Source organism: Tauraco erythrolophus, chromosome 16, assembly GCF_009769465.1.
Source record: "Tauraco erythrolophus isolate bTauEry1 chromosome 16, bTauEry1.pri, whole genome shotgun sequence".
Classification (NCBI taxonomy): Eukaryota; Metazoa; Chordata; class Aves; order Musophagiformes; family Musophagidae; genus Tauraco; species Tauraco erythrolophus.
In genome coordinates this window covers 1,429,131-1,499,927 of record NC_141480.1, presented here as the reverse complement: position 1 = coordinate 1,499,927, position 70,797 = coordinate 1,429,131, and the positions used below count along the sequence as shown (strand labels likewise).

Below are 70,797 nucleotides of genomic sequence, written 5' to 3'. Positions count from 1 at the left end.
AGCACAAGGGGCTTCATGGGCCAAAACGCCCTGTGCCCACTGTCACGCAGCACGTGGACAGAGCAGGCGGCAGATTGAAGAGCCGATGGGAAGAAAAGCCCATCTTCGACCCGATTTTATGTTTGTTTTTGTTGTTGCTTTAAGTGAAGTGGCTGGAGCGCGGTAATTAAAGGCTCAGTGGCTCTAATTGGAATAGGTTTAAACTGGAGGTCAAAATCCCTTCTGGCACTTCCTCTGCCTAATAACCATCAACAGAAATCAAACAAATCCAACTGGCTCCAGCCACTAATCTGCGACCAGCAAAGGTCGCGGCGCCGATAAGGGAGCGCAGCGGCCGCAAACAGCCCCGCGTGGAAACGCACACTCCGGCGGGCCCGGCAGCCGAGGGGCACGGCGCCCGGACCCCGCTCGGGGCGCACGGGGACGGTTCGATGGCCACACGCTGGTGCTGGGGGGCAAGTGATGGTGGGACGGTCCCTGGCTGCGTGTGACGGGTCCGATCCAGTGCTGCCGGGCTGGGGGATGGAGAGCGGATGGGGCATCTCGTGCCTGAGCGAGCGGTGCCAGCGCAGAGCATGGGATGGTGCATGGGATGTTCAGCATCGCCCAGCACAGCTGTTTCACCAAAATATCAGTTTTCTTGGAGCAGAGGAAGAAACTGAGGCTGTGGTGGGGCTGGAGAAGGGGCGTTTGCAAGCGAGTGCGAATTCCTGGGCGCCTGGTGGGTGCTGAGCGCAGCGCGGGTGCGGGGCTGCACCCCCAGCCCACCCACCGCTGCCGCTTCCTGCCACCGCCCGAGGTCACTGCCCTCGCCAGGTCGCCACTTTAACTGCTGTTCTAATTATGCCTTAATCTGGACCTTTAAAGTGATCTGGGAGGAGGGGAAAAAAAAAGAAAAAAAAGAAAAGAAAAAGGGTTGCAGATGTGCAACGGTCAATCGCCGCGGGGCCGGGCTGCAGCCGGCTGCGTGCGGGGCCGTGGCTCCCCGCTGCAGGTCAGTCTGTCCATCCTGGCCGGGATGCCACCAGCTGCTCTTGTCTACAGATCGCATCAGTTTAATGTTTTCAGGCTCTTTTTGGCTGCTCCGCTCCCTGCCAGCCCACTGGCACGCGTGGCACTGGCTCAGTGGAAGGGACCTGGTGGGGAGCTGCTGCAGCGCGCCGGGGCTGAGTGCGGAGGGTTCACTTTCCGTGCAAAGACATTCCCTGCGCTGCAGCTGGCCGAACGCCGGGGCTGCCCCGAGCTTGCCACAGGTCATTTACCAAACACGCTCCTGCATGGGATGGAAACACGAGGTCCCGGGCCGGGAGCAAGGCAGCGGCCGCCCCGGCTGCTCCGTCAGGGTCGTGGCACACGGCTGCCCCGTCCAGCATCACCCTGCCCCAAAACCAGCCGTTCCTGCTGCGTCAGGGCAGGGAGAAGCTGAGGTCACCCTCCCGCTGCCGCGGGCAGAGAGGCTCTGGTGGCAAAAAGAGCTCGGTGCGGTGCCAGGGCTGGTGGGCAGTGTGCGATGGCAGACGTGGCTCCTACCACTGGCTTTACCGCTTCGGATGGGCGCGCGGAGCAGCCAAAAACCAGAAACAGCGCAAGAGCGGTGCTGCCGTATGAGGCCGTGCAATGCCACACCACGCAGTGCCACAGGTCACTGTGCCAGGCCGTGCCATGCTGCACGGTGCCATACGAGGCCGCACAGTGCCATGGCTGGAAAACAGCAGCTGCAGCTGCCCTGGCTGAGCCCTGCAGCGCTCCTGGGGCAGCAGCTCTGGCTGGAGCTTCCCGGGCCCGTGGGAGGCTGCGACGCAGCTGCAATCGCTACCAACTCCCTCCCGCAGCTGTGACCGGGGCGGGAGCACCCAAAAGCCCCGGCCGTGCCTGGGCATTACTTGCTCTGGGGCTGCCATGCCTGCAGCAGGCAGTGGGGAGCTCTGCTTGGTGGAAAACCAGCTCCTTGATGCCCTAGCCCAGCTCCGGGACCCCCAAATAGGCTCTAACCTGCAGCACCCTCCTCCCTTGCTGTGAGGGGGGGCCCTTATTTGAACAAGGGCTTGAGTTATTGCTTTATTTCTCCAAGTTGCACAGAGGTAAGTGGGGTCAGCACAAGCTCTTGCTGCTGCCATGGAGCGGTGCCAGAATTCACCCCCTGCACGGGAGGGTGAAGCTATTGATGGGGCCTGGTCACTGCTGGGGGGAGCGACTGGTGGCAGCACCCTGTGGCTCAGGACCGGGGCAGCAGAAACACATTTACTTAACTCTAACCAAAGCCCTAACCCTGACTTTGCAAAAAAAAAAAACCCAAAACAAAACCCCAAAAAAGCCAGCCCACCGATGCCCAGCGAATCTGCAGAGTGGTTGAAACCCGCAGGTGCAATCAGTAACGTAAGGAATAGCTCAGAGCTTGGCTTTGACAAAATCATGTTTTAAAACTCCACCCAAAAAAGTAAATCCAAGCCACTGAAGCAGCTGTAGGTGATTGATGAGGTTCAGGACAGGCACTGCAGCAATGGTGACACAACTTTGGAATAACGAGCTGATGCAGCCCTGAGCTGGCTCCCCTGAGTTCGGTGGAAGCTCTTCGTGCTGGTGCTCCGGGCTGTAGCTGGGACTGGTCTTTCCTCAGACCAGCCCTTGGTTCCAGGATGGCACCAGGGGATGGGCACAGGGGGAGCCTCGAAGGGCAAATCCTCTTCCAGTTGCCGGAGGAGAGAGCTGAGGGGTGGGATCTTGCACTGGCTGGTGCATGGTTTGGGCCACCAGCGCAGAGCTGCGGCTCCTGGCGGCGTCTGCTCGCTCTTCCCAGTGACGTCGCTGAAGGGTGTTACCACCAATTTCACCAATTCTTCATTTTCAGGTGTCTCCGTGCGAGGCGATGGGCCACGTCCCGGCGGTGGAGGCTGCAGACCTGCCTGGCCTTGCCAAATCCTGCTGAGCGGGCGGAGGTGAGCATGGCACGGGCACGGGGGCACCTAACGTGGGCTCAACCAAGCAGCTGCCTCTGCTGGCACCTTCATCGAGGCACGTTAGGCCTGGCTTTAGGGCGAGGGTTTGGGAAAAGCGGAGCTGCAGATGCGGGGGCAGCGCGGCAGGGACCGTGCCCACCGCCTCGTCCAACCGCTGCGTCCTTCGCCCGGGACCCGCGGGGCATCGGGGTCGGAAAGCGGAGGTCTCGGTGCTGTTCCCAGTGCCGGGGTGGTTCGGTGGGTGGGCAGCGAGTGCTGGGGCAGGGGCTGCACGACTGCCCTGTCCGAAAGGGGCTGCTGCTCCCAAATTTATGTGATTCCTAGGGAACGGTTTTCCTGTGGCGTGGGATGCAGAGCCCTGTACCCCGGCTTCTGGGTGAGCTGCTTGTGCTTAACTCCTCTGGTTTGTGCGGGTGCTCGTGTCGGTGCCCTCGGCTCTGGCTGGTTTTTAGTTTGGCACAAAAGTAACATGCCTGGAGGAACTTCCCTGCCCTTGATCTGCAGCTCGAGGGACACAAAGTGGCTCCAAAGCGCTCGGGATACATCCAGTGCCATGAAACGGAGAGTTGATGTGCTGGGCACCACGTGCCCCTTGTCCTTTGGTCCTACCCCAGTGCTGGTTTTATAGAAAGGCTTTTATCAGATGATCCCGATCTGTTACCCCAAACCCTCAGCTGGAAACAGGGAGGAAGCAGCACTTTACAGCCCCAAACTTCCCGAAGCTGCTGGAAATGACTCATCCATAGCTGAGCAGAGCCTGAGCCAGCTGACAGCAGGGGAGAGCTGTGCTGCTGGGAGGAGGAGGAGACGGCAGAGGAAGGCTCTGCTTGCTGCCTTTCCCCTTGGTGTCCCAACATGTGTCCTCCTTGCTGGGACATGGCTCAAGTCTCCCAATGGGAATGTGCCCGTGTTGCTCGGCGGAAGGTGTTCACACAGGGGCAGGACTGATGACAACCACAGGGTAGTTTCGACCCGTCGCCCGTAAATCGGGCTTTGGAAGCTCAGCGAGTGCCAAGAGGAGAGATGCAATTAAGGGAGCTTGATTTTTGGAGATGCAATACTTCTATTAAGCAAGCGCTCTGTTTATGTCCCTGCTAATTGAAGTAAATTGCTTTCTGCAATTAAATTGGGAAGTTCCCCTTCCGATCGTGATGCGGGTTGTGCTTTAGCTCATGATCTCCAGTATTTAGTCTGCTTTTAGTGTTCTCATTGTAATTAATTTGGTGTATTCAGTCGATTTCTGCGAGCTTACAGCGGTGCTGCTCGAAGGGCTCTGCTGCCTTTTGGAACAGAGGGAGACGGGAGGGATTTCTTTGTCCTGTGTTGCTTTTTCTCGTTCCCTGGAGCATCACTGGGGCAGAGCTCGGATAATTTTGAGGTTGGCTTCATTCAGGCATTAAACCCAAGCCGTGGCCAGGGCTCTGAGTGTGGGCTGCTGGGTCCCTGCGGGCTGTGGGCTCAGCAGGAGGAGAAATATTTGTAATCTGGTCCAGCAGAAAATTACTATTCCAGATTAGAAATTAAGACCATCAAGTGGGCGTGAGTCATTCTGTTTGCTGTGGTCACAGTTTTTCCTCTCATTAATCTCATGGCCTGTTTTCACTGCTGCGCTCCGAACGGGGGAGAGCACTGCTGACCATACCGCAAACGCCGTCTCCCCAGTCCAGCTCTCGTCTGCTGCTCCTTGGGCTGTGCACAACTGCCAGTGTCCCTGTTTTATTTTAATTTTTTCCATTCTGTAGAGTACCTCGCTGTTGTCCCAAGTGTTTTGCAATAGCTGTGTTGAAAAGCAAGGCCTTATCTACAAGCAAACATACACAATTTTAATTTAACTAGTGCAGGGCCCTATTTCAGATTAATACTGGTTTATTATGGTGAAGTTTGCACCGATTTCGAGTTGACATAAAACCTAAAGGAAGAAAGCACAGCTTCAGTTTGACTAGCAGTGCTGGGGGGCGGAAGGGTGCACAGGGCAGCACCTCCAAAACCGCAGAGGATGGTGATGTGGCTACCTCAGAGGGATGCGGGCACGCGCCCATCCTGTATCCGGCAGGGAGCCAGCTGCCTGTCCCACAGGCAGCTCTTCCCGGAGCATTTACACCCTTCAGTGGGCAGGAGAATTCAGAGAAGGGGCAGGGGGGTTTGGTGGGCCGGGGTCAGGTCTGTGGCCGGTGCTGGTTTGCGGCTCTCCTCCAGCTCTTGGCTTGGCATGGTGCTGGCAGAGCCACACGAGCTCCTGGCCCACCATACAAGCAGGTTGTGCGACTCGAGCAGCTCGGTTTCGTCCTGTGGTTTCAAGGTCTAAAGCCAAGTCCAGCCCTGGGATGATCCCACTGTAGACATTGGTGCGGAATAGGCACATCCCAGGTTTTTGCTTTTGCTTGCAGTAAGAGCAGATTTGGGTTCCTTGTGGTGACTTGAATTACTGTCTCTGCGGCCAGTAGTCAGAAGAGAGGAGCCAGTTGTGTTCCGGACTAGAACAGCTCTGTTCGGTGATGACATGATCAAAACATTAAGGATCCTGCGTCTCAGGGAAATGCAGGAATCCAAAACATCTGGGAAGTTTGTTTGTGCTTGTGTTGCCTTCCTCCGTGCCTTTGTTCATCCCGTCCAATTACTGCTTCTAAGTATAAACTTAAAACAGAGACTAGGCTGAGTTTGTGGGGAACATATGGACAAATGGAAAATAAACAGCGTGAGGAATTCCTGGCTAATGAGCTCTTGGATGATAAGATACCACCACAAAAAAAAAAAAGAGAAAAAGACAGAGGTCTGAGCTTCAGCTCTGTCGTATCATGAGAAGAGGATCCCACTGATGATACCCAACAAGACTTTGATGCTGTGCTGCAGCAGGTCTCTCTTATGGTCTACATGGGCTGCTGAGGTCACAACCATCTGTTGTCTGTGCTGGACCCGTGCTTGGAGGCTCCTTCAGCCATACAGGACCCCAGCTGGACTCCGGCCATGGCCATGGTCTTCAGGGCCCCCGGAGCCTCGTGGCGGAGCTACAGCTGAGATGATGGAGGAGTTGCATCTTCCCCGAGCTGGTGGCACCGGCTCCGTGCTGGCTTTCCACGAACAGCACGCGCTTCCCCTTCTGGCCTCTCTCGATACGTATGCAATTAATTACTCCAGCTGAACAACAGGAACCCGGTCCTTCCTCCTCAAGTTCAAGGTTCGCGTCTCTCTCTCTTCCTGGCAGAAGAATAGATGTTTCCTTACACTTGAGGCAAGAGTCGCCCTACTGGCTTTGCTATTTATTTGCGGTTAGGCGGCTGCTTGGATTATTTTTGGCTGTCGGGTTTCTGATTAGGAGTTACACTCACTGCAAGTCGAGGTGTTGGTCTCCGCTCGCCTGAGGCACCCGGTTCCGACCCTCGGTGTTTCTAAAACTCCCTTGACTTTCTTTAATGGCCACTAAAATCTCCTGCAGCAAACCCAAGGCCAGCGCTTCACGTCTGAGCGTGTATCTTGTTTTTCAGCGCAGTGATTCATACTGACAAATGCTTTGGAAGTTCAAGGAAATGGCATTTCCTCGTCCCAGCACCACTGGGGACAGTGGAGGGGACAAACGCTGGGGCCATGGGGGTGCTGACCACGCATGAGTGCGTTACCTGGGACCTCCTGTGTCCCCAGCTACTGCCCTGCTGAGTGTCACTGCTTTCCTTCCCCGCTCCTTCCGCTGGTGCCCAGAGTTTCTGTGGCACAGTCACGGACACGGGGGGGGGAGGGTGTCCCTGCAGTGGGCTGCTGGCAGGGGATGGCTGGGGTGCTGCCCACAGGCAGCGGGGAGAGGAGCTGTGGGACAGTGGGGAAGGGGATTGTACTGGGGGATGGATGGGCAGAGAATGTGCCCGGGGATGCCAGGGGGAATCCCTCAAGCCAGGTGGAGTGCTGGGCAGGGAGAAGAAGGTCAAGGGAGGACCATGGGCGACAGGGACCAGAGCAGGTGGAAAAGGGAAACAAAAGGGCAAACCCTCTGAAAATAAAAGCAAAGAATAGAAACGTTTCCCAGGAGGGTGTGTACGCGTCGGGGAGTTTCTGCCCTGACGGCCACAGGGCTGCACTGGTACCGGCTGGGGCTGGCCGTGGGTTTGGGGTGGAATATCCTTCAAGCTGCTTATGTGATCCAAACTAGCCACTGTTCCGTAAATACTAGAGTGTTTCTCTCCGGAGGGCAGGAATGCAGTTAGAAATGCTTCTATCACTCTCTTCTCTCTGGCCAAAATACTGTTTCAGCCTTGAACCACACCGACCAGAATGAGGTGTCAGGTTTTGGGCCAACTCGAAAACAATTAGTTAAAAATCCAAGAAGCAAGCATATTGTTTTTTGCTGGTTTATGTTTTTTTCCCCAGGGGAAATTGGGATTCTTTAATTTGCTCAGCTGGAGAAAAAACTCCAGATCAAACAGGGAACGAGCTGGAACAACAAAGGAATGTCCTGGTATTTCTTTTTCCAAGTTTAGAAATGGAAGTCAGGGCAGCCTTGGGATTTGTGGAAATTCCTCTGCGCATTGTTAGGAGGCAGAGGAAGTGGTTTACAGTTTAGCTACTGGATTCTGCGCTGTGAAGCGGGGGCCAGTTTCCACTAACCCGGCTCTGGGTGCCCCTGGCTCGGCCGAGCTGCCGGCTGCTTCGCACCGAGATGCCGTAAACGCTCACCCTCCCCAGCCAGGCAAGTGTGCAAACACCTGGGGGGGGTCTGGCCGTGCCCCCCGCCCCGCTCCGGGGGCTCTGCCATGGCAGGCAGCCTAGGAAAATAAGTGGAAACGTTTTTCCATTCCTGCTGGTATTTCTTTCTTGCAGCTGCTTGGCACAATCGGAGTGGGAAAAGGTTGTTTTCAATCCACTATCAGCTTCTCGAAGAACTTTTCCCATTTCTATATGAAGCTGTTCGTGTAGATGTAGATCAACAGTTTTAAATTTTTATTCCCTGTTTCCCAAAGGCATTAGGGTCATGAGACAACAAAAAAGCCTCCAGGACCCCCCCTCAATATATTTATAATCTACCTGGGGAAGAGAAGAGAGATCCTGGTTTAAAGCACACGTGCTGTTTGTTTTCCCTGATACAGTATAGATGTTTTGTTGATGTTTTTTTCGGTTTTATTTTTTAATTTTGATTTTTTTGGACAGCATGCCCATGCGGCTGGAGGGTAGAGGCTGTTCTCCGCCAGCTGGGCTGGAGTTGAGTGAGGCCGAGAGGCAGGACATGAAATGGGATGCGCTGGCCTCGGGGTCCCTGGGGGGGACATCCCCCACCAGGCAGGAAGCAAGAGCCCCATCGGCTCCTGCCAAGAAAAGCCTCTCCAGAACGTCCTCTCTGCTCTGCTGAGACCGGATGATTTTCTCTCCTCCGTGGCCCTGGGCTACCCCAGCGGGTCCTGTATGGGGGGGTTTAGAGCTGTTGCCCCTTGCTGCTGGCGGTTAGTGGGGTGATGCCCTGGGGGAGCAGCTTCTGAAAAGGGATCTCCCCAGATGGGGCACAGCAACCGGCTGTGGGGCAGGAGGGGGTGATGGCCCCAGCTGTGGGGCAGGAGGGGTGGCAATGGGATGTGCAGGGTTGTGGGGCCGTGGTGGAAGGACCCATCTCAGCATCTCTGTCCTCTCTGCTGAGTACCTGTGGGCACCCCGGGATGGGGAGGGACAGCCCCTGGCCCCATTGTGGGGCCGCTGGCTGCCCCTGAGCGGAGCCGAAGTGGCCCAAGAGCTCAAACCCTCTGGCCAAATAAGGGCTCTGGGTGCAGCAGAGCTCTTGATGGATGAGCAAATGGGATTATTTTTTTTTCCCCCAAACATCTCGTGCCCATGGGCTCTGCTGGAGGGCAGCAGCGTGGGGCTGCCGGAGTCTGTGTTTCCAGATCAAAGGTGCCCCAAGAGCAGCTCTGCCCACCACGACGCGTTTGCTCGTTGCCACCTCTGTAACCCTGGATGATTTTTAAGTGGGTGTTTTTACGTATCATCTATTTTTTCCATACATGGTTGATTTTTTTTTTTTGTTCTAATGTTTTAATGCAGTTTCTTCCTACAGTCAGTGAAGTGCTTTGGAAGTTAATATGAAACAGTATTACATTTTTGGGTTATTTGTCTAGGCTTTTATTAGGCTTGTCATGCAAGTCATCACGCAAAAATGTAAAAGAAAAAATTGTGTGTGTGTGTGTTCGTACTGGGGACCAAACCCAAGACCCATCAATACATGACGCAGGGAATTGTTCTTTGTTTTTCAGAGAGATTCAGCCCCGGTATGAGGAAACCCTCAGGGTGATGAGTGGTACCTATTGTTTTATTCATGTTCTCCATCAGCCCTGCCTTTCCCAGTGCCTGCCATATGCTCTGTGTTATGGAGGTACTGAAATTGGGATGTGTCCGATGCTGTATGTGAGAGCGGCTTTGAGACACCAGCAAATCCTGGGGGACCCACACCAAGTGTTTTTTCCACTGGGCTGTGTATAAATCTGGGTCTCTGGAGCCGGTTTGACAGGGCACGGCACGGGCCTTGGTTTCGGTGGCAGTTTGGGTTGTGGGGAGGGTTATGGGATCGGGGCCCCTGGCTCTATTCTCAACCATCACACAAGTGATGATGCTTGAAAGAACCCAATGTTGGAAGAAAATGCCTGTTACAACACCCTGGAAACTGCAACTCGTGTGGATGCTGAAAAAATTTATGTTATTTCGGTTTTATTCTAAATATCTCTGTAATATTATCCAGGGAATGGAGAGGTTTCTGTAACATTTCCCAACAACTGGCTCTATAAAGCTGAAAGGCTCAAGTGCTGCTGCCTCTTTGCTGAACGCGCGTCCGTAGCTGCAGCGCTGCTGGTGCGGAGGCTGTTTCTGCAGTAAATCGTACCCCCGGGGTGCTCCCGAGCTGTGGGACAGGTTTTTACAGTGCACACGTGTGAGTGAAAGAGACTTTCTTGACAGAAATGGTACAACTTTCTGAATGATTCAATCTGAACGAGAAATTCCAGGCGCCCGTCTCGGGGATGCACCGTCCTCGCTTTGGGAACCGCAGGCTCGGTGCCCACGAGATGCTCTGCTCCTTCTGCAGTGGTACAAAAGGGCTGTAAAAATCCTGAAATTCAGGTTTCACTCCGTGTCTCACGCTGTTGGCACTGAAATCCCTTCCTTCCAGCTGTGTCAGCAGCAGGGTCCCTGCCGCTCCCCCCGGCTCCTCCGGCAGGGAGGCGAGGGAGATGCGACGGGTGATGGAAGGGGCTGCCGAAGCGTGTCCTCCAGTCCGTGCAAACATAAAATTATAACACTTATGGTTGACATTTCAGGGTTTTTAACTCCCTTGTTTCTTCTAAAGTCTGTAAGTTTGGGGGTAGCTTTATTTGTTGTAGCGTAATCATTATTATAATAATTTTATTTCCAATGCTTGTGGCGTGGAAACCAAGAAATCCAGAGGGAGCAGGAAGACCTTTTTGTGAACTGATGGAAGGAATCATGCGAAGCGAACAGGAATTTCAGTGGAGATGTGCTGCTGAGAGCTCCCGACTCACGGCACCCGCTCCAGGCTGAGGAAGCAGCCCAGCTCCTGCTCCGGTCTGTCTTCCCGTTAAAGCTCTAGAAACTACGTCGCTGGTCGGTGGCTTTTCCCCAGGAAAAGGCAATGAGAGAATTTTGGCAGTAAACACACAGATTTAGTCTGCCTTGAGCTTTCGGCAGCGCTCGACACCGTCACGCCGAGGCGCTGCGCGGGGTTACGTACTGGTGGTGCCTTCTGTGGTCAAACGCCGTTGTGGAGCACCTTCACAATCCTGGTTGGTGTTTTTATCCCCACGCACAAAGTTGGTGCTGAAAGTCCCTAAGGGTGCAAACACGTTTAGCTGGTGTTTTACAGCCAGTGAGCTGTTCAAGGCTGGCCCTGGTTTGAAGGAGTCTGGGTGGCTTCTCTTGAAGCCATCTGAGATCCTCTGCTGTGTGAGGCTGTCACAGAAATATCCCAAAAAGCTGCTCTTCCTGGTTCTACTCTGCGTATTCCAGTTTTAGCCAGGAAGCATGGGCTGAGTGTCCTTCCCTTGGGTTAAAGGAAGGATTTCCACAGGCTCTGCCTGCCCGAGGGGTGATGGTCTTTGCTCCTGGGAGTACCCAGGTGCTCGAGCAGCATCCGAGCTGCTGCAGGGGTGGGACTGCGCCGTCCTGCAAACCCACCAGCGACCGGGAGGGGAAACCTCAGCTCTGAAGTCAGAGCGGGACTCGGGGTGATGGTGGTGGTGTGTGGAGGTGTGATGCAGAGGTTGGCTTCCCAACCTCCCACCATGGCAGGGCACCCTGGTTGGAGCAGAACAGGCATGTTGGGACAGGTTAAAAACATTAAGAATTAAAAAAAAAAATATATATTCAAGAAAGAAAATCCTCACTCGCTGAAGGGAGAAAGGAAGGAGGATGGGGAGAAGTTGTTTGTTAATAATAGAGGATGAGCTTTACAAAGCCCTCATGTCCAAAGCTCTTTAGCTTTTCCTGGCATTTCCCATCCATTCCATTGTTAAGCCCTCCGCCGTCGGAAAACAGCGCCGGGCCAGGGCGCTCGGTGATCTCATCGCGAAGGCTTCTGCAGTCGCCTCTGTTTACGCGCTCTGCAGCGTTTGCTCCTCGGATTTGGTTTCTGACTTTGAAGAAAAGGAGAAAAAAAAAAACAAAACAAAAAAAAAAAAAATCCCTTCTTTCGTTTGTGCAGTGGGCTCCCCCCACCCCGGGCGCTGGGGCTGTGAGGAAAATAGCACTTTGGTGGTTTTCATGGAGAGGATGGACCACGGCGGATTCCCACAATCTATAAGAGGAGACAGGAAGGCCTTAGTGACTCATAAACACCAACAGATTCTGCGTATGAGTTTCTCTTTGTTGTTTGTTATCCTTAATTTCATGGTTTTCCTTCTTTTGAGCGTGTTTGTATGTTTTAGACGATGCCATCGTTTTGTCGGGACGCTTGGTGTGTGGTTCCCACACAGGAGCGACGTTGTCTGCCTGACAGCTGTGCTCCGAAAAACGAAAAAAGCAGTGGGAACCCTCGAGGGCTCCCTTTGGTGCCACATCCTGACACATGGAGCCTGGGATGGTGGGAAGGAGCGGGAAGGATGTGCCCCTGGCGTGTGCCAGCCCTTGCTCTGCACCCAGGGGGTCAGGACCTCGTGGGCAGGAGCAGCTCAGGGGCTGGCACTCCAAGCTCCACCATTGAACAACCCCAAACCCATCGCTGCTTGGCCATTGATGTGGCTCTGGGCATTTAACCATCCCTGCTGGGACGGCCGTGCCGTACCATGGCACTTGGCGCTGTGCCGTGGGCCGTCAGCCCCAGGTTGGGTGAGGAGGTGGCTGTCCCAGCAAAGGCAACAGAGGTTCCTAATTTATTTAAAAATAATTATTTGTCAGAGGGATGGGATGAGTTTCCCTTGAGCAAGGAGGTCTTTATTGCTTTGTATGGCCCGTTGCGTTGCTGGGCGCATCCTGCCTTACCCAGGGTGCCCGTTTTCCCCTGGCTCACCGAAATCACCCCCTCCTCTGCTGTTGCAGTGTGTGTGAGTCGATGCCCACGCTTCATCCTGGAGATACTTTAGCCCTGCTGGGAAGCCAGCGTGTTATAAGGCACACAGGAGCCCCTTTTCAGATGAGCTGTTCCATTTCTATAAGACTTTATTTAATTAAGCAACATAGCTGTGGGCTGTTGGGATCGTGGAGCTGCGGTGGCCGAATCCCCGTGCCTTGGGACAGCTCTCCCCGCGTACGCAGCGGTCTGAAAAACTTTGTCATGCTCTGACAACAACAGTGCAGCTGTTTAAATACCTTCGAAATTTCAGAAACACGCAAGCAGGCACTCAACTTTCCCAAGGTGGCTGAGTAATCTTGTTTGCTTTAGCGTTTTAGTTCCCCCAATTACCCAAGTGAAGGATATTGCCTCTCTAAACAGAGTTCAAAAAGCCCAAGAATTTTTTATAAATAGCTCACATCCTCTCGATAACAGCCCGGCTGCTATTTATTGCCCACTTCCCCTCGGACAGACAGGTCGGAGTATTTAAAACCGCACTTCCCGTGAAATCCAGAGGAACTTGGGTTTTCAGGTTCCTACAATTGTTTGTCGTTCTGGGTTTCCTCTCCAGTTCACAGTGTTTAGCAGCCAGCCGAGGGGTCGCCAAGGTGCATCTCTGCCTCGCCGCCATCCTGACCCGCGTTTTGCGCCCACTTCTTTGGGACTGGCAGAAGAGCCCATTGCTGCCCAGTTCCATGGAGTCTTCCCAATTAGTGTGTGTTGTTTTTTTTTTTAATCTCCAGACCTCAGTGCTCACTCTCTGGCCTTATTTTACATCCTCCCCTCCTCCTCACTTGGAAACTGTGCGGTCCAAACTCTCTCTCCTGGCTGAGAGGTGCTGCTGCCCGACGCTCCCCCAGCGAGGATGGGTGCTGTGGGCATCACCTTGCTGGGGCACCACGGCTGCAGAGATGCCGTTGCTTTTCTCGGAGTTTTCGGCAGCCCCGTGCTGGTGAGGTGGGGTTTGTCCTGTGCATCACTGAATCCCACTCGGGTAGGAGCGACCCTTTCGCCACGCTTCTGTCGCTCTGAAACACGGCTGGAGGTTTCTTAGCAGCGGATAGAGACACCCATATAAAGGAAAAAATAAATTTGGTAGTTGTTTTTATAAAGATTATTGACGGGAATATCGGGAGAGCTGGTACTTGCCTGCCGTGAAGCTACCTGTGATAGCACAGCCGCGCGACGAGGCTGCTGCGGAGGGATGGGGCTGCTGGTGAAAACTGAACCATAACTCCTCATCCTCAAACACAAGGGATGATAAAAATTTGGTTTTGGTGAGGCCTCAGGCACTTTAGACCATAGACCCCTCTTGAGACCCCTGTAGGGGCTAAAGCAGAGAATCTTTTCTCATATCTCACCCTCTTCATGATAAGCAATAAATGCCGCGTCAGCAACATTGGATTTTTTAGTTGTACATTCATGGTTAGCACCTGTTCGGACAAGACGCTCCGCTGCAGAGGCAACGTGGAACGTTTCCTTCCCAGCTCGGAGCAGGATGTTTCTTAGTGGAGGATTTTGCTGCTTGGCGGACGCGCCGGTGCGGTAATTGGAGCGAAGGGATGTGGTGCAGAACGTCCCAGTTTCACAGTCCGAGAATATCGTGTTTCCGATTAGGAAAACCCAGTTACGTAACTGCGTCGCGTAATCACAAACATACCTGGCATCGAGCGGAGCTTGGTTTTATGATTTATTCATAAATTTCTATTTATTCCCTGCTATAAGGGGAGAAAAATGTCAATGAAAGCTGCAGTGCTACGGAGCGAACGGGTAGCGTTCCTCTCAACTTCCCTCTATTCGGGTATACTGAAAAGGAAATTTTTTTAGGGTTTTTATTGAAAAATTCCTGGGCCTTTGTGCTCAGGAGCACAAACTTCGTTTGTGCCATCTGTTACAGAGCCCAGATGGGCTGGGAAGGGAGTGGGTGATGCCAGGGGGATGCCTGCCTTGCCTGGTCTCTCGTTGGGGTGCATTCCAGTGATGCTGCCCCACCACCCGCACAGGTTGGTGGGGTGATGGTCTGGCAGAAGTGGACAGAAACCTTAGAGATGTGAAATCCTGGCTGGTTTGTTCAGAAAGTCCTTTGCTATTTTCTGGGTTTAATAGGCAGGGGGATGGCTGGGTGGGGGTGAGCTCTGGGTGCTGAGCTGTCGTTCAGCCCAAGCTGCTGCTGGGTGAGTGTTGAGCCCGTGTGAAATGGGTGCATCTGTCTTGACACCAGGGACACCCAAAGGATTGTGGCTTGTTTTTTTTTTTATACTTAAAAAAATCTTACCAAGAATATCTCCTCCAGCCATGCCTCTGCTGTTTCTTGGCTTGCCGGTTATTTTTTTTACCTGCCAGAACAACCCCTGAGGAAGCAGCAGAAGCATTGATGTGCCCGGGCTGGGTGCCCAGGGCTGCTTTCCCTGGCACCATGATGGACTCTGGTGGCCTGGGCATGACCAGCAGCTTCTGGGAACCCCCTTCACCCCTCTTCTGCCTCAAAGCCCAGTGTCTGACTCAGGCTGGTGAGGTCTGCTGAGGGCGCGGGTGGCTCCGAGCCGGTTGCAGGTTGCAAGAGGAGGGGTGAGACCTGCCGAAAAGCTTTGCCTTGGCCGCTGTAACCATCTCATTGTTTCCCCAAAAACGAAGCATTTGCTGTGTGCGGGAGCACAGGTGCCCTCTGAAGGGTCACGGGTGTTCCCGGCTCTTTGAGGAGATCCCTAAAGTTTTACGGTGCCCGGCGGGGGTCGGAGGGGGCAGCCGTGATTCGCCATCTCACCCGGGAGGTTGTTATCGTCAGGAAGTCGAACAAAACACGAAGGCAATTTGCCTGTCCCCCGGCCGTTTGTCTGTCGCTCACAAAAGGCTGAGCTCCAGCCGGGGGTGATGTGCCCGACTCTGGATCCCCTGCCAGGAGCCAGCTCTTCGTCCGGCTGGGCACAGGGCTCTGCTCCCGGCACAGCTTCCCTCACTGCTGGCATCTAATCCTGGTGATAGGAATTATTTATTCCTGGGAAAGAAGCACCGTGGGAGCTGGTACCCATGTGGTAGCAGTACAGCCCTCCCGCGCCGCAGCCTGGCTCCTGCTTGCCACGCTCACCCCAGCATCGCACCTGGCAATATAAGAAATGAAAGAAAAACTCCTGTACCAGCAGCATGGTCATGGATGTGGATCTGCTGACTTTTAAGGACTTTTTCTTTTTTTTTTTTTTAATGATAGACCAGACCTTGAATCCCTTATCTAGTTTCCATGTAAACAGAGCGGAGGTGCCCAATCAAGGGAACGGCCCCAAACGATCCCGCTCTGGCTCCGTGCGTGCGTATCTGTGCACCTGCTGCCGGCTGTACGCACGGTGGGAAAACATTCGTGTCATTGCAAAGAACTAAAAAAAAAAAAATCCCATACTGGAGCAGCTCGGGCGGGTTGGTGTTGGGGTCCCTGATGGTCGCACGTGGGGGACGGGTTCTGCCTCGGTGCTGCGGCTGAGAGCGAGCGGTGCCGTGCACGTGGGCTGGGAGGGCCGGATCCTGCTGGATCCCCACGGCAGGGTGCTGAGCCCTGCAGTGCCCGAGCCCTGGCTTTCCAATCGGGCATCCCATGCCTTTTCCTGGATCACGTCGTGTCTATTGTTCCCCTCGCTCCTGCAGAAGCGTCTCACCACGGAAGAATGCACCGTGCTCCCCAGCCAAAAAATATCCCGCCACAGCGTTGCCAGGGAATTAAAGCCCCGTCTTCAGGGCTTGCTCTGGTTTTTGGTGAGCAGCCGTGTTATTGCCATGCTTGTCGGAGGCGATGGGCGCCACTGGTGCCCAGCGTCGCTTGTCTGCTCTCCCCGTCCCCTCCTCCCGCCGCTGGCAGCACTGGCACATCTCACATCTCATCACGGGTGGGTTTATAAACCCATGGAAAAAAATCTCAACGCGTTTGTTTGTTAGGCACATGTTTTAGCAAAATAGTTTTAAAGGAAATTTCAAAATTAGCTTTTTCTCTCGTTTCTATAAGTTTTGGCCCATTCGCTCAGAATTAATGCATTGCTTAGCAGGTATTTTAGATGCTTGGATTCACTGGAAATTCCCTTTCTGGTGTGATCCTTCAAGGGCTGTGGTTGCTTTGGACCTGATAGTGAACTGGGAAGTCTGTTATTCTTTTCTGTATCTCTCTCTGCCACCTTCTAACCTGTGCTCGTGGTGTTGGAATTGGTTTGCTTCAATGGTCAATTATTGAAAACGATGTGAAAAATGATTTAAGAAAAGGTGATAATTCTGATGGCTTGAAAAAATACTGCTTTAACATCTACTAGTCAAATCTACAAGAGTGCTCTGGTTTGATTCCAGCAGAGAGATGTGAATGCCGAGTCGATATTTTTAAAAGTTTATGTGCAAGACATCAGTCAGTGTTGCCAAGCTCTGATTTAAATTTATACATCCTGGCTCTGTCTGTCTGTTTAAAAAAAAAAAAAACCCACCACCAGCATAACAAATTCAGCATCTTTTCCTTATTGCAAATTTTCCGGCATCAGATGTCATGATCTGTAGAGCGCAGTTATTGTCTCCTTATCTGACGCAGTGACTAACTCAACGTTATTGTTTCAACAATATTATTTCAGGGCAGGTGGAGCACTCGGGTTACCTTTGCGATGGCACAGGAGATGGCACGTCTTCTCATGAGTCATGGCTCCATAGTGCGTGCAAATAGCTAACAGGAATGGGGGAAAATAACCTGGATACTTTATTTTTAGCAGCCTAATGTGATGCTGGTGACACGGGAGGCAGCAGCCAAAGCTGGGGGGAGGCAGGGGGGTCTGTGCCTGTGGATGGGGGGCTGCAGTGGCTTCGGAATGTGGCTCGGGGGCCGGGCAGGGCGAGCTGGAACATCCCTGACTAGCACGAGGGAAAAACATCCCTGGTGAATTGCTCCGTACCAGTTCCTTGCCCTTTTCCAGCCCTCTCTACCGTGGGGTGTTGGAGAGTTTTGGCTGCTCCAAGGTGTGGGGTCTCGGAGGGCCCTGGGGGTGGAGGATGCTCTGAACCCATCCAGGGCCCCGGCGGTGCCCGCTGCGGTGTTGGTGGCACATCCCCGCCTGGCTCAGTCACGCCATAGGAGCAGCTTGGAGTTTTTGTCTCTAAAAATGAAGAACCGTGAAGGAACCCGTGCCCCGCTCTGGGGCCAGGCGGCCGCTCGCGTGAGCCGCTCCGCGTTGTCCTCGGTGCGCTGCGTGCTCGGCGCCGGCTGCTGCGTCCCTCCCTGCGCCGCCGGTGAACAGGGCTGGGCTTCACATCCTGCCCCGCACTGCCTTTCCCCGGGAGGAGTTCTTCCCTCTGAGGGTGGTGGGGCACTGGCACAGGTTGCCCAGAAAAGCTGTGGCTGCCCCATCCCTGGCAGTGTTCAAGGCCAGGTTGGATGAGGCTTTGGGCAACCTGGTGTAGTGGAGGGTGTCCCTGCCCGTGGCAGGGGGGTTGGAACTGGATGGTCTTGAAGGTCCCTTCCAACCCAACCCATTCCATGATTCTATGAGTTTTGGTCACAGCTGTAGCTGCAGAGATCTAATTATCGGTGTCAATGTGGGGAGAGTTTCTAAGGTCTTGGGGAAACGAGGGGTTCTCAGTCCCGTCCTGCTCCCTGCGGGCAGAGGTGCCCCTGAGCACAGGTGCCAGGGGGTGACAGGCACCAGGTGGGCAATGGGGAGGATGTGCCACTGCGGGATGTGGAGGGGAGAGCGGACCCTCATCCCTGCCCCGCGCGGTCCGTCTGTGCTCACCCGTCGGCGTGGCTGGGGCGTCCGAGCAGAGCCCACCCCGAGGTGTGCGGACAGTGCGGGATCCGCTCCCGGAAACGGGAAGCACGACAGCAGGGAGGGGGTGTGAAACACGGGAGGCTCTGCGGGATGTGACGATGCATGTCGGGGTCTGCGACTCCCGTAGGGGTGAGGGGTGTCTGCGCCCACGTGCCGGTGTCCCGTCTGGATTACGAGTTATCCCACCCGGGCACTCCCTCAATTGCTCCCAGTGTGTGCAGTATCAAGTAACTGGTTTTGGGCTACTCTGCTTGTATTTTTAGAATAATTGCTATAAACATTCTTCGGGATTTTTTTTTTTAAAAACAACAAGAGCCATTTATATATTTAACAATATATATTTATATATATATATATAATTTCTAGATCAGTACATTCATCAGTACTTGTTTTTCTTCACAAACAGAAGAACTCTTACAATAGTAGACTTTCTAAAATAAATACTATTAAAATAGAGCTTCAAAATAAATATTCTATACAAAGAAAACCTTCTGTGGTAACTTTTCAGGGTGTATATGTGGTGGGGTGGTAACAGGAGAAGGGGGAACCTTTATCAGCGTGTTCGAGCGTGGGAGGGGAGGAGGAACACCCAGTGCTGTGACAGGGTGAGGGCTCGTCCAGATGGGAAAGCTGGTGCCCGGGGAGCAACAGCGTGGATTTAGTGGCTGCTCCTTGTGCCTGGTGGGCGCTGGGACGGGTGATGCTGGGACGGTTTACTCGGCTGTAGAAGCCACTCTGCTGATGGTGAGCTCCGGCCAGGGACGCGGGATGGCATTGCCAGCGTGTCGTAAAGTCATCCCTTCTTGCTCTCTGGGCCTTTGCATCCGCATGTGGGCAGGGGGCAAAACCTGGCGATGAACCTGCTCGGGCAACCAGCAGTTCAGGGTGGCAAAGCTGAAGTGCTCGGCCACCCTCCTCCTCCTCTTCCAGAGCCGCTCTGCGGTGGTGCAGCACCGCTCCCGGGGAACCTGCCCTCCCCTCCATCCCTGCCCTCTTGCCTTTGTGGTCCCACCGCACCGTGGCATGGCTGGAGAGCACACGTTGTGCCCGAGGTCTGTGCTAATTAGCAGCTGTTCGTTAGTTTGCAAGGGGGGACGGGACGTGGAGGGAGGATGGCCAGAGCTGCCACCTCCGTGCCCTCACCAGGGCTGAGGTCACCCAGCACCGTGCTCGTGGTACATCTCAGGGGTGGCAGGAGACCCAAGTACCTTAAAAGGGGATGGGGGAACGGAGACGTTGGGATGGGGGAAGAGGGGAATAAAGACATCATTGACCGGAGCCGTACCCTCCGCCAGCCCCGTGGCGCAGCGCCGCCGGCCGAGCCCCCGCTCCGGCTGACCCCGAGCCTTTCCGAGCGCTCCACAAAGAGCTCAGTGACTTCCCTGCCATTCCTTGGGCCGGGAGCTGATGGAGCAGAGCCCGGCCGCTGTGCCGAGAGGCCGAGGAGGAGAGGGAGGGTCGCTCTGCTACATTTACCACTGCTCTAACGCATCCGCTAATGCTTTACAGTCTTCCAGCGTGGGACTGGCTTACACCATAGCAGGATTTATACATTAAAAGAAACCAACAGAGAAATAGTTTACAACTATGTACAAAGAAAGGAAATCCGTACAGGACTGCTGGGTGTATATACATGAGTGTAGATTGGCACAGTGGCGGCCGCTCCGGCGCCGTGTTTGCTTGCAAGGACCGCGGGTGAGCCACGGGCTTCGCTGTCGCAGGTTTTCGGCGCAGCTCCCCCGGGAACAGCCAGGGACAGGGGGGCAAAGAGGCAAAGCAACCAGAGGCGGAGGCCGTTTGGATACGTGCGGTCCCAACAGAGGAGGGCAGCGGGGGAACACCTCTCCTGTCGCGTTTTTCCAGCCTGTTTGCATCTTAGGAGAACGATTTCTCTTATTAAATACAACACCTTATACATTCAGCCAACAGTTCAGCTAGTTGGGGGTTGGTTTTCCTTTTTACCCTTTCCCCTCTCATTTGTGCAAGATAATAAATACGGCTCTGGATTCTCATCCGCTTCCTTCTTTCTGGTGTCCCCATACGGTCAACACAAGGATAAACTATAGGAATTGGTGTCTCTGGTGACAGACGTAGTATCCCTTTTCCTATGATTTATCATATACAAGCTAGCAAATGTTATAAATATAGAATTATTTTTTTTTTAAATTCCCCATTCAATAAATATCTACAACTAAGCTTAACTAAACCCCGAGCCTTCCAGGTTAAACAAATTCTTACAACGAAAGACACCAGAATTCCCAGCAGTACGCTCCTGCCAACCCCTACGCAGCAACTGTATTGCAACCAAGCAAATGGGATTCCTGGAAATGCTACATGAGCTCTGCCTATTGCTTATCTAATTAGAGATGACATTTCACTGTCACTGCTGTGCATTTACTGAGGAAATTTCCTCTAATTAAAAAAAAAAAAAAAACCAGAGAGAGAGCAACTAGACAGTTTTCTGCATGCAACAAGTACCTAGCTACTTATTACAGCGTTGCATGTTTGGACTAAGATTTTTATTTAGCACCTTGTAGTCGTCAAGAGAAAGGGGTTACTGCAGCTAAGGGAATGCAAGACCGATGATATCCACTTCCTGAAAACCCTGGGCAAATTTCTTAAATACGCTCTCTTCCCTCCCCTGGCTTTCCCCAGCGTTTGTTGACACTAAAATAAACATGAAAAGCGTTCTCTACGCTTAAAAAGACACACTTTTGTACAGAGGAGGCAAAAATCGAACAGCAGCAGTAGAGATGGGGGAGTGGGCTGTACTTCAAGCAAACGCCATTCATCCCCAAGAGAAAACAATCAAAATCTGAATATTTAATGAGCAAAGAAAAGCTTGTTCCAGGAGAGGAGGTACTGGATTGATATCTCTAGAAAAATACACCTATGTGTATCGTACACGTAGGTTTTTGTGACTTCTTAGCAGAGCTTGAGAGGTTTAGAGCAACAAACACAGAACGTAAGGTAAGATCCCCCTGCTCCAGCACCGGGGAGCACGCACCGCGCTGGGGGAACGGCCGACATCCTTCTGCAGCGGGTTTGGACTGTTGGTGTAAAATTCATACTCCACTGAACGAAACTGGTGCTACAGATCAGCTCCCAGGCAGAACACCGCGACGTTTACACAACCGCCCCAGCACATCCTGCCGCTGCTCGTCCCGGGAGGAGCGACCCTGCTACCATCTCGCTTTTAAGAGGAGGGTCCGGATCGACGTGGCCAGGTGGGTTCACGGAAAGCCGCACGCCCGAGCGTTGAGAGACCCTTAAACACATGAACTGCATCTTCACTTCTGCCTCCAAATCTTTGCAGGACGCAGAAAGCTTTTGAGAAACACCTACTTGGTGCGCGAGGGGCTCTTGTGCCGCTGGGGAAGGAGGGAGTTAACCTGCCACCTTCAACGGGCGGCTGGTAGCAAATCCCAGCTGGGAAGGGGGAGCAAAACCAAGGAGCCCACCCTGAATGCGAATCCGCCGCAGCTTTCTGCAGAGGGGAACGGGTGCTGCGTGCCCGGCCGTGCCTGCCAAGCCAGCAGTTAGTGGGCTCTGCGGCGCGCAGGCACGGCGAGCGGCCGGCCGGCCCACGGGTTCTCAAGCAGCTGTATTTCACGAAATACGTAGGTTTTCAGCCCGCACTCTGCGTTATTAAGATTCCTCCTTTGGCCCCATCTATTTAAATTCTGACCAGTTCCCAAACCCTGAATAACCCAAAGTGATTCAGTTCGTGGAAATAGTTGCTTCTGCTTTCTCCGAAGGCAAAAGGCCAACGTTCTCCTCAGAACACAGGTTATTAAAAAGAGCCACCCCGCTCCGTGGAGCGTCCTCCTGCTCCCTGGCCTCCCAAACTATCAAAAGGGCTTTTCTGGCCTGCTTCCTTTGCTCTCTGGCAATGCCTTGCAGATGACACTGTTTGTGTTTTTGCACCTGCATCCGGGCCGGCTCACTTGGTCGTAGCATCTCTGGGACAGCTTGACGCAGCCGGTGGCTGGCAGGTAGCAGAGCAAGCAAGGGAGCACCAAGGAGAGGGCACTCATGAAGGACCAGCGAGCACAGCAGTTTGAGTGGGAGCAGGAGCAGGGGTGGTCGGCACAGGTGCCCTCGTCATCCTCGTTGGTGCAGTGGTAGAAGACGCCCTTGACGAGACACATGCAGGTGGAGTAGTTGACCAGGTTCTGTGCCGAGCAGAGGCACTCTTGGTTGCACACCCAGCACGAAGGCAGAGTCCGGGGCAGCGCGCACTCCTTGCACTTGCACTTCCCACAGGCTTCGCACAGGAGAAAGTGCTTGTCCAGTTCCTGAGAAGCGGGTCCCTTCAGGTCCAGGGGTTTGCAGTTGATCACCTTGGGCTGGATGCGAACTGCTCTGGGGGAGGACTGCTCCGCCACGGGCGCCGGGGCCATGTGGTCCAAGAGCCTTTGGTCTGAAGACGTGCTGCTGCTGCTGCTGATGGAGCTGGGGCGCCCGCTGAACGAAATCCAGGGGTGGGTGACATCCTGCTCGCAGCGCTGCGGGTGCTGGTTGGTCAAGACCAGTTCGTGGGGGGCTCGGGGGCGCTTCTGGGCTGCCAGCTGGGAGGCGGTGGGGTTGTCGGTGTAATCGTTCTCAATGTGAGTTGTCTTCATTTGGTCAATGGGCAGGATGGTGAGCGGATGCTGCAGCCGCCCGTAGGGGATCCGACTGTCCAGCAAGGGCTGGACCATCACAGAGTTGGGGACAACGGTGATGTTGTGAGGAACCCGGGGCTCCATTGATAAAGCAGGCTGATTACTGGTGAAAAACCTCTTCTTAGGTATCCTGGGGGAAGGAAAGGAGAAAGTCAAGGGGCAGGGGAGAGAAAGACCGCATTGTTATTGAGTTACGCTGCAACCCCAGGCCAAACAGGGCTCTTTGCTGGTTATTGTGGAGGAGGTCTTAGAAGGTAAACCCGTGTCCAAGGGAGTCAAAGCACTTGCCCAGGTAAAAGGTGCATCACTCCTTTGCTACTGTGTTCTCCTCCCTAACCTTGGCCATATAGAGCTCCTCCAGTCCTGGGAGGGGTGCCCTTGCTGCAGGCTCCTGAAGTGCCCGTTCATCCTTTTTACTGAGGGAAAGCACATCTTAGGGTTACCAGTGTGTATTCACATGTATTTTTGTCAGCAAACCGCCTGAAATGACTTATCTAAGGTTTGGGGATTTTCCCCAGTTGACCCCGATCTCTAACAAAACCTGAAGCCAAACTGTGGCTGGCAGGAGCGTTGGCCTGGTACAAAGATGCTTCAGAGCATCTTTGCTCCAAGGTGCTCCAAGGCTGAGCACTTGTCCTCGCTAGCCCAGAACGGGCGGGTGGCCGGGCTCCGGCGGGGGTTCTCGCTCAGCAGCTCATCTGGTTGCAAACCAGTGCGGGAGCGGACGGGAACGGCCCACGGGGAGAGCACATGCACTGGTCAGACTGGAGATGTCTGGTGATTAGACGCTCCCCTTTTCTAAACACTAAGAGGGCTACTACTTACTTTAAGTGCTGTTTACTAGCCACACCAGCTAAGCCCTCCATTGCCGCAGTTTCTAATTTCATTGAAAGAGTGCAATTTATCCTGGAGTCGGTCCAAAGATTCAGCAGCGGCGCAGGACAAGAAACCACAGGAAGTAACTAAACTTAAATCAAAGAACGGAAACGACTCGGTTCAAATTTAGAAAGTGCACATTGTTTTCTAGTAGATGTGCCACTTCCTCACGGGGTGACCTTTATTCATGAATAATGTAACGTTGGGGATCAGGTTAAAGAAGCGGCGAGGAAGGCTTCAGAGCAAGTTGCAGGAGGGGGAAAGCTTCTGGTATCAAGAAAAAGGAAATAGTGAGCAGCTTAAGGGACTTCTCTGCGTTCAGAGAAACAAATGAAACTTTTCCAACGGCATGAAAGATTTTAGTATGCCAGCAGCCTGAAAAAAAGTCAGGAAAAAACTGCATCTAGAGATTCAGGTTGGATGTTAGAAAGTTTTTCTTCTCTGAAAGGGTTGTCAGCCACTGGAATAGGCTGCCCAGGGAGGTGGTTGAGTCCCCATCCCTGGATGTGTTTAAGAATAGGGTGGATGAACTACTTGGGGATATGGTTTAATGGGGATTAGGGATGGTTGGACTCAATGATCTCTAAGGTCTTTTCCAACCTAGAAATCTATGAATAAATCTACAAGTGAGTCACACACGAGAAGTGTGTGTGTAAATGTGCACCTCTCCGGCAAGAGCACATCCCCCCGGATTTGGCACGATGCTACCAAAATCAGAACTAATTGTGCATTTTTGGAAGAAGAAAGGGGAGTTCGTTATTACCCAGTGAAAAATGTTACTAGAGTCCCCTGTTCTATTTGTAAACTGTTGCTTTGATAGATCACTTGGCATTTGAGGGGCCGAAAAATCTGCCAGTTCTCCTGAGATCAATAGGAGCGAGGGCTGAGGCCGGGGGGTGGCGGCCAGCGCGGCACCGCGTGGGCAGCGTGGCACATGCCACCCTGGATGCTGGCACCACGTCCTGCCCGCCGGGCTCCTTTTGTCAGCCGCGCAAGACGTGCAGGGAGAAGTGCTTTATCTAGCAGTAACGATGGTTATTGTAACACAGTCCTTATGCTGTTTCTCTCCACTAGTTAAAATTCTCTGCTGGGTCTCAGCCATTCATTTGAATTTTTTTTTTTTTTATTTTGTTATTCGTAGCTCATTGACATCCTGACTCGAGGAACAAGAGAGTTTTAAAGCATCTATTCCTAGTTACTGTATGTAAAAAGCAGCAATGATTCTGACAATTATGGGGCACGCAGAGACAAAAAATTTCCCTTTTCTTTTGTACATCAGAATCCAGTGTCATGACGTCAGAAGTACTCGCTGCAAGTCAGAGTTTGACAAAACAGTCAGTTCTGTATCAGCTAGGCGCTAGGTTTGCAGAAAGACTTTGATTTCACAGGTTTTGGGGGTTTATGGTGTGGTTTTTTTTAAGGAGAGAGAAGCAGCTGCCCTGGCTGGCAGGAGCAGGCGCAGCAGAGCTGATGTTAGATGGCTGGTGGAAGCGGTGGCACGCTGAACGGTGTCACCAGCCCGTCTGGCTGCTCCTTCGGGTCACCGGCAGCGCTGCCAGAATTTTGGAATAACCTCTAGCACAGGGCTCTGCATTCCAGCCTGAACTTACTCCCTGCTGTTATCAAGTCTCTGGAGCTTGGTCCGTTCACAGGAGGTTTAGACTGGATCTGCGGATCGCGATGGATTTTAAGGTGCTCCACGTGCCAGCATGTGTGTGCGGGAGAGCTGGTGAGCCCGCGGGCAGCGGCCACCGCCTCTGCCAATGCAGCGAGGCCAGGCTGATCCTGGTCGTCCCCGATACAGCAGCTCTGAGCCAGGGTGGCACATTCAGGGCGCTCTGCATCGCCGGCAGCACCGCTCTGGGAGCCCCTCACCCTGGCACGGGACAGCAGCGAGTGGGAGGGCAGCACACCAGGGTTGGCATTCAGGCTTTGTGTTAACTCTGCAGTTACACGGTTGGCAGTGGTGCAGAACTAGTGATGACATCACAAGGAAGTTATGTCATCAGATTAATTTGGAGAAGGATTATAGCCAGAGACACTCGTAAAACACCCAGACCCCTGGGACACAGACACAGCCACATGTGGGCAGACATTAAAAGATGGCTTAACCGAGATAATGCTAACCAGGGTTTCAGAGTTAATTATCACAAAAAGGAGATGAACCCTGGACTAAACACCACACTTCAGGCTAGTTAATGTCAAAAGTTATTCAACACCTTTTTTCATTATCATACTCTTTCAAATTGCCTTTCCGACAGGCCAACTACTGCAGAGTGAGGGGAATGGAAGCCCTGGCATGAGGAGTTCAAAGACCCTGTGGATATTTGGGCCCGGGATCTGCTTTGATAAAGCCTCTGGAGTGAAGATAGACAAATAAGACTCAGCTCTCCTAATTCCCAGACACCTGCTCTGGACATGTTGTCTCTCTTGCTGAAGATCACCTTTAAAATGCAATATGTAACACATTCCACCAGTTTTTGGTGCTAAGGCTACACATGGTCCTTCAACTTTTGCCCTGCCTCCTTGCTCCTGAGCAGAAGGTTTCCACAGTTAACTGCTCTGACCTTTCAGGCTACTCTGCAGAGACATAAATTTCTGATAGTTATGGAATTTTCCAAGGACCATGACTACATCGTAGCTGATGGTCTTGTCACCAGGAGTTTCAGCAGCGCAGTAAGATTGTTGGTGACAGATCCAGGTCAAATATCTCGAGTGCTGAACTAGGGAGTGAGCCGGGTGGTGTTCATTCTGCAAGGAGGCTCTCCCCCATTGGGATCTGCCCAGATGATGGTAGTGACAGTATTTTGTGGTGTGGTTGCTTCAGTTTCTGTGTCTGTATGCTTCCACTGGCAAGTGCCTTGAGCACATCTTTCCTTGAGATGTTTCTGCTTTAAGCTTTGTGTCTGAACCCCATGAAAAGAAAGATTTCAGCAAAGGGTACTAGGTAGCTGTGTACGTACACAGCACTCCATCCCTCATGGTAGAGAAGAGGAATCCAGGGAAGTTCTCAGGTTAAAGAATTGTGCTGGATCAGAAGCAAGTCAAGAAGCCAGACTGCTCCATGAAGTCTTGGTGGCTGAGGTGTGCCTGCCTGGGTGCACGTGTGGATCCTGATGACTTCCCCTGGAAGATCCTCCAAGACATCATAACTTGACCTTTTTTGGTTGATGTGTTCCCCAGAGAGGGAAAAATGCATCTGCAACGTCTGAAACTGTTCCAGAATGGCTGGAAAGACACAAGCAAGTCATCCTTTGAAGCACAGTCAGTTTGCAGGCAGATGTGAGCCATTTTGGTTGGGAGGGAAGACAGGAAAACATGGGCTGAGCTGTCCATCTCCTCTTCCCCCTACTCTTTAACTGGAGTGCCTGAAGCTGCCCGTGGAAGCCACCTGGCTAATCAGGAAGGGGATGGTTACTAGAGATGAGCTGCAAATGTCAACCCCCCCAAGAAAGAACATTTCTGTTCGTAGGGCTCATCTGCTGTGATAAGAAGGGACTGAAATTTGTGATGCTGGTGTTGCGAACAGATCTTCTCTTTCTGGCGATGGCAGTTGCGTACTGCTTGCAGATACTGAATTAATTGCTCTGATTGAACAGATTTAATGTAACAAGATGTGTCATTTAAAGAAAACTAGATACAAAAAAAAGAAAAATAGAAGAAGAGATAATAATAAGGTAGAATAGGAGATTTTAAGGTACTTAAGCACCATAACTTTGCAAAAGGTTCAAAACTTGATGCAGCGCCTTTGTCGTCCATGGCAGTAATCCAGCCTGACTGTAAATTGCATTTTAATTGAGAAAAAATGCCATACAGAACACTTGTAAACAAAATTAGTTAATCTTCGCTCATCAGTAATTACAGACATATTATAGCATTAACGTAGGCACAAACTCACTGGGTGCAATTGTACAGGCAATTCTCTGAAAGCAGACGACAGGAAGAAAAATTCATGTGTTATGTTCTTACATTGGGACTTAGTAATTCTTCAGAAATAGGTGAAACAACAAAGTTCTTTTCAAAGCAGGAATGTCAACAAACTCCCATGTAGAGAAAACGCCTCTCCTCCCATGCCATCCAGGGACTGTATGGTTGCTCACCACATACAATTTTCAAGTCAAAATATACTTCCTTCCAAGGGAGTAAAATTGGATTCAAACATGGAGTTCACAAATGTGCTGCAGTGCTCGTTTCACCTCTTCATCAAGATACTGCCAATTTAAAATTACTATTGTACTAGATAATTACAAGTCCTAAAGCTGTACTAAACCAACTGTTATTTTAAAGTGTTTTGGTATTATTTCAGACTCGAAAGTTTTCTGAGATACTTTAGTCACATGAAATTAAAACAAAAGGATTTTGTCTTAATAGGATTTTGGACTTGCCTACATAATTTTATAGAAAGCCACATCCTTGTAGGCAATTCTGTGAGAAAGTTACATAAACCTCCAGGGAAGCTCGTTCTCATTCACGTCTTCAGAACAATTTTTGAAGCAATAAGGTTCTAGTATCTTTATTTTCAAAGTGGAGTTGGATAATTTGTCTTCCAGTTACTGAAAAACAAAATGGACCTTGACTTAAATATTTAATGAGCGCAGGCATATATAATGTTTATAACTGTCTCAGTTACCTATTAGTTAATAATTTTAATAAGTTCTTTCTCACGTGTTTAACAACATTCTAGATGCGCGCCGTAACAAAAGAATAATGAGACTAAGAGGCTCGAGAGTGCAGAATCATGTCCCATGTGGAGGCAATCCTGCAGATCCCGGCCCTGGGAAGTGCTGGGGTGACTCTGATACATCCCCAGAGTCCACAGTCCCGGTGAAGTCAACAGGAATATGGGAAAATGTGCTCCCACTGCCCACCCCCTGTCTACCCTGCTCCACGTACAAGGTGTCACAGTTTTGGCCAGTTTGGAGGCATCCATACTGGTTATAAGGGTACTAGGTGGGATGGAGAGTAATGGTATGGAAAGACTCTTCTTCTTCCTTCTTACCATAAGCTAGAGAAGCATTTCTAGCAGAGTAAAACAAACTTGAGTTTTCAGGAATAGTTTTCGATCACGGGTTTCTAGGAATTTTCCAAACATGGAAGCATCATAAGCTTTTGTGAAGAAGGGATGGAAAAATTACCACGGCAAGATGAAGGGCCAAGCCCTGCGTGATGCCAGTGGGAGCCGAGCACTGGGGCTGGGGTAAGGCCTGAACCGCTCGCCCGGGGTCTTGCTGTGGGTCAGGGATGGTGAGGGGACAGACCAGAGAGCTCTGAACCTCGACACCCAACAGCTGCACCATACCTCCTCTCGGGTACTACCAGACCAGACCTGTTATTATCCATGCAAATGCTGAATTACAGTCTCTTTCAGAGATGGAACAATCACCTCATTAAGATTAACATATTTGTAGTAATAGTTGCAGTAAATGCACTGCAGGAAACTCGCTTATTTTCTTTGCTATATGGGACACACGAGTTTCTGAAACAACAGGACAACAGGAAGAAAATAAAAAAGCGACAGAATGTTTACGGATAAGCCTGAATACAAAGAAATTATCATAACTGAAAACAATATACTTCCAAGTAGTACCATGTCAAGGGAGGCTGTATATTCCAAAGCTCATGCAAGTCAACACCATTCAGAACCGGTGGTAACCAGTGCAAAATTCCTCTGCTTTACCACTGCTTGTAGAGCAGTCATGACTATTCTCTCTCCTCTGGTGGTTTGATGACACAGTCTAGAAAACCTGATCTAGAAAGCGTTGACCACAGCTGCAGCCCGTGCCTGGGGGACGTGCCCAAACCCTGCCTCGCGCTGGAGGCCAGGGCTCACCAGCCATCACAGCTCCTCCCTACCGCTCCTCGGAAAAGAGGGAAACACCCGGGCCATGCGTTGAAAACGAAGCCAGAGAATCTGTTGTAACGCCTGTGCTTGCTATCAAAAAGTACTTCCAAGGGCAGATCCATAGGGCTTCACGGAGCACATGCAGCAAGTGGGGCAGCCGGGGCAGGCACGGGCACCTGGGGTGGCACCTGGGACCAGGCAGGGTCTGGGCTCACTTCCACCACGGCAAACGAGAGGGATCAATAAGGGACTCGCTTCCCCGAGCCCCAGCGGAGGAGGAGCTGATGCTAAGGGAACAAATCCTGCCATTGCCTTTGTTTGGAATTAAGGGCATCCTCTTGTCCAGACCTCCCAGCAGTGACAAGGGACACGCCGCTACTGACGGAAGTCAAAAGGTTCAATAAAAGCTTTTAATGAGGGAAGACTACACTTGAAGTTAAAGGAGACCTTTCAGCAAGCACGTGTTTTTAATGTGTGATTAAGAATAATATATAATGTTGGAGTTCATTAAGATTGAGTTAGGCTGTCTGAATCTTGAGTCAAGCTGCAAATGCTTTAAAAAGAAAAAAAAGCTCTTTTCTATAATATATCAATCTTAACAAAATATTGATATTAATTCTTTTTGTTCCCCTCCTCAGCAGCCTTTTCTATCTAAGGACAGCTAGAATTTTCTCTACGAGTAATAAGGAAAAAAAATTAGAAAGCTTGTTAGGGAAACCTGCCATTTTTAAAAACGAGACACTAAATTCTTGCCAGAGCATGGAAATTCAGAAGCTAGGAAATGAGATCTGTCGACTTCCAAGAAGCTGTCTCTGTCCAGCTAAAGCCTGTTCCTATGGTGCGAGGGAATAAAGCACATTTTGGCCCACTAACGTTCAGATCTCCAGGGACTCAAATTTCTTAGTCAAGGCTTTTTATTGGAAAAGAACATTTATTTTAAGGCCAGAAAACTAAGCTCAGATACGATCTATTAAGTTAATGGTGCTAAATGATAACCATATTAGAAGGATTTTGTGTTTTCTTAAGGAAATGCATTGTATTGCATTGAAAAATAATAAAAACCAAACAATACTTGTGCAACTGTTTGCCTACAAAAAGGCAGGTTTAAGCACTGGGCTGAATTTGGAAAATTGTATAGCAATATGATTAATGATTTTTTTCCTTTTATGGTTAATATTTGGAAAACTATCAGAACTATGAATTAATTATTGCTGTAGCATTGCAAGGGTTGTGAATTTTATCTTACTGAAGTCTCATAACAGGACTTTTTTTGGGGGGGGTGAGGGGGGGATTGCTTTTTGAAACATTGCATTTCCCAGTATGATTTGGGAATTAGTCACGATTCCATGAAAACAGCTTTTGTTTTGCTGTTTCAGGAGGAGAACAAATAATTTCTCCCCTGCACATACCTCACGGATAATTTCAAAAGGACTGCAGTATTCAGAAATAGTCCTTTTAATTTTATAACACCAATATAGAGCCCCTTCTAGCAACAGAAAACACAGTAGCCCATGGAAAATGGCACATTTATCAATGAGACATCCCCAGTGGGGTTCCAATAACTGAGAACAACCCCTCCTCCCACTATCATTCATTTTTACATGGAGAAGGGGGAAGCTAGTCATCAGGATCATTGTGATTCAGTGCACAAATTGTAGCTTTATTCTTTAACCCAAAATAAAGAGAGAGGGGGGAAGCCTTCATATGGGGAAAGCTGGGTGTCTCCACCTAATTAAACAGCAATTCCTGAGCTGATTTTTGACACACTGTACCCTTAGCATAGCATGGAAGAAAGGTAGCAGCTGAAGAAGTTTTAAAGAATCTAGAACGTGCCTTTTCTACTCTGGATAATTCAGTGACGCTTCTCCTTTTCTCTTTCTCTCCTTCACCCTTTACAGAAAAACTTGGGGCTATAAAAGATTTAAATCAAGAAATCAGACCCTTGGTCACTGGAAGAAAAAGAGCGAAGCCTTTTCCTCCTGTGATTAATGCTGATATTCATTTGCACTGCCATTTCCAAGGTCTGCATTTCCAGTTCTGCTTTCCTCTAAGACCTTTGTGCCTTTTACATGCCCCTTTCTGTTTTTTCCATTCCCCTTCTGATAATGAATTTTCAGAACATGTCGTCTCCAGGCTTGTCTTTCTCCTGTGACGCCAGGACTGGTACCAGAAAATAAAATCCTGGCTTATCTTTGCTACGCAGTTGGTAGCGGAGAGCAGCCAAGGCAGGTTTTTCCTCCATATACAATATATTTCATATACTTTCATGAAATGATTCTAGGTACATGTTTTTATTACTTATCTATCCTTTAAAATATAGAATCCATCCAGATTTAAAACTGAAGCAACCAAGTGCACAGCAAGACAGGGAACAGAACAGTGATGGAATAAGGCACTGAGGCCAAAAAAAAAAAGAAAAAAAAGAAAAAAAAGAAAAAAAAGACAGTGTATGAAATAAAATGCTAAAGAGCAAAGGTCATGCAGGAAAGATCTGACACACCAGTGGCTGATCTCTGAAGTGTCCTATTATGGAGACAGCTCAGAACTACTTGACACTAACAAGCCATAGGGCTTTGGAAAAGAGAGGAAATGCGTATAATCAGTTTTCATATTCCAAGGCAAGAAATATCCAAATCTTATTTGTCAGCCCAGGTCACTATACATTTATGCTCCTTTTTTGGGGAAGGATGAAGAGGAAGACATCTCATCAACAGAAAGAGGAGCCTTATTCTGCTATAAAAGCCCTGCTAATAAACCCGACGCAAGTATGGTGAGACCTGCCTGCCATAGACGTACACCAAATGCAGATGTTGATGAAAGAACACACGAAAAAGAGGTACAAATAGGAAACACAGCAACACGAATGCAAATTCTGCAAGAAACAGGATATTTCTTCAGAATGCAAAGTCTCCTCTAGGTTGTGAAGCCCCAGGCAGCTCTCCGCTATATATAATTATAGATAATTGCTGTTAGAAAAGACATAGTCAGAAATATGCTTATGATCAGTGATCTTTAAGGGACTAGACGAACACATCCAGAAAGAGCAGCGCAAGATTTTCCCTCGGGGAGCAGGCTTATATTTTTTTTCTACTTAAAAACATTTAACATTTGCTCGCAAACACAGATCTCGTACTTACTTTAAATAATTCAGCTAAGACCATCTCTCCATAGGCGAGTTAATCCTAAATCCGAGACGGACGAGGGGGGCCGGACCTGGGAAAAGCCTGGCAGGAGCCGCTGGAGCTGCAGGAAGGGACCTGCGAGCGCGGCGCTGTCAGCGGCGGCCGCGATGCTGCAACCACCACTGCCTGGGAAAATGGCTATTTTATGAATGGGAGGGCAGCGGCTGCTTCTGCGCATGCGCCTCCTCCCGACTCTATGAATGGGTGGGCACCGGGGCGCCACCGCGCATGCTCGGCTGCCTTTTATGAATGGGGGGCTGGCGAGGAGCGCGGGGTGAGTTGCGGAGGATGGATACGGCTCGCGCTTTTTTTTTTTTCCCAGCTTTTTTTTTTTTTTTTTCCCCTCTTTCTTTATGAATGGAGGGCAGGCGGCAGCTGCGCATGCACCGCGCCCCCCGCCCGGGGCTGGAGGTAACGGTGGCCGCCGCTGCAGGGGAAGTGGAGTTGGGGAGGGGGAGGAAGCGGTGCGCTGCGCTCCCGGCCGCCGAGGAAGACCGGCCGACCCCCTCCTCTTCCTCCCCGCCGGGCTCCCCGGGCCCTCCGAGCGCGGCCGTTAGCGGGAGCAGCTGTGCGGGTGCCCCCAGCCCCTCGGCGGAGCCGGAGCCGCCCCCACCGTTCCGCGGCCCCGGGCGGTCGCTTCCCGCTGGGGAGCGGGGCGGAGGGCGGCGGCTCGGGCAGCGCTTCTCGCCGGGAGCCGGAGGTGCCTCCGGCCGCGCTGCCCCTGCGCGGGTTCGGCTTTGCGCGGCTTTGGGGGGCGTGGGGCTGCGTGCTTTGGCCATCCCCGGTTTTGGGGTGCGCGACCGTGACGTGAGAGGGCGTTCACTGTGTGCCAGGATTCCGCTTCGTTTTCCCGCATTCAGAGCTGCGGTTCGTTCTGTTCCCTGCAGCATCGTCACGCACACGCGTCCTTCCACGCCGCGTTTTCCTGGCGATATCTGTATGAAAACGCGAGCGAGAACCACGGCTGTGTTTGCGTGTCGTCGGTGTAACCTGTGCGTTTATTTAACGGCCCCTGTCTTTTGAGGAGGAGGTAGGATGGAGCCGTGCAGGTTACACAGACCCACCAAGAGCGAGGAGATGGTCCTGCGTGGGGTGAGGCGGTTCCTGTGCTGTTCTTGGCTTTGCAGTTTTTGCCATGTTTGGCTTTTTGGGGGTCCTGTTGGACCTCAGCCCAAGTACTCCGCAGGCAAAGCGAGGCAGCCCCTCAGGGCCGTAATTTTCCAATGATCTTTAGCAAACAGCTGCTGTTCGGTGTGGAGCTCCCCTGAAAACCTCACCCTGTGTGCCAAGAGCTCTGCAATGTCCTGAGGTGCTTCAGTTCCCATTCAGCAAATGGAGAATCTCAGTTCCCAGCTGGTGCAGAAGCAGCTGCAGGCTGGGTCCTCCCGGATCCTCGCAGGCAGGTTGCTTTCCACTGGAAACGCATTAAGAATAATGATGTATTTTTAATATGTGCAAAGAGTCATCTTCAGAGTACAAGCCAAGCCCCTTCTCATTTCCTGCCGTATTTATGGCACATATATTTAAGAGCTTGCACAGCACTGAAAAAATGTCTGTGTTATTTATCTATTTAGTGCTATAACACTGTGTGTCATTGCAGATACACCCCATGGAAAACATTTCTCCAAGAGCGTGTGTTCTAAGACCAGTTTTTTTTTGTTCGTTTTTTTTTTTTTTTTAGTTACGTATGTGTTTGCCTCTGAGGGCAGAGACCTTTCCAAGTGGGAGCAGCGTTCATGGGTCATGGGCAAATGCAATTTAACAAGGAAAGGACAGAAGAAGGGGACTCGCTGAAGAACGGCTTATCTGAGTGGTACATGAAATATTATTAGGCTTCAAATATACAAGACTGATGCTTGCTTTTGAGAGTAAATAGAACATGGTTGTTAAAAACATTGCTTTGTTATTGGCGTGTTCTGTACCGTATAACACTGCTTGAAGGGCAGGCAAGCATAGAAATTCTATGTCTGTGACTTTGAAAATTGGCAGATAAATGGCTAATGGAAGGAAATGCAATTTTAAAGAAGCTTATATAGAGGAAAAAAAAAAAAATAACATCTCGCTGTATTTAGTGCTGGAAACCAGCTCAAAGCTGAAAGACTCAAACGCCTGGGCAAAAGAATCTGCTCTGATCCCATCACTTTTCAGCACTAGCATGTGCGTGAACTCCGAACCTTGACTTGAGTTTTGCCAGCGTGCTGTAACATTGCAGGAGTGAGTCAAGCACCTCAGAATTAAAGGCTTTTATATGTGAATGCTGAGTTCCTTATTTCAGGGCCACGTGCACCACACACTCAGGCCTCTGTTGCAGTACAGTCAGCATCTCCCTGTGCCATCCCAGCCGCCTATGTGGCAACTGCAAACTGCTGTGTAGTAGCAGGAGGCTGACACTACAATTACACAGTAGTTAGAGGCAAAGCCCAGCGAGACAGTACACTCCTGACAAAAGCCCTAGCAATAAAACTGAAAAGAGGAAATAGAAATTATTGTTTGTGTGTGTGTGGAGGGATGAGGAGGACATAGAGTTTGGCCAGGTGGTTCTGGGGAGGGAAAACTCAGAATATTGCTTCTATCACTGCAAATTGGGTGAAGCCTTTTTAAGCATAGAATCCTGAAATGGTAAATCTTTGAGTTAATCTCTCTCTCTTCTTCCTTCTGCCTCTATCCCCAAGATAGTTAAAACATGTATGACATTCTTCCCTGAGGACAGAGGTGTTTCTTGCTAGAGCTTACTGTATTTGCTATGCCTGGGCATGTGAGGCTGCTTTGGACTGGAAGTGCATGTGGCTTCCTTCAGGCTGCCGTTCCCGATTGTGCCGGTGGGCCCTGGTTTGGGTCGGGGTTCAGAAGCTGAGCTGTGGGTCACCGCAGCAAAACCCCAGCGTGAGGGTGGTGTGTTGGTCATCTGCACTCTGGAACCCGCTGGCTCTGTTGGCTGCTCTTTGCAAGAACAAGAGGAGACACAGATGTGCACGGTGCTGTGCTGGGGTGGGATGTGTCTCTCCCCACCTCTGCTGCCTGCCTGGTGCTCTGCTTGGCTTCTCAAACCTCCCTGTTCTTCTGCAGAAAGATGATTGTGCTACTGCCTGCAAGGATGAGACTGTCCTTGTAGTGAGGGCTCTGTGGGGTTGATGGAGCGCCAGGGAGGAGCATCGTGTTATTGTCGTGTGATCCTGGAAGCTGAGGCTTTAAGAGAAGTAACACTTCTCCCGAGATGTGTAATGCATTTGTGTGTGCCGCAGTACCAGTGATACAGAACTCTACAGTCCTTTCTTGTGCAGGAAATAATTGCTTATTCATTTTATGCACATCTAAACCCTGAAATGGCTGTAGATATTTGAACGTGATTTCTTCACTGGAATGAGTTGTGGGGCTGCTTTGGAGGATGGGGTTTGTCAGCATCTCGCACCTGGGGACAGCTGGAGAGTGGTTTTATTCCCGGCAGCAAGAGATGATGTTACATGATGAAGCCACGTGTGCAAGTGAGCGCTGAACAGATAGCCATAGACACAGAATAATTAAGGGGTTTTCACACTAAAAAGCTCTGTGCAGCATACACATAACCGGCCTCTGAAAGCACACAGGGGTTTCAAGGCTCAGAAGATGGGTCTGCCTTAGAGGAATGGGTGTTACTTCCATGTTTTTAAGGCTATATTCCTTCTTCCCTACTTTAAAAAAAAAAAAAGTTCCCCTTATAATCAGACATGTTAAATGGAACATGTGCTTCTTCCTCTGGGCTTTCAGATTTGCACTTTTCACACTCACAAAACTCTGTCTAAAGATTTAACAAAATGCCATAGGCTGAACCCTGAGCCTTGCTCAGAGGGGTCAAGCTGCTCAGCTGAGCTTTCTTCTTTTTACCTGCGCTCCTGCCTGCCCGACCCGAGAGAGCTGGGTCTGTGGCGAGTCGCCGGCTGTCGCCAGCTCCGGGGCTCCCCTCGGAGCAGCTCGCATTGGAACGTGGTTCTCCAGATCTGCCTCTTCTGCGAGTGTGGGCTGGCAGGTCTCCAGGCAGGGCGTGTGTGTCTTGGCCAAAAGCTGGCGGTTTAAGGAAATGCATGGTTCCTAATCTACCATCAGAAAAACCCAAACATGCAGGCAATTTAGGGAAGTGAAAGTGCAGCCCCCTGGGGAACGTGCAACTTGGGCTCCTGAGACGTTCTGGATGCGTAGCCACGCTCTGTTTTAATCTTCACTCTCTTGGCATTTCACTGTCTTTAAGCTGGATCAAAAGCATGTGTGTAGACTTTATCTGCTGAGGTTTTCATGTACCTCCAAATCCTTTCTGGCTGGTGTTTGCAGCCTTACGGTAAGTCAGCGTGCAAGAGCACTCCCACGTGAGGAAGTAGCTGCTTCCCTGTCCAAACTGATGCTGCGTGTGGAATTTTCTGATTTGCTTGCAGTGGGTTCAAGTTATTACGGAAGAGGTGGTTTTTAAACTCAGCCTTGCCTCTTCAAACCATAGGATGCCCTTATGGGCAGTTTTGCCATATGTTGGTGATACGAGGAGGAAACCTTTTTCCTTCTCATGATTTAACCATTTCTGTGTATGTTAGAAGGATGGAAACTATAGATTAAAATTTCCTGTTAAAAATGAGAACAGGCAATTTCAGTTTTCTATCACCTAACTCTTAGAAATAGCTCATAAAACCTGGATCTTTGTCTTTTAATCCACTGAAATGATATGTCCCTTGCATGGAAATACATTGCTGCAAAATCCACCTAGGGCAGTATCATGTGTTTCTGATGTGTTTGTCGCTTGTGATGCTTCTGGCCATAGGCAGAGTAGGAAAAATTAGGCCTACTGATAAATTTACTGATGTGTTGTGCCAAATATTTGTCATGCATATGTCAGGTGAGTTGTTTGGATGTTGCTATAGGAATTCTCCTCCCCTTGTGCATTGCTAACAGCAGTTACTGTGCTGGTCTGTTGTGCCTGAAAATAAAAAAGAGAGGGTAGGTGTGGGATGACAAAAACGTTGGCAAAAACGTGCTACGTGGGCTGTTGTCACAGGCTGAGCGGGGTCCGTGTTGAGGTGCCAGACAGAAATCGGGCACTACAAAAGAGATGCCAAACAGAAAACAAGCTCCTGCAGAGATGTCAGCCTTGGGTGCAGCTCTCGCAGGGCTGTGTTTGCAGCTTTTAAGGGTCTGGAAGGATTGGAAATGATTGATCCTATTGCTCCCCCAGGAGATACCACTTCTCAGGAGCTCCCTTTTGGATCGCGCCCCCCAGCCTCCCTGGGAGGTGAGAGAGGCGCCCACCACTGTACCCTAGAAAGGGACAGATGGGTGTTGAAGCAGACCCTGTACTTCTGGTGGGCAGAGGTGGGTGCTGGGCCCATCCATGCAGCGACACATCACGAAAGAGCATTCTGGAGCTTTATCTCGCTGCCTTGAAATGCCACGGCACGTAGCGGGGGTCTCTCCCGGCTGCCAGGCTCATGGAGGTGGTGTATCCCCTCCTCTTGTTGTGAAATCACTTTGTGAACTTGGTAACCCACCCTGGAGGTGACGAGTGTCGTTATCGCCGTTGCAGCTGAAGCTGTGGCAGTTGTCCACTCCTGCGGTGCAGATGAAAGGTCTGGCTTTCCTCCTCTCTTCTCGGGCACCTGTTGCTTGCATCCAGACATTACTCACATCCTTTAAGTCACATCTTGTTTTGCATAATTAGCACCAACTGTGCTTCATTTCCTTCCTTCCCTCGCAGTTTTGCTCAGTGGCCTTACCTGGCTGTGGAAACATCCAGTGTTATTTTTGAGTTTTAACACAAAAGAATGGAAATCAGCTTCGGGGGCATCGGCTCATGAAAGACGAGAACGTTTTAGTCTGGTATAAGGGATGATGCTCTTTGGTCTTGAACTGGTGCCGTGGCCATGGTTTGTGGTGGGAAATTCTGACCCAGTTCCTTGTGAGTGGTTTGGAACAAACAAAGCCAACTTAAACAAGAGCCCGCGCAGCGATCGCTTGCTGCTGGTGGAGAGTTGTGCTCAGAAGATGCCAACTCCTCCATCTCTGCCTGCTTGTGCCTCCGAGGCCTGAGCTGGGTGCACCCCAGGGCGAGGGAGGGCTCCACAACACGCTCGGTCTGAACCGAGGGGATCTGTTTGCCAAAGTGGGTGTCACTGTCGGTTATTTTTGGGTGATTTTGTGAATTATTGCAGCAAGCAAAAGCGCTGGCGTTACGGGTCGTACCGCAGACCCTGCGTGTATGGGCTGCTGCAGGAGCAGCTAGAGTGATTGCTTGCTGCAATAATTCATGATTCCCTTCAGCTTTTAATAACTATTGACCTGATTTTACATGAATAATTTGGTGTTTATGACCAATTGTAGTAACTGAACCTGCACCATTAACTAAACCGGGAGCCCAGCGAGGTGGGATAAAAGTGCACAAAGTGTAAAATGAAAGGTACTGGGGAGTTTGGAAAGATGGTCTATGTAAGAAAGAAAAAAGAGATTCTTTAGTGGTGGAGAGGGGAAGGAGATCCCGAATGAGTGAAGAATATCCAGGGCAAAAACTGTGCCTGTCCTTCCACATCCCATCCCACCACTCGTGGTTTGCCCTCTCTCCTGAAAGCCACCAGGACCTCTCTTTCCTTTGCCTCTCGTTGCCCTGTTTCCTCCTTTGCTTCCACTCAAGTTTGGCAAAAGCACGATATGAAATGTCATTCTTGTAGCTATCAAGTCAAAAATCAACACCAGAACAGACCTTTCTTCTTCGCACGGGTGCATCGCTGGGCAGAATAACAAGCTCTTGCTGAACACCTTCCCTTGGGAAGGAGCTTTCGTTAGTCGTGGTTAAGTTTGATTGATATCACAGCTCAGTTGCAAAAATTATTTTACAATTTTTTCTTATGCACTTAAATCTGTAGATATAATATTCACCTTATGCTTCAGCATGATAAGTTAGGTGTCTACCATAGAACTGAGCAGAACCATGTTGTTTTACTTCTAATCCCAAAGAATATGTCACTGCTCAGTATTAAAGTGACAGGATGGTGCTGGCACTCATGCAATAAAATTCCCTGTTGGGAATTATTTGGGTTATTGGGCTGTAGGTTTGTATGTAAGGGTTTTTTTGAAGGATTGGTTATTATACTACTTTATTTTTTTGCAATTGTATCTGACTTGTCTGGTAACTTTAGTTCCACCTGAGTGTACTATCTTTTGCACTTGCCTTTCAAAGTTTTGCCAGTTTGAAGATGTTTTCTGATGTGTCTCCTTTCTTCAAAGGATACCAAGCTGATTAAGGTTTGCTGTGTGCTGGCTGTCTCTCAGTCTCAAAATCTGAACTCGGTATACAGAGCAATTTGCCATTCACTGGGATGAAAAAATTCCATTGAGGCAAATGCAAATTCTGAGGTTGGCACCTCTGCTGAATAAAGATTTTTTTAGACTGACTGTTGTGCATAACAACAAGGTAGAGATCCTTGGGGTAGAGAGCAGATACAGCCTGGCTGTAATGAATAAACAGGATTCTGAAGCTGCTGTGGTCGTTCCTGCTGTCTGACCGGCAGAGTAACAGTGCTTGTTGTCGGGCAGAGACTCTGTAAATCTGAGATATGGATTTTCCCATCACAGGCTCCAGGTCTGACACTGGATCCACTCAGCCTCTGTGAAAGGGCTGTGGGTTATTTTCCAGTCTATGAGACTCAGCTGCTTGATAGTAGATTGGTGAGGGCCCTATGGGAAACATTTCCAGCTGTTTCTGATTGAATAGATCATCTCAAGGACCATAAATTGTGAATCTTTCTATTTTTTCCTGAATATTTATTTACGGTTCAGGTCAATAATCTCCAGAAACACAATTCTGCTTACAAACGAAATTCCTGGGCTGCATTCCCAGGCGTTCCCATGTGACTCGAGCATTTTTAGCAACTAAGTGAACAAACACAAACATATTTTCAGGGCAGTGGAAGTGTTGCTATTCACCTTCTCTCCGAGTGCCTGGGAGCCATGGCCCTGGGTCTCCTGAAATGGAACAAGAAGGAGGTCCCTTCTGCAGAGCATCTGGTGGCTCGGGGGGCTTGTGGTCAAACGGCTGGTCTGTGCAGGGCAGGCACAGGGATGTTGGCCATCCTGCAACTTCATAATGCCAACATGATGCTGTCCCGTGTCCTCACTGGATACATGGAGATTTCCGTGCCTGCTGCATGGGGACACAGGAGTAGGGTGGGCAGGGGGCAATGGGGGCACCGCAGCCCCACTCTCCCAGCAGCACCAGCTGTGCTGGTGACATTCAGCCCAGAAGGCTTTAACCAATCTTCTCCTGAAGTACCTCAAATCACGTAAACCCTCCCCGGGCCTGCCCGAGGCTTTGCTCCTGTCCCTTTTGTCACTGCCCCCTTGAGTGAATCAGCCCAGCTGCTGCCAGATGTGGCCGATGCCACTGATGGAAGGTGGTGGTCCCCCAGCATGGCACAGCCACTCGTCTCTGTCAGGTCTGGAACAGCTGGGGATTGTCTTTCCTAATGGATTTGTATGCTTGTGATAGTTTATATATATATAAAATATATATATATATGTGGCACACCTTGCTCAAAACCCTATCAGTTTACTTGTGACTAAGAAAATGAATTTTCATATGGAGGAAATGGTGTTCCCTGGCAAACAAGCAATGTGGTGGAAAAGTACTGACATTAAAAGCCATAGTGACTATAAAGCAGTGCTTTAAGGACCTTTTGGTGTTCGTATTGCTATAGCAGACCAGTTTGATCCTGAAAAATCCAAGTGTTGGGGTTCTCACTTCTCCGCCACCAGTCCATAGAGAGCTACAGATTTTTGACAGCAGCCTAAAAAAATGCTGCATCCTTCCCTGAAACCCTCACTGATACCCAGCTATACCTTGAATAAAAAAAAAAACCTCCAACTCTTTCATAAAAAGCACATAACTTTCACTGCAAGGCTCCACTTATAAATGATGTAATTAATGAACAGCAAACACTTAAATTTATCAACTTTTTTTTGCACTTATGTTAAAATGAAGTGATCAAAAGCAGACAGCAAATCCATTTTTATTTTGGTAGGAATAAGATCTATGTCTCCTATGTGATATGGGTGGGGATGCTGATCACTAATAGCCATACTGAATTAATTGTATCAGCATAAAAACTCCAAGAAGTTAGTTACGTTTCTCTTTCTCCTTCCATCTGTAGGATTGAGATTTCCCTGAAAAAAGACTATGGCTAAATGATCTCCCAGGTCTCTTCAGTTAAATAATCTGTTTTTGGCTTTAAAATACTTTTTGTGGGCAATTAGGTTTGATTTGTTAGGTAAGATGTTGGGGCTGCTGCTTTGAAAGTCCTACAATGCAGATGTATAAATCACTTGAGCTTACAACTGTTTGATTGCCAAGGCACCACTAATGTTTCTTTCCTGTTGCATTTCTGGACTTAAGTTTATGAAACTTGTAGCAAAAAGGAACATATTTAATTCCAATTTAGCTACTGCAGTAGTTGACAGTGTTCCTGTTAACTAACTCCTGTTGTTTCTGAGGTTCAGGTTTAAAATGCAAAAACTCCAGTGGTGTCTGTGCGCTGCGGCCAGTTCGGTGGCTGTGCTGATGGAAAGCAACTGGGGGTTTTGTGCACTGTAAAACCATTCCATATTGTAGGTCTTTGCTGTTTCCCCAGGATTGGTGAGGATTAACTACGTATTTTAGCCATGGCTCCTTTTGTGCCCTGTATCACTTGCGTGATGTGATGGGGCTCCCGTTTCCATCCCCGTGCAGGAATTTTTGATGTGATGTGCATGTATAACACACATGACAATAGAAAAGGAGGAAATGTAACGTTTCATTGCTGATTTATAACTCCTGAAATAAGTTGCAAGCTAAAATATTCCTCCAAGTTAAAAGTTCCTTCAGGAAAATAACATCACTCGAGCAACTGCTGCGGGTTCGTTCTGAGTTAACGTTTAGCGTGAACTTTCAAGGAGGGTGGGTGGTCCAGTCCCCTCCAGTCGCCCTGCCTGGGCGCTGGGCAGTGTCACTGTCGCACCCTGCTGAAGGGAAACCTGGATAATGCATAAAGCAAAATCCCTCCTTGCAAAGAGGTGCTGATGAATGTCCAGCTTCCCCCTCCCCATCCCAAGCGAATGGCCGGAGCAGGAGCGGGATGCGCTGAAGGCACTGCTTTTTCAAAAAAAGCCAAAAGTTTTTTCCAGCTCTATCTGTTGCTCTAACAAATTATCTTACCTCTCCCAGCCAAGCTTGCTTTAGCACACAGTGGCTCTATAAAATGAGACCCTGCAGCTCACTTCCATCCTTAGGAGGGTTTTCCTTCGGTGGCTGCTGGGGGGGCCGAGCCTGTGCAGATCCTCGTTTATCCCATCAGGTGGATTTGCAAACGAGGAATCAAAATAAAGCAGCCAAGGCATTTTGGTTTCACCCAAAACCATTTCTGCCCCCTTCTCCTGGGGGACTGGTGCAGCCAGGAGCCCCCAGCCCCGGTGGCAGCTGTGAGGTGGGGGGGTTTGGCCTCACCCCCAGACCCGGGTAGGTGAAGGGGGGTCTATCTCTCCCTGCACGATCCACTCCGATGCCCCCGTTGCTCCATCCCTTGTGCCTTTACTCTCCCACGGCAGCAGAATAAAATTAACTCAGCCCTTCCCTCTTTGAAGTATTGCTGGGTATTACCGACTCACATACTTGTATATAATTACCATATTCTAACACTTAAATATTTTCCTGACTAATTTCCTCCGGTCCCTGCTTTGAAAATACCCAGATTATATCCATTAAAAAGTTATAGACTGGAAAAATGTATGATTTCAAAGGAATTTTTTTTAACACTTAAACCCCACTTTTCTTTGCGGCCTTAACCTGTTACTTTTCACAGAATTACTGGGGTTTAGTGTCCTCTTTGTTTTTCCTTTTAAAAAAAAAAACAACCCCACCAGCTCACGGCACCCTAATGCTGTATGCCAAAATGTTATGACAGTTCTGCTGGGCCAAGTCCAGCAGTCTCTACTCTGTCAAAATGCCCATCAGTTCCTGCAGTTTTGCCTAATTAATGGTGCAGTAATGTGGAAACTTCAAACAGAAAGGAAAGTAAATATTAAATTATTTGCCTTTAATGGATCTCTAAAAGCTTTTTTTTCTTGCTCTGTTACTCAGGAGATATTTTTGGGGCACCTTCGTGTCCTTCCTCTCTGCTGTTACTGGTTCTCTTCTGAGTTTTTCTTTCTTCCCGTGGGTTGATGTCAGACTGGCAGCAGGAAGACGAGGGCTCTGGGGAGCAAATTTCAGGCGATGTTTCCTCAGCATAGTGATTAGCCCGGCTTCCGATGAGCAAAAGCAGATAGTATTTGAAATTAATAAGGGTTTGCTTTTGCAAGACCTGTTTTTCTGACCTTGCAGAAGGGAGGCAGGGAAGCAGCACGTTGGGTCTGGGCGGACAGCGGAAGGATCAGATTGGATATTAGGAAAAATTTTTTACCATGAGAGTTGTAGAACACTGGAACAGGTTGCCCAGAGAGGTGGTGGATGCTCCATCCCTGGAGACGTTCAAGGCCAGGTTGGACGAGGCCCTGAGCAACCTGATCTAGTTGGAGATATCCCTGTTCCTTGCAGGGGGGTTGGACTAGATGATCTTTGAAGGTCCCTTCCAGCCCTAACCATTCTATGGTCACGGCTCGGGAGCCGGGCTGCGTTCAGAGAGACCCCAGTACAACGGGGGGTGGGTGGGCATGGAGCCCTTGTCCGAGTTGGTACCATTTGGGGGTAGAAAGCGGTCAGCTTTGTATTGCTTTGCCAAAGGAAACTGTTAAATCTTTGAATATTGACTTTCAAGGCTCGGAGGAGGATGTGCAGAAGAGTGGAAACATGGGATGGCGGTGTAGGGTGCCAGCAGCTCAGGGCTCGCTGGGCTTTGGAGCCGCGGCGCCTCTCTGCAGGCTGTGGTTACTCATCAGCCCTTCCCAGGGGCTGCGTTCCCAGGCCAGCCCTGGCCATCCCATCAACACCTCTCCTGCCTTCTCGCTGCCAAACCGTTCTTACTTATCGGGATTTTCCCGCACCTCGAAATCTGTGTCCTCTGCTGCAGCCTAACGCTGTTATGTCTTGTTCAGTTCCTGCTTGTTAATTAATGTCATTAATTCGTGTTCAGTTGATAGCATCCTTTTGTTTCTGTCCCTCCTTAGCTTTCTATTCTTTGAGCAGAATACAGGTAGTTTGGGTAAAGCATCCTCTGGAGCCTTCTTGTCCTGCCGGGATGGGGAGTTGGAGTGAGGCTGTAGAGTTTGGAGCACGAGGAAATTGGGCTTCTCTTTGGTTTCTTGTAAAATTGGAAATTAAATTAAATAGTAGGCAATGAATGGGGTCTGATTGGTTAAGAAAAGGCGTGTACGGACCCTGATTCAAAGAGGCACCCTGCAGGGCCACGTTGGCATCAATGGGACCCTCCAGCAGCCCCAGGTCGCGGGCAGCGGCTCCGTGGCCGGTGCTGCCGTGTGCCAGGGTTCGGGAGGACGCGGGGACGAGTGGGGGGAGCTCACTGATCCTGTTTTACAGTGTTTTGGTTAGTTTAAAAATATTTTGTTGTGAGAAACTCCAGATGGATGTGAATGTTCTCAGAGGTGGAGGGAACAAGGGAAGGGAGAAAGTTAGTCATCGTCCTGGCAGGCGAGAGCCGCTGAGGACAAGCGCCGAATGATGCACACGGGCAAAAATAGCCCGAATTTCAAGTGTAATGGGATGTGACGGTCAAGTTCCTCTGAGGGAAAATACTCTGAAGTCCTTGTGCACGTCTTCACGAGCGTTTTGGTGCACAGCGCAGTGTAGGAGCTTTTCTTATCTGTGGGACAAACGGAAAACGTTTGGGAAATGGAAAACTAGAGGAGAGAAACTGATGTAAAAATATAGAAGGGCTTCTTGGCCCAAAGTTGTAGGAATGATGAGGTTTATATTTCAGTCCAATCTAAACCCCCACTTTCAGTCAAAAAGTGAAGTCTCCCATCCATCTAATGTACACTGGCACTTTACAAGACCTATTGAGTTATGTCTGATATTCTTTGGAAGGATTAATGTTAGGAGGGAAAAGTTATTTGTAGAGGTTTTGACCAACTGATTCATTGGGTTTGTAAATTCCTTTTTGTTAAAGTACGTGTTGAAAGAGACTTGAGATTTCACCTCAAAACTTGTCTTAGTTATCAAAGTCATTAGAAATGGAATGGCCACAGTCTGGAAATGACCCTGAATTTTCCTAATCAAATTTTACCTCCCAGAATTGTCAAGAATGTTGAATTCTGGTAGTTGATTTGCTAATTGATATCCATGACAGGAGCTTGGCAGTCGAAGGGGCAGGGAGCCCTCATAATTTTTTGTCATATCTAGACAAATTCAGTGATAATGTTTAATAAAATTATGGATTTGTCCTGCTGATGAGATCCCTGGGGTGTTTCAGACAGGAGGCCCTCATCCCACTGCTATGAACTTGGCTGAAGGGCTCTGAGGTCGGAAGCTCCAAAGGGTGTGGGGAAGGTTTTGCTGTTGCTCTTCAGCAATTTACAGTGAAATTTGTAGAGTGGTGAACCTAGAAGATGAGTGGAAACCATCACCTTGTTCCACTTCTCCCGTTTTCTGCATCCCAAGCAGGACCGTATCACTCAGCCACATTTTTTTTTTTTTTAAATTATATACTTTAGGGAGATGTCATGTGTCCCATGCTCTCTTATTAAGCCTGAAATGACTTGTCAAAGATGCTAAAGTTACGTTTGCTTTGTCCAGCAGGAACCTAGTGAGATCGTTTAAGGACAACCGTCAGTAGGGGCTGTCTTGCACGCTCTGCTGATTCCTATGGTGTATCTCTGTCAGTAATGGGGTTTCTTTTTTTACTCTATATTTGATGATTTTAGTGCTTACATACAGAAATTTAACATGAATGCTGCAGTATCCCAAGGAGTGCCTAATGTTTTGTCAGTGGGATGTTTGTGATTGGCGTGTTCTGGACGCGGTTTATCCCCGTTCAAGGTTTTCATGCCTTAGGGATTGGACAGACTTTTTAGTGGAACAGTGTGTGTCTCCAGTGGAAGTGTTTTTGTTTTCAAAGTCAAATAGCACATTGTGGACACATGGAAGTGTGTGGCTTTCAAAAAACAACCTGCTATTTATGGATGCTCAAACAGCCGGCGTGGGCCAGTTTGGTGTATTTTTAGCAGTAGAAAGTTCACCATTTGATACGGGTGGATCAGGATTTGGTGAACTGAAGGCTGGAGATTTCAATTTCAGGTTTTGTCATTTGTTGCTTGGAGATGGAAAAGCCCTGGACTGTTAAACTGCTGTGTCTCTAGCTCTGGGATAGCAAGTTGAAGTCTCCCAGGAGGAGTTAGGGTCTCATGCCACTCAACAGATAGGCTCAAGCTATTGCGTGGTGAGCTGATCCTAAGCTTGATCTTAGCCCAAAGCAAAGTCAAGCCATAGTCTTTGGCCCTGTTAGTCTTTTGTAGGCTATGAAAGAGGATTGTTGTGATTGAGAAATCTGTCTAATAAAAAGTACTTCTATTATTAAAATAATGTTAAGACTAGTAATATTATTGTTACTCTAAAGAGAATGCATGCCAACATGTCTCTCCATCTGTTTCTTTTTGGAGGATGTGCTCACACTCCTAATTAAAACATTGCTGTTCTTAGGCATACGTGTAGTCAGCGCATGACAATAGCCTGGGATTTAATGTATGCAGAAATCAAACTCATCAGTAATTTTCAGGAGAGCAGCGCATCAGCGTTGCGAGGTGAAGAGACGGTTTCCTACGTGCTGTTGTACTTTGGTTTTAGGGTGAAGTCTTGGCTGTGTGAACGCAAGTTGTCGTAAGCACAAGGCTGTGTGTGACAATGGGATTACTGTACAAACAGTGCTGCTTTCTTGACATAAAAAAAAAAAACCTGCAGCAAGGAATTTTTAGCACGTTGTCATGCAGCACTCTCTGTTTCCTGGCTTGTACGTTCAAGCTGTGTAATAATATTTATATACAAATGCTGACTGTGATTTTCCACCCCGGAAAAAGGAGATGTCATTGAAAAGCGCTGTGCGTGATGCAAAGCAGAGATTTTTGACTTACGTCCTTGCATATGGCGTGGGTGTGTATTTTAATTGTTTGAAAAGAGATCATTTAAGAAAATACAACATTCTTGCTACATAAGCACATTCTCCTGAAGTAAAGGTCATTTTGCTCTTTAAAAGTTGCTCTTGGAAGGGAGAGGAGGTTCCTCATGTTGTCTTTCCCCTGTTCCTACTTTTGAAATTTTCTGAAAAACATTAAGTAATTAATCATTGGACTGAAGCAGCTCTCAGGCCATGTTGAAGCTGGGGTGCAGGAACGTGAGAGCTGCGGGCATGGCTAACGGTGCGTTGGCACATGGCAGGGCACTTTTCCCCCGAAGAACCACGCTGTTCCATCTCCCCGGAACCGACACCTGCGTCCTGCAGACACGCAGACTCGGTTTACTGTGTGAATGATCTCACTGAGTCTCTTAAGCTTTTCTGGAGCCGGGATTTATAAACAGTTCCAAGGCAAAATCGCTGCTTTTCGGCTCCAGCCAAGGAAACTGTTCTGATATCTTGCCAGTTACCAGCACGTTTCTGAGTGAGTTTTCATGTTGAAATCTCTGCTCCTGACAATGTCTCAGTGGACCATACGTGTAGAAAATAGCGACACGCCAAGCCCAGATGTGTACGTTCATCTTCTGATCCGCACTTGACCAAAGAAGGTTGGATCACAGCTTTGTTTTATCCTGCCACAGTGACAGAATCCAGATGTGAAGATCCCAAATCTTCGATGTTCCTGTTTTCCTCCTTCGTAAACTCTTGGAAGCCAGGGCTGTCGTTCCGGCTGCGCAGCTCCTGCTGTAGCGGGGTCCCGCACCACTGCGGCTCTGCAATAACGGAGTTGGGCTATGGGTGTATCTATGCCAAGTTGAGTTTCTGGATAATCTCTTTGTTGACAGCAAAACAGAGGGGTCCAGAGAATAATAAGGTATTGGAATAAACAGTGGGTGATGTAAAACCCCATTTGCTGACGTGCTGCAAGAGACCTGCAGGTACCTCGCGCCGCTCTCCGGCCAGCGTCCTGCTGCACCTCTGTCTTCCTGGTCCTAAACACAAGTGAATGTGGGCATTCTCCAGTTGGATGTCTTTAATCCCAAAAGGGCTCTGCTGTCAAAATACTGCTGCAATGCCCAGCAGGGGGTATGTACCTGACTTTCATAGACACAGCCCAACTCTACCTGGTAACGTAGAGCCAGGCCAGTGTGTCTGGGCAGGCTATACGTGCTTTAAACCTCCTTAACTCTGCCCTGAGTGGTGAAGCTTTGTAGAATTATGTCTCTCTTTAGATTAATCTTTAGTCTCTGATCTCCTGGATGCTCTGTGAGCCCTCTCCATGCAGGTGGAGGTGGCAGAGGGGGCTCCACTGAGGTTCTCCATGGGTGAGGGGTTGCTGGTGGCTTTTGGCTGGGCCCTTGGATGCCTGGGGAGAGGTATGAATTATCCAGGGCAGGTGGAGCCTGTGTCAGACATTTGTGTGTTTTGGGTTTTTTTTCTGTATGATTAAACTATAGATACTATTTGATATGGAGTGAGATCATATTTCCTCCCTCTCCTTTCCCAAAAGAAGGGAAGCACCGTACTATCCGAGGGAACGCAGCCAAGCTTGCCCTGGCCCCGAGCGTGGCTCACTTTGACAGTACTTTTGCTTTTCTGGTAATTTGTGACTAGATGTGCCACTTTGTCACATTAACAATAACGGCGTTTGTGCCCCCGTGCCGCGGCAGGCATGCAGTTTGTGTTTTCCTTGGCTTGCTTGTGGACATTTTACGAATTTTCCATTTTATGAAGAATAAGGACACTTTGTGCTCTCAAACCGACTTCACTCCTTAGGCTTTGCAGTGCACTCCCTGCACACTAAAAGGCTTCCCTGAGCTCAGACCTGCAGTGAAACGAGTGTCTCTGATCCGATCCTGCTCCTTGTACCTGTGTGTTTTTGTAAGTTTTGGAATATCTAGCCAGCAGCTTGTCTCAAAGCCAGTCAGTAAAGCCTTTTGGACAGGAGCACTGGTACCCCAGCACCTGCTGCAGAGGGGGGGCAATGGTGGAGCCCCTGCAGAGGGGGTGGGTGGGTTGGGGCATCGCGCTTTCCCAAGAACACGTTTTCTTCCTTCGTCAACAAGGGGAAGATGCAGCAGCTGATGTTTGGTCAGCAGTAGTTGTATCGTTTTTTCGCAGTTTGCTTGATACTGATACCCCTTGAGATGGTATTTTTAAAAGAAAGGAATAGCTGTATGTGCTAAGTTCAACATATGTTAAGAAAAACATAAAAAATACTCATCCAGATCCACAAGAGGTTACTTGGGTCTCATTTGCATTGGGATTCGTATTCCATGACCCGAGGTGCATGTTCGTGCACCGGGTGCCCGTGTGCTGCTCAGGCTTCCTGGGTGTCAGTGGCATAACCCTGTGTTAAGCCACTGTCCCACTTGTGTTATTTTCAAGTGTTGCTCCGTGGCTGCCAGCGCTGAGCGGGCATCTCGCTTTGCTTCACCTGCGTTCCCCGGGTTCGTGCTGGTGAGAGCTCGGTTCCTGGGGAGCTGCACAGAGCTCCAGCAACTCATTGATTAGCTATCGATAGAAATTGGCTGGTTCTGCACGATTGCCAGTGCAGCATTCTGTTCCCTGAAGGAGCCAGACCTCTCGGGGCTGCCCGGCGGTGACCGTGGTGAGCCCCATGTGCAGGGCTGGGCTGACCCCCCTCCCACCGCCGCGTGTTGAAGGTGGCAAACGCTGCGTGTCCCAGCCCGGGAAGATGTTCACGGGGATTTTCTTGCCCAGGGACCTACTTGATTTGGAGATGTGGAATGCAGCAAACAGTTTGGGGGGACGGGTGAGGGGACCCACTCCTCTCACCATTGCACCCCCATGGGGCATGTAGTTACCTCTGCTGAGAAAATGAGTCTGTCCTCAGGGAGCCAAAGGGTACCTAAATAAAAATAAATGTATTAACTGTCCATTTTGAATGAGGCTTGTCTCTGGGTGGGTGTTTTTGGCTGAAGCAACAGCTGCCTGGGTGGTGGGTGCTGCTTTTGCACAAGCAGAGTAATGAGGCTTTAAAATCCCAGGCTGGACGGGCCGGCGAGAGCCAGCACTTCCTCCCCTGACACGTTCAAAAGCAGTTTTAAATCGGATTAGGATTTCAACGAACACTTCATGGTTTACTCTCCATAGGGAGGATCAAAGCCCGAGCTGTTTGCTTTTCCTTTATGTAGAAGCTTTACCGTGTCTGCCCTAAAACCCCCACTGAATACAATAAAAAAATCCCTTCTCAGAATAGCATTTTACTTGACCACAGCCTAAAATAAGGTGTTTGTTATCTGCTGACTTTTTTTTTTCCCCCTCTATTTGCTGCTTTACTAGGCTTCCATTCAGACACAGTGCAGAGAGCATGTCAGCATCCCCAGCTCCAACTGGACTGATCCTGGGAGATCCCAAACCTGGACCATGTATTTGCCTTGACATGCTCTGTCATCACAACTCCTGGGCAAAACTCGAGGTTCCACATGTACTCCGTTGGAAAATACAGCGGGGTGGCAGCTCCCTGGAGGAAAGGACTGCGGCAGTATTTGTGTATGGACTTTCTTTGGCTATTTGATGGGAATGTTTTTGAAATAATAGCAATTTGCATGCATGTCCCTGTTCCAGATGACGAGGCGCTTATCCTGCTGGGAGGAAGCTCAGAGACCTGAGCAGCAAGATTTAGAAAATGGTAATAATGGGAGAGGAAAACCAGTTTTGTAGTTAAAATAGAGCCCCGTATCTGACCCTCTGGCTTCTTCCTTTTATTGTGCTGCAGGCTTTTTGGAAAGGAATCAGTCAGGACTGGTCAACCTGGAAATCTGGAGCCGAGATGCTGCAGGGGGAATCTGTGGGCTGCGGGGGGGGTGTGTTTGTCCCTGGGCTGGGGGGCTGTGCGACCCCTCCATGGGCAGTGGGTGAGCTTCTCCTGTCCCACCTCATCGTTTGCTGGGAAGCCAGTTTCTTGCTGTTTGTAGAGGAAACGTGGTATTGACTGCGGAAGGGTCTGCTTGTGCCAATGGATTCTCGGGGCTTTGACTGGAGAGAGCAGCTTGAATGGAAGCCCTTCATCTGATACCCCCCAAATCCAGAGCTCAGGTGTGAGGCCAAACGTTCTTGCTCTCTTGGTGTCTTGCAGTTGGCCTCTCGCAGGGCTGCACCCACGCTGGGGAGCTGGGTCAGGCTTTGGTCTGAGCTCTGCGAGCCGGTGCCAGCCCAGCCAGGACCTGGCCAGCCTTCCCAGGCTGGTAAGAGCAGGATCACAGACGGCTGAGCCGTGCCAATGTGTCAAGGAATGTTTGCGAGGTCCGTGGGCTATGATACTCATATCTTATTTGTAGGCTGGTGCCTGTTTTCTCCTCCTCGTGTAATGTGGTTTGGTTCCGAATGTGAACTAAATGCAGAATGAGGATTAAACCACGTACGCGCTGATGGATGTTTTGTAGGTGATGCTTTTCAGAAAATCATTAATTTGAAAAGTTGGAATAGCAAAGAACATTTTTTCAGGCTTTTCAGAGATAACGTATTGTGGGAAAGAGGCTTGGAACAGATGTACTCATAGTTTATTCCATTTATCATATTAAAAATAAAGAAAAGACCATTTCAGCTCATTTACTGCTTTATTAGTTCAAATAAACAGCTTTTCTAATCAATGTGTATGGCAAACACAATGCTTTCATAATTGGCAGTAGTGGTTCCAAAATTAATGAGACTGTCCTTGTTTATTGTCTGGTAACAAGTCAGACAGTTAATACATTGGTCTAATCCTACCCTTCCCTTACATTCATTTCAGCACAGGAAAAATTATAGTCTTATTTTTAAATTTTGAAGCATTTGAGGGTTGTTTTTTTTTTCTCCCCATCCGTTTGAGAAAACGCAGCTAGAAATGAGAAGGGCTGTACAGGAAATGTGCACCAAGGCAGGCACCTAAACTACATCTAAGGGAGTATTTTGCTCTTATTTATCTAGAAGTACTTACTGATTTTTTCCCTTCCTTTCCAAAAATACTGAATTAATTTATGAAGTGATAGAAGAGGCTGGGAGAATAATTTTACCTGCAAGACTGCAGCGTTGTCCAACTAATTGCCCAGGAAAAAGAGAAAAGATCTGCTGAACTGCCCCTGCAGATGTTTCTCATCTGGAATGCAGACCAATTCTAGCCATTTTTTTTTTTTTTTTATTGCTGTGTATTTTGATGCTTTATTACACTGCCATTACTGGGAAGGAAACTGCACAGAAATACAGCAAGATGCTATTTGTACATTGGTAACATTTGTTCAGTAACAATTTGGGGTTTATCCCCTTTGTCCCCCTTTTCTTGCTATAGTTGTGAGCCCTTGCTTCCATCCTTTCATTGGGAATAGTAAAACACACTGATGGGTATATGGGCTGGTACCCACCATGGTTGTTGTTAAACTACCTGAAATTTTATAGATACGTTAATACTCATTTCCAGAGTGTAACTAATGAGGACCTGTTGGCTTTTTTTGCCACCTAGTGCTTCTGTCCCTGCATTACTGTGCAGGTTGGTATGTGCGAGGAGTGAGGGACCGTATGCCGCAGCCTTCGCAGCCAAACTCGTGTTTGGTTTGTCAGGGAAGTTTCCTTGACGAGTGGAATAAACTTAAACCTCCTGTGCTTTGCTAGAGAGCTACCAGGGGCTGTAGCAAACCTTTCCTACACTGCGTGGGAAGAAGCAGGCTTATGTAGCACCTCTTGCTTTTGGAGTGATTGTCATCTGGATTTTAAACCTGGCAAATCCTTCTTTATGGAAGATGCTAGCTTGCTGATGTTTTAGGTGTTTGACAGGATGATACACGTTCCCACTGGGGACAGAGCTTCAGATCCTTTAGCTGTGCACCCAGAGCATCTTTGTGCTGTGGGTTGGTAGCCAGTGATGCTCTGCCACACTTAAAGTGTCATTCCATGTCATTAAAAGTGTCTAGAAAATTAAATATAGGCAGGGCCAACAATCCCATGCCACGTTATTTCTCCAGAATCCTGCTGTAGATGTTGGTGTGTAAGGTGAGTGTGCCTACATCCGCTGTGTGCACTTGTGTTACACCCTCAGACACGTGTAATTTAAGGCGATGCTGTGCTTTACAGCTGAAAACGGGTGGAATCACATCTGTATCTAAACTGGGTGGTTGCAAGAAACCCAGTCTGATTGGAGTTGTGTGTGTGTGTGCTGGTGACAGCCCTCCTTTCCCCGTGCAGGTTCAGCAAACCCTGCGGTATAATGGAGCTGTTCTGCTCCAAACGGGAGCAGGAAGGTGGGTGGACTAGGAAAAATTTTATACTAGTAACTTTTTCCAGCAAGCAATGTCATATTCCAGTCCTGCTGTTGCTTTACAGCTTGCCAGGCTACTCGCCGTCCCTCCGGCGAGCAGTGGACCTGTCGCTGTCTGTCTGTCCGTCCGCGGCTGCGGGTCCCAGGAAGGGCTCTGGTGCTCGGGGGCTGCGTGGGTCAGTGCTCTGCAGAGCTTCACAGGGACGGCGGCTGCGGGCTGGAGCAGCACCGCCAGCCTCCTGCAGTGGGTGATATATTGCCTTTCGGTACCTGGCTATGGCATCCAGACCTCCCAACATTTCATAATCCACAAATGGAAAAGTGGCACTTAAAATGAATTTATTCAGGTGAGAGCACTGTAAAACACGAAAATAAGGCTTTTGAGTTGCTGCACATATGTTTGAGTGTCAATGAAAAGCTTTTTATTTGGTTTTAGGGCCAGACTTTCAGAAGCCAATGCGTCTTGTGGTCTGGAAGCGAACGTTACGGGTAGCAGATCGGAACGGGGCACTGCACAGCGAGAAAGGGATCGCCGGTGAAGCTGCACGGCGGAGAGGCACGAAAATGTTTGGGCACTTCATAGGAGAAACAGGAATGGGAGAGAGAGGAGAGGCAGAACCCAAACCAAAATTCCTTTGGGATTTGTAAGTAAGTTTTAATTCGCATGCTGTCTTTTTTTTTTTTTTTCACTTTCCTTCCCAATGCGCGGTGCACACTTGCCAGCCTGCTCGGTGCAGCGTGTGCCATGTGGTGGGATCACCCAGCGCACCCAGGCTCCTGCCTGCTGCCCACCGGGCAGCGCGGGGGCATCTGATGGGGGAGCTTTTCGGCTCCGTTCAACCGGAGAAGCTGCCCGTGCCCTAAAAACAAAGCAGAAGAGAACGGTGAAACGGCGGTGGGGATGCAGGGGGAGCGAGCAGGCGCGGTTTCCCTGTGACTGCTTGTTTTTCTTGACACTGTCCTCAAACATAAGGTCATTTTACAGCCTGCCCGAGGGCTGCCAGGCGGAGGAAGTTACCTTGCGAAGGAAGGAGCCAGCCCATACTGTCTAAATATTGTCGATTGTGTACTGAGCAGAGGCCGTGGCTTGAGGAGTCTCAATAGTAGCTCTTTGTGCCCCTGGCTGCCTCCTGCCAAAGTACTTTCCATAATTAGGCATAAACCGTATTGAAATTCCTGTTGTCTTTGGTGGCGGGCACACACCTGTGTGTGCGTGTGTGTGTACACGTGTGAGGTGCAAGCATACATATCCCTGTGCATTTGGAATGTGCCTTCCTGCCCAGCGCTCCTGAGAACGGCGGCAGCAGCCACCGGAGGTACCGGGGACGTGTGCTTTGGGGCTGTAACCGAGAGGGGCAGAAGAAATCCATTGGCTTCATCCCGCTGCCAAGCAAGAGTATAATCCCCATATAGAGAGATACTGTATTTTCTCTGAATCAGAAGGTCCGGGCTGAATGCTCCCTTTTTAAGTTCATTGACGTTTGCATGGAAACCAGAAAAATGGGCTTAAGTCAAGAATGCAATAACCTCACTTAAAACTGCTCCCCGTGGCAGCCGCTCATCCGCTTGCAGCCTCTCCGCTCGCGCGAAGATGGACGGCGAGGTGCAGTACTGCGTGTAGCTGCATCGCTCGCGCGTCTGTCATACAGCAGGAGATGGACAACAGCTTTTCCCTGGGCGTTTGTCCCCCTCCCTCCACAATAACCAGCAGCCGGACACTGATTAGTTCAGTTTGGGGGGAAAAGAGCCGTGTAGGACAACTGGATACTTCAGCAAAGGGATTCCTGAAACGTGTCCAAGGGAGAGCTGAGCGGTCCCGTGGCGCTGGCTCCGTGCCTGCTTCCAGCTGCCGAGTTTCATTAAAGGACAGCCAAAATACATTAATTAGGCTTCTAACATAACTTTCCTGCGCAGGCGAGGGCACGGCTTCCACAGCCATGCTATGGGGACAGAGGAGAGGTGGTCTGTACAACGCGTGAGTGATGGCCGTGGTGCAACCTCCGTGTCAAGATGTTTCCTCCCTGGGGCTCCTGGGAGACCACCTTGGTGGTGGGACCACGCCGGGGAGATGGGGCGGCAGCAGGAACAGAGAAAGCAGCCTGGTCCAGATCCGGGCATCCCCAAAGTTCGGTGTGGTGCCAGATCCAGGGGTGTCTCCAACCTCCCTCTGTGTGGAGTCTCCTCTGACAGATGTTCCCAACAATTTCAGACAAGTACTCCCAGACAGCTCAGTGTGCATTCCTATCTGTATGGCAGTCAGAAGAGTCGCCCTCAAATTTACCAGGGTAATCCCCGCTCCTGTTGGAAAACTACTTGCAATAATTTTGCAGAAATTCAAGCAAAAAAATCACGCCTGGTCTAATCTTGAGTTTACTTTTTCTCCGGATGCTTTCTGGACTTTCAGGCACTTAATGGAAACACCAGTGCTCACACTTGGAGGGCAGGCCGGAAAGTTCGCTTGGGCTCGTGTGTGTGCCAGGGAGTCACTTTTTTTGTCCATTGGAAGCCTATTTCCATTATGCTTTTGTCAGACTTCGCCTCTGTAAAGAGGAATTTGGACTTTCTGTGTCAAAGTGCTCTGCAAATGCTATCCAAGCCCTTCCCCTCTCGTCAGTGCTGTAGTTTGTCCCAGTAACACCTATAAGCCATTGACCAGGAGCGGGGAAGGCATGGCTAGCGCTCTTGCCCTTTGAGGGAAATGTCTGATGATTTATTCTTTTAATTCTTTCCTCCCGCTGCGTTCACCGTTTGAGATGCACGCTCATGCCCATGCTCTTTAACAGCCTGTTTTTCCTCTAACTGCTTCCAACTCCAAAACCTCTCCGCATCTTCTCAATGTAAATACGTTTTAGCTCACCCAGCGCAGACTGGGGAGACAGTAGTGACCTTCAGCTGAGAGCAAAGCATTAGAATTTGACCTAGTTTGCTGCAGAGTGGGTTTGGCGGTGGCAGGGTGGCCACCGAGCTCGCTCCTCTCCTGCTCTCCTCTTGTTGAACATCCTTGAGAAGCCCTGGGGGCAACGAGGCAACTGGGGGAGATGGCCCATGCGAGTGGGAGAGCAGGGCTTAGGGAGGACGAAAACCTCAGGGCTTCAGTTTGGGATGATGTTTGTGCAGCTAAGATGCAGGCAGGCTGGGCACTGGGTTTCTCGGTAGTGCCAGCTTTTGTATTTGCAGCTTTAGATGTTTGAACACGTCTTAAAAAAAAAAAAATCTGTAGGTGTTAACGCAAAATGCCCTTCACAAAACGCTCGCTTTTCATTTATGACCTAAAATTTTTCTCTTTGGTCGCTTTCCTCAAGCCTGCTCATGTGAAGGTGGCTGCTGCTGCAGGGGGAACCAGGCTGCCCTGGCACTTCCCAACGCCGCCCGGCTGTGCCGCGAAGAGCCGTGGCTGCTTCGCCAGATCTTGCTCGTCCTCCGTGGCATCTTCTGGGCAGGACAGCTGCTGCTTTGCTTGGGTGTTGCTAACACATGGCACCACGAAGGGCCTGGCCTTTCCTCTGGGTGCTTCAAGAAGACAATCCTAAGCATAGAGGGGCTGTCACCCCCCAAATCTCATTCTCCTTTGAGTGTGTGTGTCTATACATATATATATTTATTTTTTTAAAAAATTGAAGCTTAACTGTGTTGCTGAGTTGCAATTGCAATTCCTTTACCCAAGACTTCTCATGAGATCTGTGGAGCTGCGTGGCTTTGGACAAGTTATTTCTCTCTGTGGATTGAAAGTTTGGTCACAGTTAATGTTGGTTGGGGCAGTAACTTCTAAAATGCTGTGTTGGGGTTCACCAGAACTCACCCGTCAATGGCTGGAGTTAATGCCACAGAATGCAACAGTTCCATGTTTTATCTTCGTAAAACATTGGCCAGTTATGATATAAACACGAACAGTTTTGCAGGGTTTAAGGTGACTTAAAACCATGTTTTTGAGCAGTGCGAGCTGGTCTGTCATGGAATCGATTGTCGCATATGAAGCACTTTGAAAAACTCAAATGCAAGGTTTCACCTGGGTGCAAGTGTCTGCTTAGACACAGGGAATGAAGAAACGATGGCCAGATTTTACCTCCAGAGACCTGCTCTGGCTTAAATCACGGAGAAGAGAGGTTGAGCTCCTGCCGTAACTGATAAGTGTCTGACAAGGTAGACAAAAATCAAAAGAAATAATTTGCACATGGACATTTTAGGTTTTTTTTTTTTAAAGAGCAAACAGGGAAGAGTGTATTAAATGGGGATAATTTAATAACTGCACACTAGAATCATAATAGCTCTTTAGATTTGCTGTTTTCTGCAGCACTGGTTTCTCAGGAGCGCTGTGGGGTGGCCTCTCTGGAAAAATGTGTCTTTTGTTAGGGGACATGTGTCTTTAAAATGAAGTTCTCTCCTTATCTCAAGTTTAAAGTGCAAAATTCCCAGTTTGGAAGCAAGTCAAAATCTCCTGTTCCAGCTGCATCTGCATTCAGTCTCAGGAGCAGATACTTGGCTGGAATTTTTTTTTTTAAAAAAAAAAAAAAAAAAAAAAGAAGGAAGAAATCACTATTGCAGGTAAAAAGGAGCTACTGAGGAAAAACACTTTCAAAAGCTGCTCAAGCAGTTTTCAGGATAATTTTTGCTTCTTTCCCAATAACTCCTGCCACCGGTCAGCCTTTAGAAGTAACAAACCCCAAACCACAGCCCTGCTGATAAGCACTGTGGACTCGCTCGTAGCTCATCTCATGCCCGAGCAGCTGCTTCTCCCTCGCCGAGGTTCTCTTGCCATGAGTTAATGCAATTCCCTACACGAAGGTTAAATAAAGTTGAGTGGCTCCGGCCGGTGGCCTCGTGCCACGGAGGCTGCGCTGCAAAAACAGCTTCGCCGCGGAAATCTCCAATTCTAATTGAGAAAGAAATGCAGGAAGGAGGGGGAAAAAAGTCACCCAAGCTGAGCCTGGGCTGCAGCTCTGAGCTTTGTGGTTCGAGGGGAATGATGTTTCAATATGGAAAGGGGGCTTTGGACCGTGGAGCTCTCCTGGGTCTGGAGAGCTGGTGCTGAGCTCTGTGTCCGCTTCCTTCTGCTGCCGGCAGCTTCGCCGTCTTCCTGCGGGGTGGGCTTGGAAGCTGGATACGTGTTTTTGGTGAATGTGTAGTATGTGTGGACAGGATTATTTAGTACTTTTTTTTTCATTATTTAATACTGTTTTGCATGGTTGATAGCGGGGCCTTTTACAACTGGGAAGGGATGTGGGGTGATCCCACCACCACTGCGTCCTGGGGCTGATGGTGGGTGTTGGGTGGCAGAGATGCCCGATGCAGCACGGCAGAGGGGACATGTAGGGGAATGTCGTACATCTGTAACCCCAGCTAACTGTAACTGCAGGAACCTTGGTGCATCCAACAGCATTGGGAGATCATGGGGCCTTCCCTGTCCTTGAGGAAGCGCTCTTCCCCATGTGCTGCTCAGAAACAGCCCCACGCTCTTTGGGTGGGCACGTTGAGAGCTGATGGCAATGGTGGTCCAGCAGTGGTGGGTGGTGAGACTGTGACTTTGGCCTCTAAGTCATGAAGGGAGACTGCTTGACTGGGAGAAATCAAGGGAGAGTGATTTGGTGAAATAAAACCTGCTTGTTGGCAGAGTTATTTTGAAGGTGGGTTGTTTTTTTTTTTTTTTTCTCTTTTTTTTTTTTTTAAGAAAAATGCCTCCTTGTAACTTTGATCCCGATGAATTACACAGTCTGCTTGATCCAGGAAATATCAAATGTACATAATCCTGTAGCACTGATTCAATATTTAAGTAGCTGCAAATGCAGAATTATAGGGTTGCATGTCATCCTTCCTTTGGTCTCCCCGTCTCTCTCCGCCAGGCAGATCCAGTAGCACGCTGTGGCGACCCCAAGCCACGCGGCGCAGATGCCATCTGCCACGGCAAACACCACCACGTTTGAACCGTCCCTCTTCGGAAGAATAGGTCTCTTCCTCGCACGTTGGAGTGGGGGTTTCACGAGAAGAGCCTACCCGTTCCCGTCCCACCTGCCTGCTCGTGGCTGGGGACTCGCTTTTCTGTAAGGGAAACCCCCCACGAGGACCCTCGGGGCTCAGCTGGTGCTTTGGGAGCTGGTTGGTGGCAAGGTCTTCCAGCACAGCTTCTGATGGCATTTCGGTATCAAAATGCTCAAATATTGAGTTGGGCTATGTGTCCGTATCAGAGGGTTGGGTTAGAATTCAAGAGTTAGTGTTCATAATACCTAAATCTGCAGTATATTTCAATTTACTTGCATTAATTTGTTGTTGTTATTTTTTAATTGGTATTTGTTTTTTTTTAGGCTTGTTTGTTTCCAGTTGTTCTGCCCTAAACGTTGGGCTTAAAAACCTTTTTAAAACTTAAATTAAGATTTTCGTCCATACCATGGGATCCCAGCTTTCGGGACTTGAAGAACTTCTCCATCTCCTGAGATTCAAAATAAAATTATGAAAGAGGACACCAGGATTTGTTTTAAATGCAAGTGACGCGGATTTCAGAGAGGAGAACCGGTGAGTAGAGTTAATAATACAGGAAATCTTGCATCTAGTAACTACTTCAAAAAAGTCATGTGTCCCCTCTCTCTAGAATAATTGTGTTATCTGCCAAAGACCAGTTCTTGCAGTAGAACTGCTTTGGGCCGTTGACCAACCCAAACACATGGGCTGTGTTGTGGTTTTGGGTGCAGAAAGGCCAAATTAAACCCCCAGGTTGGAGGCAGGTAGTCAGGAGCAGGGACGGGACCTGGGCATGGGCTGCTGTGTGGCCCCACCGAGGTATTGACAAACACCGTGTCCACACTTTCACTTTTCTGGCCTTTCCTTTCCGTCTCGGCTCCTCGGGCTCGCACGTCCTGCGAGGCTGCGCTTCGCACGCGGCAGCAGGAGCATCAAAGAGGAATGATGAATAAAATCGCTGCTTTATGACACGTCTTCAAAGTGCCCTTTTGAAAGTTCAAAGGAGACCAGGAAAGGAGGGGATGGAAATCAAAGGAAGATTGGGGGGAGGGAAATTAAAGCCTCAGAGGAACTTTATGGCGTGTTTTCTGTAACGCTTTCAATGCCAAAATCACAAGTGCTCCCAGCACTGGCTCCTCTCTTTCCGGCAGGCTCCCTGTTTACTTGCACCGGTTTCCGTGCAGCCCAGTAGCTTCCAGTAGCTTCTGCCTCACCCGCAGGTGTGGGACACCCACGATTCCACCTTCTGTGATGAACTTCATCGAAGACCAAAACTTCCCGTTCTGTACCGGCTGGGAATTCCTGGGGCTGACAAAGAACTTCCGCTCCTGGGGAAGGACAGCCGTGAGCCGTGACAACCACGTGTGTGTCTCTCAACAGGTTTGAGATGATTTCTTTTGGCAGCGCTGCCAGTGTCTGCCTCTGGCAGACTGCAGCCCCTGGACAGGGAGCTCAACTGCTGTCTTTGGCAGCCGATGAGGGAACTGGGCTCACCTTTAATGAAAAGCTTTATTTTCTTTTCTTTTTCTTCCAGAAATGCATCTCTTACTGTCTTCTGCTGCAGGGCCAAATTATTTAGTCTATATTTGGGAGATTTGCATTACTGGAAAAGGATTTTTCCTCCTGAGCAAAGGCTGACTACAAGCAAGGAAACAGAAGCAAAGCACATGCCTCTCTGAATGCCCCAGGTACCACCTGGGGACTCTGCTTTACTTATAAAGACAGGGAAGAAACCCAAATAAATGACGTGTATGTTTCTTAATATTCAATTAGCTCTCACAGTTTGATCGTTTTCTTACTTCCCTGTGTCTGTTTTTAAACAGAACAGAAAAGAGTGATGTACAAGGCAAGGGAAAGAAGTCAGGCTGGTTTTGACCCAGGATCAAACCCTCTTTATTGATGGGCATATGCCCACTGGTATGACCTGGAACCACTTAGCTGAAGCTAAAAAGGGCAGGGACATACAGTGCTTACCAGCTTTGCCAGGCTGTCCTACAGTTTTGGGACCTTTCCAGCTTGTCTGTTTAAATGGAAGTGGAAAGACTGAGAAGAAAAATGAATTATCTGAGAAAAGAAAGTGGATATCAGCGGAGGGGTGAAAGGCTCATGCTCAGCGGAGCTGTAGAGCGTTTCCTCGGGGTTCTTCGAGCTGTGGAGGAGCAGCCTGTGGATCCATTTTATTGCTGAACACATTGAAACCGTCAGCCAACAAATGCATTTCCTGCGTAGGGCTGATGGTGTTTCCTTATCCGACTGCTTTTGCAGAGTTATAGAGTCGACATGCGTGTGTTGTTCTGGCAGCAATACTCATCCTCATCCCACCCAGGTAAGTGCACCTAAACGAAGCACTTTTCCCACAGAGGCTTTCCAGGGCTGCTGCTCAGGGTAAGCTGCTGGACACCCTTCTCATGAATTCATCCTCCTGTATTTTTAATGCACTCAATTATCCCCCTTGTGCTGTGCTCTCTGGTTTAGGCACTCATCCCAAACCAGTCAATAGAGGTGCCTATATAGGACAAGGGGTAATGGGCAATGGCTTTAAACTGAAAGGGGGGAGATTTCGATGAGATCTAAGGAAGAAATTCTTCCCTCTGAGGGTGGTGAGGCACTGGACCAGGTTGCCCAGAGAATTGTGGCTGCCCCATCCCTGGAAGTGTTCAAGGCCAGGTTGGATGAGGCTTTGAGCAACCTGGTGTAGTGGAGGGTGTCCCTGCCCATGGCAGGGGGGTTGGAACTGGATGATCTTGAAGGTCCCTTCTAATCCAAATCGTTCTATGATTCTATGAGATAAAATTCCGCGTGTGCTGTACTGTTCTGGAGGTCTCGATCTGTGGTGTGTGGGTGGTGGTCTGGAGAACAACTAGTACAAAGAAACAAATTAAAGGACTTGTCTTTCACCCAGAGAGGTCCCAGCTTTGCTAAATATCACTCAAAAGGGCACCTCAAGGTGAAATCCATCAAGTGTTTAATATATCTTAGCAAAAAGAATTTGCAGTTTTACTTATTGGTAACTATAGGGAGGAATTTAGAGCATGTGGAGTAACTAATCAGATTGGAACTCGCCTTAGAGACTGGGGCTAAGACCTGTAAGGTTTGTTTACAAGAAGGGATTTGCATCTAAGTGAGATCCTTTAATATAAGCTCTTTATATTAATTGGTATGAAGCAGGCATGTCTCAGTGAACCGTTGGCTTTATTTCCCTCGCAGAGGCCACGTGGGAGGATTTCCTTTCCAAATGCGCCGTCAGCAGTGGGGACAGAGGCACAAAGTCACGTCTTGTGCTGTGCCAGGGCTGGGGCACGGTGGGACCGTCCCGGCAGTGCCTGGTGGGCAGCGTGGGGGAAGGAGCCCCATGCGCTCACCAACCCAATGGCTTCTCTCTCAGCATCCCATAATAGCACACACGTTAGAGGATGTGACAGTGTTTAGGAGGTTATTAATGGCTTCCCACGGGAACCAGGAGTCTTGTGATTTCCATCCACCTCACCCAGGGTCCAGAAATAGAAAGGGGCTCTTCTGCGTTCCCCCCCGTCTCGCTCAGCCGGGGCCCTGCCGACAGCAGCGTGGGCTGCGGTGGGAAAAGCTCGTGGTCTCGGACGTGTTTTCCTGCCGGGGGGGGGGGGAAAGCTGTGAGTCAGCAGAGCCACAGCCGTCGATCGATGATGCTGGTGCTTCCTCCCGACACGCAGCTCCGCTTGTCGCAGCCGGTGAAACCTTACGCCGGGTTGTGGGATGGAGCCGGTTGCTCTCGGGGCAGTGACGGAGGTTTGGTGCTCGATGGCAGCACAGTGGGGCTGCAGGAATGGGGACATCCAGGAAGGATGGGCGTTCGTGGGACAGACTGAAAGCGCTCGGGTGATGCTCTGTAGTGTCGGCCAGAGCGAGGGGGAGAGGGTCACACGCAGCCGACGGACAGAGCTACGGACCCTTTGGAGCCGTGGGAGCCCTGCTGCGGGGAGGGAAGGGGACAGTGTCCGAAACGCCTCCAGTGTCCCTGCCACAGGAGAGGGTGCGATGGTTTCGAGTCAGGGAATTTCTTGGCTCTAAGGTGTGGAGGGCAAACTGTCGCCAAACACCGACCTTGGTACCTCTTAAATCGTTGAGCACGTCGAGCTTAGTGGGTGTGGGACACGGGATGATGGTGTTTGTGGAGGTGGTCGAGTGGAAGAGGAGAAAGACTCAGCATGGGGAAGCAGCTTTGATGTTCTGGGCTGCTCTTGTGCTGGGGTGGCATGCACACCCCCCAGGACAAATTCTCGTGTATTGTAGAAAACCATGTGGCTGCACCCTGCGTCCTGGCACGGCATGCCACAGCGGGGCCTGGCCATGCCACGTGGTGCCTTACCCACCGCTTGCCCCAACATTGCTGCAGTGATGCTTTCACCAAAACCTGCTTTTTTGCACCTGCTTCCCCAATCCTGCCGCACCGCCCTCGGCATCGCCTGGAGCAGCTGGCACGGGAGAGGCAGCCGGGACGTGCACGTGTGCCTCCGAAGTGTTAGTGCTGTTTGAGCTCACAGGCGTGAAGCCTGGCATCGTGTCAGCGTTTCAGCCGTTGCTCCCCGCGATGCTGGCCGGGCAGTGGCTTGCACTGGCAGAGCGGCGAGGGGCAGAGGGTGGGAAGCAGGATGGGGGGGCCACTGATGGGCCGGAAAGGTGGTGCAGGGTGCAGGCAGGGGCTGGTGAGCTTTATTTAGGTGCAATTCTTCCCGTAGTAACGTGCACTCCCTGGGCCATCAGGAGCAGCCTGGTTTGCACAGCTGTGCCACATTGTGCCTACTGGCACAGTTTGCCACCAACCCACCGGATTTCTATCCATGGGCATCGCTCTTCATTTGGAAACTCCTCCCAGCGCTACTGCAGTGAGTGTGGCACATGCCAGCCGCCTGGGTGGGTGCTGCTGTGGGCCCACACACCGGCTCCGGGATGGCGTGGAGGGAAGTGCATCCGAGTGGGCAGCACCTCTCCCACCCCGCGCTCCCCTGGGTGCTCCTCACCCCTCTCCTCGGGTGGAGGGGGTGAGCCCAGAAGCACCACTGAGTTTGCTGCCATTGCCTCACAGTTTGCTGGTAGAGCGTGTGTAACTCCGTTCAGTAGAGATTTTCGAGGTTTTGATGTTTTTTTCCTTTTCCCTATTGAAAATCCATGGCTGTCGGTGTAAATCCTCCTGCGCCAGCCCTCCCCGCTGCAGGTGGGCACAGCGTGGCCTCTGCCTCAGGTCTGTGCAGTGTTTTGTATTATTTGTGTGAGTATTGCTAAGAGATGATTCCCCATGGAAGCTGCTGGACCTACACGGGTGCGAAAGGGAGGGGAGACTCCCTGAAAGCCAAGCGGCAAGCGGAAATCTGTTTGGGAATCCTCAGCGGGTTACACACAGGCACTTGCAAGAAGAACAGTGCTGTGCACAGGGTGCTGCCACCTCTCAGGAAGATCCCGTTGGGCATCACCTCCTGGCACGGCCACCTCTTTGAAACGGCCTTTTGTAATGAAACTGTTTTTTTCTATGCTTTTCTTAAGCTGCAAATGGTTATGCAAATTCCTAAATATTTTCCTACTTCCTTTTTCAGATGTCTAACGTTATGTATTATTTTCTGATACTTACCTAACCCGGGAAATCTGTTTTCCATCTCATTTCAGCCAAGGTTTTCTTTTTAACCAGTCCTTCCTGGTGTTTTCCTGTAACGCTTTTGGTTTGCTGGGTGAACTTTGCAATGTGAGGATGAATGAAAGTGAAAATGTATTCCTTGTCACATACGTGCTGTTTAGAGAGGGTTTGTTTCCCCCCCACCCCTCTGGATTTGAAGAGAGAGATATAAATCATTGATTTAAAAAAACAGGGTAATTTAACAAGATTATAGGAGAGAGAAAATCCACTTCCTACCCAAAGTAACAGTCTCTCAGCCTTCTCCACCTACACAAGCCATATGCATCCTCCGAGCTGCCTGAGATCCTCTTTTGTGTTTTTCTGGCAAGACTGTGGTATCGTAATTAAAGTCCACATGCAAAGTCTTCTCTGCGGAGCCCACGGTGGGTCTTTTAATTACTCTGTAATCGGTCCGAGAGTTACCATCCCTCAGCCCCAGCCTGCTCTGCTGTGTTTGCCAAGTCCCAGACCTGAAGGGATATTAAAAGCTCAGAATCCCAGGTCGGAGGGATGCGTTCAAGGGTTGCCTTTTTCTTGCCACCTCCCTTTTTAACAAATGTGAGCAAACTGTGTTTCTTTGCCGGGAGCACAGCTTTAGGGTGGGCAGAGCAGCGGGATGCTGGGATGCATCAGTGCGGGAGGGCAGCGGGATGCTGGATCCGAAGGGCTCCACACCGGTGCAGAGGGATGGAGAGCTGAACCCTAGCTGGAATTGCTGGTTTCTGTTGTGGGGATCCTTCGCACTGAGCCTGGGAGAGCGGGGGGTAACAAAGCTCCCTGCTTGGGGCACTGGAACATCTCAGGCTTGGGATCGTTTGGGCTTGATCACATCATCCAAATTTACGTTGTCTTTGCAGTGATGGTCCCCCTTCTCCTGGCAGGAGAGTGGTGGTAACTCCCAGGTATCCCACGGCACGAGAAGCAGAGGCTGTGTAAGTGTGGGCTGGTGTTTCTGGTGGGCAGACACGGAGAGTCAGCAACACTGCCACATCTGAGCAGATACTGCATGAAATACTGTCAGACTAATGTATAACCGGTTCTTGTTATCCCCATTCTTGTTGGCAGTCGGAACTCTCACCAGGCACGGGGCTAGAATCAATAATTTTTACTAGATGTAGCAAACCTCACATAATAATTTGATTCTGGGAGGTGGAACTCAAAACAAAGTTCTTGTAAAACAGACATAGGCATCACTTTGGTTGTCAGTTTACCAGTAACATGTCACAGAAGAAAGTGTCTTGGAGCCTTCCTAGCTCCAACTTGCAGGACAGGGTTCCAGTAATGAATTTTCAATGAAACATTTTTCTAATTAAAGCAAATTATTTTAACAAACATTTTTCTGGGAAGAGAGTCTGAAACTAGAGCCAAAAAGGTGGAAGGTTGAGATGTAGGCAGTGCCTGGAAAAAAAAAAAAAATGGACTGCATACTAATTTTTTTACATTATGAGGTCAAATAGTTCTTCAAAGTGCAGAACAACGTGCTGCTGAGCTCCTTCAACAGCCGTAGTGAACGCTGGTGTAACGCTGCCGCTGGCCTTGGATGTGTGGCCGACCTGCAAACTTCAAAGTAAGGGGTTCTAAGGAACTTCATTCAAATGTGACCACTTTGTGTTGTTGAAAATTTGAATATTTGTTTTCCTCTCTAAATATATTCTTTTTCCAAAGCAGAGCCGTTTTCCCAGTCACAGGCACTCTCAGTTTTGGGGGAAATGAGTGAGTAATTATCAGTTGTCACTCAGAGAAGTGTAAGCACCCGTCTCCAGATATCCCATGATGTCCAAACGTGGAGGCAGGGTGTGTTTGTGCTGATGGAGATGGATCGGCTGCGGACAGGCTCGGTGCTGCCTGCTTTCCAGGAGGGATCTCCGCTGCCCTGGAAGCGCGGGGGCATGCAGTAGGATGCTGCTTGAGTGCATTCCTGCCTTCTTGTGGCTCTTAGGCTCAGCTGTGGGGTTTAACTTGAAGTTAACCATGGAAAAACCCCATAATACTTAACATATAGGTGGTGTGGGCTGTGGGTAACTGAGGAATAATCTTAATGGAAACCTGGATGTAGGTTATATTGTTCATCAGAAAGGAGTTGATTGTTTCTTAAACAAATAAGAAAAAAGCCCACCCCCCCACCAACCCCCCATCCCTCCAGCACCAAACCCTGCGGCGGGTTTTGTGGCATCACCCTGGGCAGCGGTGCTGGGAGACGCGGTGAGATGGGTGGTTTTGGTGGTGGAAGGAGGTGCTGGGGTTATCGGCACCCACGCGGGGCGCGGAGCGAGGGTGGGCTCGGGGAGCCTTGGAGCAATACCGGCCACGGGCGTTTCACAGCACGCCCTGATTTGCTTCATGAGGAATTTGAGATAAAATTCTCAGGTGGTGGAAACTCCTCTGGAAGCCCGTGGTGGCCGCGGTCTGTTGGCACACCCTGCGGTGCCTGGCTGCGATCGCTCCTTATTAAAGCACCTAAGGGTTAACGAGGGATGGTTTCCCTCCCCGCCCCCCCCCCCCCCACCCTGGCCAGTAAAGGTAATTACACCACCAGCTATTTAGAGGCGAAAGAATTTGCCATTGAGCAGATCGGCTTCGCCAGAGCCCTTCAGCCGCCCAACAATATCGCATTACCGGGCTGCATAAAGAGCGCGGGCGATTTCCGCCGCGGGCCCATAATGGGGGTATCTCTTTACAAAGCCCCCACTTCAGGGCAGCTGAACGCCTCCGCCGAGCCTCCCGAATCCCGCCGCCCTAATCCCTCCGGCAACAAAGATCTGTTTCTTTGCTTAGCATGAAGTAGGGCTCAGAGGCCGGTGTGTGCCTTGGCCTGTGGGCCAAAAGCCTCCTGTTTACAATTTCCCTATTCCTGTTTTTAATGTTGTTCTGAGAGCGGCCACAAAGGGCCGGTTTTGTCCCGCAGGAACAAGGGAGCTATTAGAGGGGGACGGAGGAAGGAAGGAAGGGAGATCCGAAAGGAGCAGCCCAGGAGGGATTAGCATACACAGCTGTTCCCTCAGGGACAGGGGCTTTATGCTTTTTTATAATTTCCCTCTCATTTACATTTTTTAATATCTGGTTTCCTTGTTTCCAGCCCCCCCTTCCCCCACGGCTTCAGGACCATCTGCCCATTTTATTGGATTTTTTTTTGTTTGTTTGTTTTTCAGGCAGGCGCATCCAGCCCAGCGTGTCCACCGGCTCCGGGGTTAAATCCTGCGGTCTGCGCTGGCCGGGCTGCAGCGGTTCCGCTCACTGGAAGCCCTCTCTCCTGCCTCCTTCATCTCCTAACGCATCCCTCCGTCTGCATCCCTCCGTCTGCATCCCTCCGTCTGCATCCCTCCGTCTGCATCCCTCCATCCAGCCCTGTCCGAGCTGCCCCGACGGGCAGCGGGTCGGGATGGCAACGCTGAGCATCCCCGTGCGGGGTGAGCGAGGCTGAGGGTTTTCGCCCCTGAATGCACATTGTTCTTGACCCGACCAAGACCGGAGGGCAAAATAGCCGAGCTGGTTACGATATTGTCTCGTGGGCTGCTGAACAGCGGCCGTCTGGTTTTCAGAACGGCAGTGGAGCGTTGACACGGAGGGAAAGCGGCGCCGCTCACTGCTGCCGGAGCTCTGCGGGGGACAAGGGGGTAGTTGCTTTTTTTCCATGTGTGCCACATCCCACATTATGTGGACTGTTGACAAAGGAATTAACAGGACATGTGTCTCTCACTTTCATTCCTCTCTTCCGAGGCGGTGATCTCCCAGTACCCTGATTTGCAGAGGCAGAACGGCCGGGTCCGACCCGTCCCGCTGCCGGGGTCCCACTGCAAACCAGCCCCGGGGACGTGCTGGGCACGGAGCTGGGTGAGATGCTGTACCAGTCTGCTCTCCGGGTTGGTTTGGCAGAGAGTGTTTCCCTCTTGTAAGCCCGAGGCTCTTTCTATATTTCTATACGGTACGTGTGTCCCTGTACGGCCACGGAGGTACAAAAACCTGTGCCTGCCCGTGCCTGTGCTAATTCACGTTAGCCACCTAAAATCTGGGCGTTTTGCTGGAAATAAATGAATGGCACAGCAGCTTTTTTTCTTCTGTGCGAGAGGAGAGGTCATGTATCTGCCTCTCTACTTTTATGGCTCCACTTTGGTTATTTCCAGTGCCGCAGCCTGTTTCTCGTGTAGAAGTTACAACAGGTCCTTCCAAATAATGACCTGTTTTTTTCCCAACGCAGGATCACTCCAAAGCTCAGTAAGGTCATTAAAAATACTTATTTTAGGCAAATGGACACTCTAACCAGAATTGTAACCTGGCTGTAGCTAAATGCAGGAATAAATCAGAATTTGAGTTTTACTGCAATGGCTATGAATGTTTCACTGTATCATCTGCATAAGGGATCCCATTGTACGTGTTTAGGATGTCTACAGCTTTTACGTGGTTTCGTCTCCGTTTCTCAGGATTTAATATTTGAAGTTCCTTCTAGGGATGTATCACAGGAAAAGCTGGATTTGAACTCCATTCAGAAAGTTTTCACCTATTCAGAATTACTTGGTGCTTATAAAAGTAATTTGCTTCTGTGGAATATGTTTAATGTATGTCCTGGAAATGGGGTGTTTTGTCCTGTTCTGCAGGAGCTTGGGCTGTGAGCTGGACCTGAGCAGCAGAGCAGGGCTGTGGTTAACATCCTCCCGACTCACTCGGGGACGTCCAGCCTAAACCCTTCCTTCCTGCCCAAAGTGGAATTATCATTAACTCGTAACTAGTTTTCAAGAAGAACATTTTTTGTAGGCTGTGGAGTTCTTCCAAGAATTTTTCAATTTTTACGAATGAAAATACAGTCTCGACCAGATGCCAACTAAAATGCACTTTGTACCAGCTAGCCAAGGCACCGCACCGCAAGCTCAGCAGTGCGACCTTTAAAGTAGCCTTTCTAGAACGAGCTGGGAAGAACACTTTCTAAAAAGCCACAACTGCAGCTACTCTTATTACTCATAATATCCTTGATGGAGGGGAACTTAAAAATAACACTTAAGGAACTTTAAGCTTCAACAGCCCCCAGTAG

At 49.8% G+C, this 70,797-nt stretch overlaps 1 protein-coding gene across 1 annotated transcript; it reads right to left on the bottom strand.

Annotated features, from left to right (window-relative positions):
* Window positions 1–22,114: 22,114 nt before the first annotated feature.
* Window positions 22,115–23,014, bottom strand: SPRY4 (sprouty RTK signaling antagonist 4). The gene has a single exon (XM_009992886.2). The coding sequence runs from the start codon at window positions 23,012–23,014 to the stop codon at window positions 22,115–22,117; it is 900 nt and encodes a 299-aa protein (XP_009991188.2).
* Window positions 23,015–70,797: the final 47,783 nt, after the last annotated feature.

Coding starts and splice junctions, on each gene's coding strand:
- SPRY4 (XM_009992886.2), bottom strand. CDS start 23,014: ATGGAGCCCCGGGTTCCTCACAACATCACCGTTGTCCCCAACTCTGTG.